This window comes from Pinus tabuliformis, chromosome 4_1, assembly GCF_031772625.1.
Source record: "Pinus tabuliformis cultivar Carrire ecotype Pingquan chromosome 4_1, CPIR1, whole genome shotgun sequence".
NCBI lineage: Eukaryota > Viridiplantae > Streptophyta > Pinopsida > Pinales > Pinaceae > Pinus > Pinus tabuliformis.
Genome location: NC_142303.1, coordinates 326,266,778 through 326,338,866, shown reverse-complemented (window position 1 = coordinate 326,338,866; position 72,089 = coordinate 326,266,778). Strand labels below are relative to the sequence as shown.

Sequence of the window (72,089 nt, the reverse complement as noted above, 5' to 3'; positions counted from 1 at the left end):
TAGATCAACTTCTTGGATAATGAGCTGATGTCGACAAGAAGCGATCCGTCAAAGGAGGGCCTTAATGAATCCCACATCAATGACACGGAACGGAGCAAATGATTTTGATGGAGGTGAAAACGATCTGATGATATATGGTTCAGGATGGTGGTCATGAAAGAATGAAGTATAATGTATGGTAGTGGATAGGACACAGGTGACTTCTCTGGATGACTTCTCTTGAACATGTCGGCGACACTTATGTGATGGATTGGTAGCATTTGCCCCAAATTTGGATGGTGTGGCGTGACCATGGTGATGTGACCGGTGAATGAAACAACCCAACCCGACTCGGGCACGGAGTGGAAGTGTCATGTTCAAGAGCGACTTGCTACCAGTAAAGATTCTTTGAGTTTTCTTCCCAATTTTTCCCCAGTCATTGCTGACCAGTACCTCTTTATTTTTTGTCAAGCTTGAGGAGGATAACATATGCTTGTTCTATAATTTTCCCTTCGGGCAAACCCATCGCTATGTTTTAACGAGCCTAGCGATAGTGAAACTCATTCTCGTCTAAAGACAAATTTGTCGCTATTAATCTTTTTAACGAGTCTAAAGACAAAGATAACTCGGTCCTTTTCATTTTTAGAGAGTCTGAAAAGGTACGTAAAGGTAACTCCGAAATTCCTTTTTCGTCATCTAATCCCTTAAGTCCGAAAAAGTATAAAACAATACAGAAGGGTTGAATTTTCGATAGTTTTAACGAGCCAAACAAAACAAGCGCTCGATCTTTTTGTGCAATAATCCCTCAGCTCCAAAAAGATTAAAATCTAGAGGAGGGATAGCCCTTCCTGTCACTTTAATGAGCTGGAAGGCCAAAACTCGGCAATCTTTTCATATTTTACGAGTTAGTTGAAAAGAGCTTAAAGAAGACTCGTCTTTTGAGGAACGAGTGATAAAATGGGTAGCAACTGATTCCAGGTAAGGGTTGGAATTTTCCAATCACGGCAGTGTCACATGGATGGCTAGTGAAATCACTCTTCGCAGCTGTTCCTCAAAATGGGTAAGCAATCAAATGGAGGTGAATGATCGGCCAATGGAAAAGTGGAGGTGACGGTGCAAACACGACCAAGGCTTTAATGGCTGAAATGCTTCATTCACGATGGTTATTTACCGGGGAATAGTTCATTTTTTAATAAGCTTAAATGCGGGTGGAAACATTTGCTCATGTCTTATGTTTATTTTTTAACGAGCTTGAACTATGCGCTAAAAATGCTCGATTAATCCCGTCATATGATAAGAATGTCTCATATAAAAAACGGCAAGCTTTCGAGTGTTGCCTCACATCCTTTCTTTATGCAAGTTAGGAAACGACCAATCCTACGAGTTTAAAGGGTTAGAGGTCCTATAAATTTAAAAAATAAATAGTCGCTCTTCGCTTGCACTCCAAAAGGTTTGCATGCCCCCAGGTATAAAACATAATTTCAAGGTTACCTCTACTTCTTTCCGTCAAAACATTTGTCTTACCGAGAGAGGCCTACCTCTTACAGGTTACCCAAAGATTGTTCTATTTACGGCGTAAACAAAACACTTTTTCGGCGATGTTGCTCGAAATAAACAAAGGTGAGTGACGATGCCCGCCAACTCACATGACTTTGACAAGAGAATCTTATTCTAGAATAACCCCTCTTCCACTTACGGACGGGGTACAGACTAGTCATATTCTCCCGCGGAAACCTACCCTATACCCGAAGTTTTCCTGCCGAAGCAGACCAGGACGCATGCCCCCTGGGTTTCAGTCATATCCCTCCGAATTACTCGCGCTCATCGGGAGGACGGACTGGGGATTGAGACATTTCTTGCGTGAAAAGACCATTTAGGGATGGTATATGACTATTTGCTATGCGTGATCCGGGAAATGAAAGCTGGTCCACGAGTTTGACCACTCTTCCTTCGTGCGGAAAACACATTACTCTAAAGAGTGAGGAGACGATGGCTCCCATGCAATAAATATAGTCTCGTCCAAGGAGTAGATTGTTATCTAAGGGTCCTTGAACTACCATGACGTTCATGCAAACTGTCTTCCTTCTCAATGTTATAGGCACATCGGGAAGGATCCCTAAAGGTCGACTGGTTCCTTTATCAAAGCTTGTCAGATTTCTCATCTCAGGTGAAAGCGATGGTGAACCAAGTGCTTTCCAAGCAATAGAGGAAAGGATACTCACAGAAGCCCCCTCATCTATGATGGTACCAGCCATGACCATTCTATATATTTGAACGATAATTCGGAATGGTATGCTTGCTGGTAAGCGGGGTCTGCCTAGTTGATTCCAGTCGAAGGAGACAACTAGGTTGCTTGGAGGTGGGACCGAGTAGACGGCCGGGTATGGCTCTGATGAACTTCCTTCCTGCGGTAAAGGAATGGGTAGATTTCCCCCATGTTCGTCGAAGTCTGTGTTGATGAAGAGAATTTGGACGGTGTCATCCTTGTTCTCTTCAGTGACTGTATCATCCGAAGATAAAACCTCTGAAGGCAAGACTGGGTCAACTACCGCCTCGACCTTTTGACTTTCGTCTGGTATGGATTCAGTTGGTTTATCTTCAATGATAGGCGCTTCAGCTGACCACCTGAGTGGGCCAGCTAGATTCTCAACTAGTGACGGACTCGGCAAGAGTTTTTTATATCCAGTAGGAAATCATAACGGTGAAACCGGACGATCATCCAAAACTCTTTTAGCTTCGTCTAAGAAGGGACAATGGTGGACGGCATGATCGCCTTCACACAGTTTACAAGGAAATCTAGCTTTCCCTTTTTGTCCTGGGGCTTCACTTTCACTAGTTGACGGTGTGCTTTCAACATGATCACCAAAGGTTGATGACACCGGATTGTGCAAACGAGGAGACCAGTCCCTTAGTATGCGGGGGATGCAAGGACAATCTCTGTGAAAGTGGTCTCCTTTGCAAATGATGCATGGCGATTTAGGTCTAGTCGGTGTTGTGTGTGTATTTTCGTTAGACGACACTCGTTTTCCCATATTCGCCTTTGGCTCCTTCTTCTTCTTCTCTTTCTTCTTCTTCTCCTTCTTCTCCTTAGGAACTTGGTTTTTAGTTTTACCAGCTCCATCAAGCGAAGATGAAGGAGGAGAGGAAGAATTAGAGGAAGTAGAAGGTTGGTGGGAAACTCTGGACTCGTCTAATTGCTTATTCGATTGTTCAGGAATGGTGGTGTTCTGAACGACATTGGTTGAGAAGAGCCATACTGGCAAGCCAATTGTCAGTCCTGGAAGCGACAATGTGGCCATATGGGGTGCACCAACATCTCCCCAAGAGGAGAAGGGACTAGGATTTCCACCAACGGGAATTCCTTGGTTGGTAGGTTCCATTTTCTCAACCCAAGATCAATGTAGGAAAAGGGTATGAATATTCCGTTTAAAATAAATTTTAACACGCTTTGACACAACTTGTTTTTTCAGTTTTTAAGAGTCGAGAAAAAACAAAATATGACTCTAGTCTCCTTCGATTTTTAATGAGCCTGAAGTGACAAGTGCTCAGATGGACCTTTTCCGTTAAGGAGTCTGAAAAGGAACGAAAGGGACTGCTCTGGAGGTCTAGGTAGAGGGAGTACCAAACCAATCGCAAAACTGCAGAATACTTTTTACGGTACGGCAGTCAATCTTCCCGAATGCTGTGTTTGGTGCATTGCGATCAGTAGGGCGGCCGACACGGCTTCCTATGGATAAAAGGTTTTAAGCCTATAGGGGTCTCCCAATATATACTCGACGGTACGTGGGAGCACAAGTCCGTACTGGCACTTATCGTCTCAAAGTGGAGGAATCACCCAACCATCAGTGAGGACAACAGTTACCAGGCTTTATGACGCCGGAATACGTCTCTAGCCTAGACCTCTAAATGTTGTGCGTTAAGTTCCAAAGCGTTGTTAAGTTCATTGAATTTATTTTAAGTTGATATTTCTTATGAAGTTTGCCTTTTGGGATCACCACGAGATGTAGATGTAATTCCTAAAATGCAATCTAAAGATGATAAACAAGCTTTTATCTCTTTTCGGCAATGAAAATCCTAGCTACTAGGGGAAAAGAAAGACACAATCTTTTCGCAAAGAGCAAAGAGCACACTGTAAATGCACTTTCCTAAATCAAGCCAAACAGACTGTCAAGATGCAAATGCACATGCATGTGTTTTGTTTTTCACTTTCTTAATATTGATGCCTAAAAAGAAAGTTGTTGTACAAATTTGAATTCGCTTTCAAGTGAAAAACACAAACAAGCTTCTTTTCGAAATCAAAAGGTAGAGACGATTACGACACTTTATGATTTTGAAATAAATACTCGTTTCGACACTAGAAAGTCACAAATTCAAGCCAAAGGCAAAAGTAAAAGCATAATCGACTGTCAACAGCAAATAAACTTTCTCCTATGATCAAAATTGACACTTGCGACAGATCTGAACCAAAGGACGACAGTATGACTATTCTACTTTTGCAATGGGAAACTGTAAATGACGTAACAAACACACAAAAAACATCTACAGTTTCTTTTATACAATTGAGGCGGAATTATGGCAAAGAAAAGGGGTTTTTAAACAGACACATACACTGATCACAAGCTGCGAAAATCAGAGACAAAACTGAAAAAATTGAGCAAAGAACCTCAGCTGCACAAGGCTAGGCTGATCAGCACACCTGTTACACAGAGAAACTGGATTGCAACGCAGGTTGCCCTCTCAGGAACTGCGCTGAAATGCAGGAACTCTTCACAGTACCTGTGCTGGGGCAGAAACGAGAATTCTATCCGGGTTCTGGGTCACGGTTTGCAGTTTAATCTATGCTTTTTGGCCGAGTAAAAGCAATCAGTAATGCACAATCAGAGGGTAGATTTAAAGAAGGTCTAAGAGCTATCACAAAGGGCAATCAGATCATTTTTGAATCAGCTATTCAAATCATAAATAGATCCAGTGAATGGATTGAAGCAGCAGATGTCTACTTTGCATTTGTTAATGGCAAATGCAGTTCGATTTGCTACTTCTAAGTTTATGAAACAAACAACGAGAGAAACACAAACAAACTAATTAGACAATAATGTTCCCCAGCGGAGTCGCCATTTTGTTAACGGGAAAAGTGTCCATTCGGAACGACCCTATCCCACTAAGGTGTGACAGTGACCTTAGAAACAAACAGAGAAAACTACTTTTGTATTCTTCTTTATGAACTATAAACAAAGAGAAATAGGATGAACCAACCTGTGTCTTGCGCTAGTCCTTTGATCCAATCTCTCTCCTCTTTGACAGCTTCCAGCTACCTGCTCCTTTACTTGCCCAGCTTCACCAAGTACCTGCAAGATCACAGAAGAAGGAAACTATACAAAGACATGGGTTTATATTCATAAAAAGCTTAGGATCAGATTTAAGCTAAACATACAAATGTAACAAACATCAATGATACACAAGCATGTAGGAGAAACTCAAATAGTTTTATTGATATAACAAGAAGATCCAGGAGGAGTTACAACCGATGATTCCTGATCCAGCATCAACCTCCCAGCAAAGAAGCCCCTCTTCACCTCCAACAAAGCATAAATCACCCAATACTCTGATATCTATCTCAAAACCAACAGCAATTCTCTGCAATGTACAAAATTCCAGCCTCTGGATCTCTGGGATGAGGGATCCATATATAGATGTATGCAGGGAGTATGAGTCAGCTTATGATTTGACTAGTGTCTTCTCTCTGTCAGTTCTTACTTCCACTTGGAGATTGAGAGCCTCTTACTCATCCTTGGTCGAATTCAGTGAGGCAAGTGTCATTGGAGAAGATTCTGGAAGCTTCCATTGTCTCTCCACCTCGTGGAATGACTCTGCCACTTGTCATTTCCCGCTCAACGCACCCTGGTAGTGCATTTAGGTGCGTTGCAATGCACCTAGCTAGTGTATTTGGGTGCTATGCAACGCAACTCGCTAGTGGAGCAGCTGAAATGATCCTGATTTGACTAATTCTGAGCAGTTTCTGGTGGAGAAATTCTGGGAGAAGCTGTAATTTGTTGACCTTGTTCCTTTAGGAGTTGGAACAACACTTTTAGGGAATTAGGATCCCTTAGTTTATGGACATTTCATGCTTAGAGCTGTAAGGCACAAAAATGTCTATAACACCTGTTCCTTCTATCACACTGCGTACTTCTATGTAGCTACGCAGGATTTCCTTCTATCACGCCGCGTACCTCTGATCTTGCTCCGCACTTCTTCTTCTGTCTTGCTGCGTGCGTCCGCACTGTCCCCTTTTCTTACACCGTGTACCTCTACTGTATCTACGCACTGCGTCTTCGATCGCGCTACGAGCCCCCGCACTGTGCCTTTCTGTGAATCGCGTACCACCGCACTGGACCTTTCACCGAGCTGCGGTCCTCCGCACCTGAACCGTGAAATACCTGCGGACCTTTGATTTGAACCGAATTAAAAACCCTCCAAACTGTCACTGACAGTCAGATGCCCAGATCAAATCATGCGCCCGAGAGATCACACTTTATAGATTCGCTTTCAACTTCACTTTTATATAGATCAAGCATTTAAACCGATAACCCAATATTTCAGATCTTAAGATATTCAATTTGCAAAGATGCTCTGGCCAAGTGATCTCCTTCCCTATTTGTAGTCAAGCCCTCATTCACACCATGGGACAAAACCATCAAATAACCAAAACAAGGGATCCAAACCGGGGCTAAATTAGATCCTATACCATGGGCCAAAACCATAGGAACATGAACGACAGGCTAAATACCACGGGCCAAACATAAGAAACCCCATATGAGCGCACTTCTCTGCCTTGAAGAGAGTGAACTGGGGGACCGCACCTTCTGAACGGGTAACCTGCGGGTATGACCGCATTTCCTGCACGGCGTACCTGCGGGTCCGCACCTTTTGAACCATTCACCTGCGAACCTCTTTATTTCCAACATTTTGAGAGCCTGAACAGAACATTTCCACTAGAGTGAGTTGCCATCAAGTACAACACCTGTAACATAGAGCCATACCAGAATCATAATGCCAACACATACTTAGAAAAATATTGAGGGAACTTCGAAGTCTGGAGATATACACTGATGTCCCCATACCAAGGATATTGCAAGGAGATAATAAAAATATGTTCATCCAAAAATGATTCTTCATAAGTAAAATCCCCCTCACAAGTAATTTTGAAATTAATTCTGCAAAAACCAATTATTTATTTAACTTGGTTAACATGAACTCAAGATTGAACTCTTGCAAAATCACAATCCATTTTTTATTTTCCCCAATCACTTACCTACTTAGGACAAATGAAAATGGATTCACTTAAGATACTACAAATATTTTTCTCATCAAATGTAATGACGAAGTTTTTGAACAACATGCACAACTGCTAAAGCCAATTTCTCAATGTCAGAGTATCGAAGTTTAAGACTGGCTAGGCCACAACTTAGTAAATCATATTTTCTCTAAGGGCATCATCTTCCTAAACCACAACCATACATATGGTTGAATCTGCCACCATGAGGTACAAAAGGAAATCTTTTCTATAATTAGGTGGACTCAAAAGGGGAGCAAAGGTCAATGCCTTTTCAAAGCATTGAACAAGCATTGGGAGAATTCATTTGAATAAATGGAACACCTTTACTAAGTAAATGCATAAAACCTTTTATAAACTTAGTGTATTTCCCGATAAACCTCCTTAAAAAGTTGGCTTTTCCTTGGATACTTTGAATTTGACGAATATTAGACGAGGGAGGCTACTGAAGTATTACCTAAACCTTGAAGGGATCAACCCGAATCCCTTCATTAGAAATGATGAATCCTAACAACTGACCAGATGTGATTACAAAAACACACTTATTAGGGTTCAACTGGATTTTATAATGATGACATCTTTCAAAAAGTAAACAGAGATGCTTTGGATGTTCCATTCTCTTGCAAGAGAAAATAGATAAATCATCCAAATAAGATTGGATTATGTTATTGATGTCATGGAAATCATATGACATAGCCCGCTGGAAAGTAGCTTTACCATTTTTAAGGCCAAAATCCATTTTCCTATATGAAAATCTACCCCATGGACAAATAAAGTCATTTTATGTTGATATTTAGGATGAATTATTATTTTATTATACCTAGAGAATTCATCCATGGAGAGAAAAAAAATCATTTCCAGCACACTCATCGATAATATGATCTATAAATGGAGTGGGGAAATTTCCTTTTGGACAAGATTTATTTAAATCTCGAAAATTGATGCATACATGAATTGTTCCTTGTTTTTTGTCCACGGGGACAAAATTTGAAACCCATTCAGTAAGAGGAACATGGTAGATGAAACATTCTTTAAGCAATTTCTCCACTTCTTCTTTAATAACCACAGCTTTCCTAGGGTTGACCAATCAAAGCTTTTGATGCACAGGATTTGCATTTTCATAAGTCTTGATCTCATGTTGAACTATACTAGGATCAATCCCATGCATTTCCTCATAAGACCAAGCTAATAAATCTCTAAACTCTTTGAAAAGGTCGATATAAATTTTAATCTCTTTAGGGGAACAATTAGCTCCAATGAAAATATTTTCAATGACCTTGGGATTCTTGGAAATGTTCGTCGGATTAGTTTTTGAAATGTTAGCCATATTACCTTCGGCAAAGATATGTATTGGAGCCAATGGTTTTAAAATTTTGTGAACACTTCCATGAGAAGGAGGACTAGATAATGTTGATTCGACTTTATGAAAGTTAGGGATAAAATAGGGTTGATGGTGGAAATCATCCGACGGGATTTCTACACCAGTCCTACGTTTGCTAAGTTGTCTAAGTTGAATCAGAAGTTCATTCTTAAAAATATGCTTGGACCAAGCCCTATGAAACCATGAGTACTGGTGGCAATGTTGCCTCTGAGGGAGCCACCCTGGAAGTGGTGAGTATGGAAGCTCTAGCTCCTGTGCCTATGGCGCTGAGGTCGCCTAGGCCGAAGCCTACCCCTGCAAGAGAAACCCAAACAGTTAAACCGAAGAAGGATAAGCAGAAAAAGCCAGTACCAGTGCGCGAATCACCCAGGAAGCATTCTGCAGCGCAAAAACAAAAGAAGGACAAGCAACCTGAGAAGGTAGTTGACCTCGAGGCAAAAGAAGGCTAAGGTATAGAAGACATAGATGTTGAGGGAGTGGATCCCATCACGAAGCTACCCGATTATATCCCTCCGTGTAAGGGGAAGGCGAAGGTCACAAAGGACCTAGATTCAGAGAAGTTTTCCATTTCTATGCCCCTGCTACCTGAGCAGGTTCCCTTTGAAGGTTCATGGCTTGTGCGGATCCCACTGCTAAATATGGAGGATTGGGACCTCACAGATCATGATAAGTTCCCACACTTAGCAACCAATAAGTACATGAAGCGCATATACTACGCAGAGTCAAGTGTTACCGCACTAGAGATGGTGGAATGGATCCACAGTGTGGAGAACTCGATGTTACTGAATGTGTTGTGGGTGCCCCATTATCTGTTGAAAATGAAACAAGATGATGGAGCTTAGTGAAAAGAAGTCGCCTTCACTAAGTGGGCCCGCAGGCTATTTTTGGCGCAAAGTCTATTTTTAGACTATGTCTATTTTTAGACATATGGATCATGGTCTATGAGTTGCAAGATGCTATTTGTGGATGATTGGTCATGTTGGTAAAAATAGATGGACTTCTATTTTTAGACATATGGGTGGTTTCTATTTTTAGACTGCCAGGCTAAAAATAGAATAGTCGAATATTATTAGCTCATAATAATATTTGGACTATAAACATTATCTTATCCTCTTGGAGCACTTCAGTTTGAGCTACAGATGTGGCACATGCAACTGTCAGAAGGAAATACGCTTTTCTTATGAGTCAGTTGAGCTATTGCATGGTGGACTTCAATTAGAACTCATGCGGTTGAGTTTGGTGGATTTGATTGAGGAGTTGATGGAGTTGTGTTCAGTTTGACTTGGTTGAACTAGTTGTATTTAGTTTAACTGCAGAATACACTAGTGATGAGTGATGTGAATTAATTGTTAAATTAATTCACTAATTATTAACTCATAAAGTAACTAAAGAATACATCAGTTAACTCAGTGCATGGACAGTTCAGTGGAGACAGGTGTTAGAGGTTGAGATTGCTATCAGTTGTGACTATAGTTGTGCATGAGATCTTGAACAATCAATGGGATTGAGTATTTCCAATGAGGATTGCATGGTTTAGCCAAGGAAATATGAGTTTTCTTCAGCCATTCATCATTATTCTCTTGCAGGATTGCACAGTGGAGGTAGGCAAACCGTGGAGGAGATTTGAGGCATCATATCTGAGCTAGTTTGTGTGTAACAGGTGGAGATAGTACTGAGTACTTGCGAGGAGTATTGTACTATGTATTGTCACATGTTCTCAATCATTATAATATACAGATAGTGTGGGGTTTTCAGTTGTATGCTTTCCCCGGGTTACATACTGTGTTAATGTGCGCATGCGATTGATGTTTCATTGTTTTTAATTCCGCAAAATTGATGATCAACATAGAGGAGGTTACGTATTATGCATGTATTCCGCAATAGTGTATAATTGGGATAATCTCTGTGAATAAGTGTCATATTATTCAAAATTTCTACATGTTATCGTAGCTGTTGATCATCATATCTATTATTCAGAAAGTGTTTCCATTTTATTTCTTCAGGCAGAGTCTATAATCGGGCCAGGTAGCCTCTGGATTCATCCTTCTTTTGGAAGTTGAGATATCCGGTAAAAGCCCATACGGTCAATCTATGTATGAGAAATACTTTGTTCTCATGAATTTTAGATCAGAGACGGTTGAGTTTTGATCTGCAGCAGTGTTTTCTTGGTGTCAAAGTTGAAATGTCTTTCAACGGATTGCGATTGGAGTATGCTCTTGAGGGCAGCTCAAACTATATTGCATGGAAGGACAGGATGGAGGCGGTGTTAGATGATAATGGGTTGAAGGAGTTCATAGAGGCTGAGGTCCCAAAGCCTACTGATGCTGCTGAAACTATGGTTTGGCAAAAGAAGAAAGCAAAGTGTCGAAGGATTCTATTGGAGGGCGTGAATGATCACATTGTGTCCAGCCTGCATGGAAAGGCTTCTCCATACTTGATGTGGAAAGCGTTGACAAATTTATTCCAAAGCAAGAGTGACCAGAGGAATTTGGCACTCAAGGATAAACTCAGAAACATTAAGTGTGAGAATGGAGACAGTATGCCCAAGTATCTCACGAAGTTCACCCAATGCCAGGATGAGCTGGGAAGTGTGGGGGTGACTGTTGATGATGAGGACTTGGTGAGCTTGGCTCTCCTTGGTCTTCCGAAGAGTTGGCATTCCTATCAAGACTCTATCAATGGTCGGGAGAAATTGCCAGGATGAGAGAGATTTTGGTCGGATCTTGTGCAAGAGGAGATTAGACGGAGCACCAGAGACAGTTCTTCATCCATGCATGATGAGAAGAATTGTGCCTTAGCGAGTAAGGTGAAGAAGGGGAAGGAGAAGGTTTCTCTTTCCAAATCCAGTTCTTCCAATGAGGGGAAGAAGGTTGACAAATCAAAAGTGAGATGCTTTCGTTGTCATGAGGTGGGCCATTATGCTTCAAATTGTCCACGGAGGAAATCCAAGAAGGGATCCGGGGAAGGATCTGAAGGTGAGGCACTTGCTTCACAATTTGAGTTGGATTTCACACTCTTCACATGCATGGTTTCATCCATGGTGGGGAGTGGTTGGTTTCTTGACAGTGGAGCTTCTTTCCACATGACTGGTGACAAGAGTTTGTTCAGTACTTTGGAGGAGAAAGATCTCCAGATACTCATAGCGATGGGTAATGATGAGAAGTATAGTGTCTTAGGTGTAGGCACAGTTACTTTTTAGAGGGAGCATGGAGCTCGCCTTACCTTGACCAATGTCAAGTATGTACCAGGATTGAAGAGAAACTTGGTGTCAATCGTGATGCTGGAAGACAGAGGCTATGATGTAGTCTTCAGTAAGGGAAAGGTTTTCCTTAGACACATCATCACTAGACAGGTGAAGCAGATTGGTTCACGAGTCAAGAACCTGTATGCTCTTGAGGTTCAAGATACATGCAAAGCCTTGAGCAGCGAGGCAACTGATGGAGACTTGGTGGTTGAGAGGGAGGGTATATTACCTCTCAACATGCAGAGCCAGAAGAAGTCTCAGACGATTGTGGAGGAGCCACGATTGGTGCAGCAGCTTCAGGAGGTTGTGGAGCAGCCACAACAAGGGAAGCTGAGAGGAGATCGAGTAGAGACATCTACTCATGAAGAGACCTCCAGTAGGGGGAAACTTCGAGCCAGGTGGGCTGAGGGATCACATGCAGCCATACCTCAGGCAGGAGGTGGGGCGATGTAGAATGATCATCCCAAGGAGGAGGGGCAGGATCCTTGAGGTACCCAACCTCTTGGATGAGACCTTGCTACAGAAGCCCCGATGTGGAGTAGCAGGAACTGGCTGATTGGGTAGAGACAGATGTAGATGGAGCGGCAGAGAGAGCGACATTGTAGGGAATCCCAGGACAGCGCATAGCTAGCAGGCTGTAGCAATGCGATAGGCACAAGTGTTTTGCACAGTGCTAGGTGGCACAGACAGGTGTGCAATGGTGCAAGATGCATGGAGATGTTGCAGTAGCACATATTTCAGAGAGGGAGCACTTGTCAGCAGTAGGTAGAGCTCCAGCATCAGAGTATGTTCCTAGCCCAACAGAGTGGTCAGTTGGGAGTGTTTCTTGTTCCAAGTGTTGTTGGAGCAAGTGGACCGGGCAAATGTGTTGCATGCAAAACATTCCAGAATTGCAGGATAGGGGTTGCAAATAATCCATATCTTGTTGAGAGGGAGTGTTGAAAACACAACAAGATGATGGAGCTTAGTGAAACGAAGTCGCCTTCACTAAGTGGGCCCGTAGGCTATTTTTGGCGCAAAGTCTATTTTTAGACTATGTCTATTTTTAGATATTTGGATCATGGTCTATGAGTTGCAGGATGCTATTTGTGGATGATTGGTCATGTTGGTAAAAATAGATGGACTTCTATTTTTAGACATATGGGCGGTTTCTATTTTTAGACTGTCAGGCTAAAAATAGAACAGTCGAATATTATTAGCTCATAATAATATTTGGACTATAAACATTATCTTATCCTCTTGGAGCACTTCAGTTTGAGCTACAGATGTGGCACATGCAACTGTCAGAAGGAAATACGCTTTTCTTATGAGTCAGTTGAGCTATTGCATGGTGGACTTCAGTTAGAACTCATGTGGTTGAGTTTGGTGGAGTTGATTGAGGAGTTGATGGAGTTGTGTTCAGTTTGACTTGGTTGAACTAGTTGTATTTAGTTTAACTGCAGAATACACTAGTGATGAGTGATGTGAATTAATTCACTAATTATTAACTCATAAATCAACTAAAGAATACATCAGTTAACTCAGTGCATGGATAGTTCAGTGGAGACAGGTGTTAGAGGTTGAGATTGATATCAGTTGTGACTATAGTTTTGCATGAGATCTTGCACAATCAATGGGATTGAGTATTTCCAATGAGGATTGCATGGTTCAGCCAAGGAAATACGAGTTTGCTTCAGCCATTCATCATTATTCTCTTGCAGGATTGCGCAGTGGAGGCAGGCAAACAGTGGAGGAGATTTGAGGCATCAGATCTGAGCTAGTTTGTGTGTAACAGGTGGAGATAGTAATGAGTACTTGCGAGGAGTATTGTACTATGTATTGTTACATGTTCTCAATCATTATAATATACAAATAGTGTGGGGTTTTCAGCTATATTCTTTCCCCGTGTTACATACTGTGTTAATGTGTGCATGCGATTGACGTTTCATTGTTTTTAATTCCGTAAAATTGATGATCAACGTAGAGGAGGTTATGTATTATGCATGTATTCCGCAATAGTGTATAATCGGGATAATCTCTGTGAATAAGTGTCATATTATTCAAAATTTATACATTATCACCGCACCCCTATCAACACAATTTGTGTGCGCCAACTACTCACTCTGGTACATGATGGGTGTTTATGGCTAGGAGGGCCTATCCCCATCACTGACATGCTTATCCACATAATCATGCACCTGCAATACGAAGGACTAAATCCGACCAAGGAGTTTGATAGAAAGATGGGGGAAAAGGACCTGACAGAAAGAATGAAGAAAGAATTTGACCTTGTGAAGAAGGTGCGAGGATATTCCATCACCTCAATAATAGACCCAGTAGTGCAAATTTCCACCCAAATTTTAGCAGGGAAGGTGATGAGAAAGTGTCACGTTGATGAAGTTCTGGAACCCGTAGTGCCCCTAGCTGCGCAGTGCACAAAAGGCATACAATTCAATTGGTCCAGGTACCTGTGCCAGGAATTCCTCGTGAATTTCCACGAGGTCTAGGATGAAACCAAGTCATTTCATTATGCTTGGTTACTGTTGTTTATTTTGTTGGTTGCGTGGGAACTATCGGAGGATAGCAAGTTTCCTCCACTTAAATAAGGATTACAGAAGTAGCGCAGTTTGCATCTCTATGAGCTACAAAGGACCCCGTGCGGATCACAGAGACAAAGATATTTTGGGTCCTAATGGAATCAAGTGTTTGCATGGCTATTAACCAACATCTAAGTTTGTCTTTGACCTTGTACACACAGTTGTCAACCTATGTAGCCTTCAAAGTTGACTTCCACAAAGTATACATTCAGGCGCGGAAGGATCCACTACAGAAATGGCATGACTTGCCATATTTGGTGACGGAGATAAATGTGCAGGAGGTGATCAGTGATGGCATGCAGAGAGGTGTGCCCCCTCAGATTTAGATGCTGGTACAAGCAAGGTCACGGGAATTTCTGCAGTGCAGAAGAGAAAGGAGGCATCTAAGCAAGTTGTGCGCACAATCGCAGAGTAAAAAAATAAGGAAGCAACAGAGAAGGCTCGGTTGGAGCAAGAGCGCGCCGCCAAGGAGTAAGCAGAACAGGAGCAACGCGAGTCAAAAAGAAGTGGAAAGTCACCTTTGCCACAGACAAAGAAGGAAGAAATATCATAACAAGGTGGCGGAGGAGATGAGGGGCAGAGCACCCCATTCATTCTGAACAGACGCAATAAGGAATAGCAGAGAGATTCCAAGAAGTGGCAGAAATTAGACAAGTCGCAGGGTGATCCCATGGTCTTGATGGAGGGCGATCTCGATGAGATTGGGGATAAAATAAGGGACACTACAACTGAAGTGTTGTAGCAGTTTGAGCAGCAATATATGTAGATGATGGGGAGCGTCCAAAAGGATTTGCACGAGTTGCAGATCCAGGAAAACAGGATACAAGTGGGCACTGGTCAAGTGAGCACAGAACAAGCGAGCCTAGCACCTGGGATGATTCAGGTAGCCGAGTTGGTAAGGACCCTCGACCTTAGAACTATTGCATTATTAGAAGGGTCCCTTCGCGTGGAGTCAGTCAATGATCACATCATCCTGAGCACACTCAATAACATTGGGCTGAACATAGTAGCGCTCCCCAATGAGATTCTTCATGAGCTACATGGAGGAGTGACAAAGGAATTGAGATCTAGAGAGCAACACGCTCTCAACCTCATTAGAGAATATAGAGTGAACAACAAGCAAATGTTCACTGAGAAGATGAAGGCCTTAAAATAAAAGGAGACATTGCAGGCACAGAGTTCCCAACTAGAGTCCACAGTCGTAGAGGCATGTAGGACAGTGCCTGAGCTTCACATTGTTAGGTAAACTTGAATCAGGATAGAGTCAAAGTTGACCAGGTTAAACAGTGATCGTTTTGGGGCAGATGGTATTGTGCACTCATAGTATTCTGCCTGTGGTATTATATGTAATGGAGCTTATAAAAGGCTGGAAGGACTTCATTGTAATGCAAGACGTGGAGGTAAGCGATGAAGGCTCACTTGGTTGGATTGGCTAGGGTTTTGGCCAAGGATAATGAAATTTCATTATGTGAATTTCTTAACAACTGGTATCAGAGCCAGATATTGGCTTCAAAGGGATTCTTTGATGCCAGGGGTTTATAGTGCCTAATGAGATCAATGCAGCCTTTTTACAGATTTGGGTCTGAACCTCGAGGAGAATGTGCGGAAGATAGTGTCGTAACTGCAAGGGATCGCAGTTCATTTGCGATATTTACTAGTTTGGAACATGCTGACGAATTGTTCGGGATTCATGCGGCTTCGAAAATTGTTCGTTTTATCCTACGTGAGGCCACCGGTGCTGGAATTTATGAGGTTCTCGTCTGGCTCGCAGTTGGAGCAGTTTATTGAGAGAGGATGGATCAGAATCGCAACAGCAATAAACAAAAAAAAAATTAATGAAGTCAAAATTATTGCATGTAAATGGGCATACTACTATAAGTCCTGGTAAGGCATGTGTACCCCTCGGTGATCATCGGTAAAGTCTGGGTTAGACCTAGGTGATAGGGGGGATGTCCGGTTAACAATACCCCGGGTAAAAACTCTGAGGGGGGTAAGAGCTAGAGTGAGCGGGATTGTCTCACTTAACAAGTTTGGCTGGAGTTAGTTAAGGAACCCCAAGTCAAGTTTAAGGGGGGAATTGTTAGGTAAACTTGACTCAGGATAGAGTCAAAGTTGACTAGGTTAAACAGTGATGGTTTTGGGGCACATGGTATTGTGCACTCATAGTATTCTGCCCATGGTATTATATGTAATGGAGCTTATAAAAGGCTGGAATGACTTCATTGTAATGCAAGACCTGGAGGTGAGCGGTGAAGGCTCACTTGGTCGGATTGGCTAGGGTTTTTGCCAAGGATAATGAAATTTCATTATGTGAATTTCTTAACACACATCCCTGAGGATGCACAACCATAAGCAAAGATCAGAAAATTAGTCGCTGGTGTGCGTGAAGCCAAGGCAGAGGTTGTCCGAGTCCAATTTGAACTCAATATGAAGATCATAGAGCTACAGTTAAAGTTGTGTCCCACGACTTCGCCTGAGGTCCAGGAGCAGCGCGGAGCGACCATAAAAGAAGGAATGGCCACCCTGGATGCCACGGTTGCTGACTATTCAACATTATTTGATAAATCCATGGAGTTGGTCACAAAACCTACAAACGTTGAATACAGAGATCAGGGAGCTGCAGCGGCAATATGACGACGTTAGGGCAACAACACGCTCCATCACACCAGCACAACGCCTTGCAAAATTACATGAGGGGAAGCAACTCCTAGCGCAAGTAGAGGCAACACAGAAGAAGAAAGCCTTGCTTAAGGCCAGGTTGTAGCCTTGGTTAGAGGAGGCTTATCAGGTCACAACCACTATTCAGGATAAGCTAAAGGACTTGCAGCAGACACAGCAAAGAATGAGGCTAGCCGCAGAAGAACCAACTATAGAAAGGTTAGTCGAGGAGGTCAAGTAGGCAGCTACATAGAGCTTTCGTCTCTATAGGTGGTTTTTGTCTCTGTGGAAGGAGCATCATCATACCCCTTTCCTTTATCAGGAGTTTTAGATTTACAGTCCCTTTTGTAGTGCCCTTCCTTTCCGCATTTCCAGCACACCAACTTTACAGGTTTTCCTGGAGATTTAGATCTCCCTCTAGATTTAGATCTCCCACTCGATGACTTATTTTTGTTTCTGTTCTGGGACCGTCCTCGTACAGACAAGGCATCACCATTCTAGCTCTCCATATTTTTCCGTCTCATCTCCTCCGTCAGCAAGGATGAGACTATTTCATCAAACTGCAAGGAAGTTGTATTGCTAGCTATTGCAATAACTAGACTATCCCACGAATCTAGTAGAGAACACAACAAACTGATGCACTTATCTTCATCTAAAATTTTAATATCAACAGATAATAACTGACTTACCACAGTATTAAATGCGTTCATATGTTCTGTCATTGAGTCTCCATCTTTCATCCTCAAGTTATACAGATTTTTCCACAGGAACAGTTTATTCACCAGAGACTTAGATTAGTACAAAGTCCCTAACTTGTCCCACGAAGCCTTCGCCGTAGCTTCCCCTAATACATTTAGCAATACTGAATCTAAGACACACAATCGTATTGTGCTCTTTGCCTTCCGATCCAACTTCTTCCATTCTTCATCGGACACTCTCGTTGATTTAGTTCCCAGATCTACCGCGATCCACTAATCTTTATCCACCAACAGATCCTCCATCTTGAGTTTCCACAACTCAAAACTCTGACGATTAAATTTCTCGATCTCTATCTTTCCACTGCTCACCATCTTCTTTCACCACCAGAATCGATCTCGCAGATCTCCCACTGAACAGGGTCTACCACAGGCCCGAGCGAAACCCCTCAACAACAAAGGCGTCCCCTTGAAGCCAAAACAGCTCGATACCAAATGTAGGTTTTAACCTCATACAAAATTACCTGCATATGAACTCTAAAACATGGAAAATAAACAATGTGAAAGCATAACACATAAAACACATATACACAAAGATTTTCCCCTGGATCCCAAAACTGGGACTACCAGCTTGATTTTTCATTATGTTCCTTTCAATGTTACAATACATATTTATACATGCCAAAGCATCCAATACCATGGACCGAAAACCATCGTGTCCAAAACCATATGTAGGTCCGCCCAACCTAATATAGCGTTACCTGCACCTCTCAAACCCCCTGTGACCCCCCCACTACGCAATCGGCACAACGGGGGGGGCTCTGCCCCCCCTCTAACCCCCCGGTTAACTACGTGGGCTAGTCGTGGAAAGAATATAACACAACCCAACACATAAGGCCCCCCCATGCTATAGTTCACAACAAAAGTATTTGAACCAAGGTTATAGTTCATCTTGGAATACTAATATCCTGAGCCAAAAAATGTGTAAGGATTATTCCTCGCAAAGAAACTGCTCCCAGGGAGAAAAGGACCCCTAAATGCTTTCCTTCCAAAAGGATTGTACCTGGCACCACAGAAAAAAAAAAAAATGTCCATGTGTAGAAGCATTGTCGTAAGCATGAGAGCTCATAGGCATAGTGGTACTAATGGGGATAGTGCCCCCAGGTATACTAGCCCCCTAGAGAAAAAGTAACCTCTTGAGTACGGCATCCCTCCAAGCATAGAACTTGACCAAGGTTGAGAAGTACTTCCATATGTAAATTTTCTCCCAATTTGACCAGGAGCAATAGATGATCCCCCCATCATGTTCCATGAAGTAAAAATTATCGTCCTCAAGTTAGGAATTGTAGGTTGAGATGAGCTAGGAGAAAACATCCCATCTCTCATACTTTGACCAAGGTTTTCCTTCACTCCAAACAAAAATCTAGAGGAAGACATGGACTCAAGCATAGGTGGAAAACATGGCGGGGTCACTGACGTAACTGGTGGAATTCCCCATGAAGAAGTGAGAGGTGTAGAAGTATTTATAGATCCAACCACACTAAATGGTAGTAAGGATGTCATGGAAGCATAATTTTTTGTCATAGAAGGTAAAGTGGGACCTTCCCCCTCCATAGAAGAAGACGTGCTTTCACTCACTATCCATGTAATGAACACACACGTAATAAGGTTCACTACCATCGGGATTTAACTGTATTAGAACTGAGCTAAGAGGATCAGTCAAAGGTGGATTAAAGTGTGGAAAACTACCTACATCGATTACCTCGATATTAAATTTAATATTCTTCCCTAGGACCAAAGTTTTCACCCCTTCTTCAGGAGAAAGGCCTAACAATCTATGAGAATGATAGCTACTTCATTCAACCATGGTGAATATATATATATGTATAATCCAGTTAAGAAAATTAAGACACCTCTATGGCCAAACTACGACTCAGACCAAACAACACTTTGTAAAAGAAACCCCAAAGGTAAGCACACACAAACCAAAGAGATAGAGAAGGGATATTCTCGTTGCTGGAGCCTAACAAAGAGATAAAGAAGGGATATTCCCACTAACAGAGCCTACTTGTTTAGGGCACAAGTCGACATTGAAGATATGGTTGGAATAGTTATAACAAGTACCTGCTAAATAACCCTTTTAAACCTGGTCCAAGTACCCTTATTAGTGATGGGGTACCTTCTAGGAGGATCAAGTGAATTAGCCTGAAATCTTCCCTGTGTACAGAGATGACGAACCCCTCCCCATCACCTTGTGTAAAATCTCCTAAAGAAAGGCCATTAAGGCTACCACCAAGAATAACACATCCTGGGGGGATAGTTGGCAACAAGATTCACATGCAAGGGTGGGAAAACAAAGTCTAAAACCCCCTTAAGAGATACCTCAAATCGAGGTGTAGTACTCTCAAGTAGTCCCCAAGCGCTATAGAAAATATGTTAATAACACCATTTGTAATACATGAAAATCTCGCAATTTGTACCACAAGACTAACGGAGTGAGTCATGTCACTCTTCTAGCCTCAAGTATGACTTCGTGATTGGCCCTTGTGTTAGAAGGGCTTCCTAGACCATGTCACTGAAAGTGGATTTACCCTCTCTACCACAAGATGCTAAGTTTGTTTCTTGGTCTTGGAGCAGTTAACCTCACACTCCTCTTCCAAGACCCTAGCCTAGATTAATGTCCTCAACTAAATTTTATTAAAGCGTTAATTTTAAGAGGTTATTTACTTAATAGGGTAACAACATGAAACTTAGATGATGTGAATAAACTCTTGTTAGAAACATTTACTTTTCAATTCGATGAAAACTAACTACATGAGGGTAAAGAGTCTTTTTCCTTTTATAGTGAAAATAATGTATTCAAACACTCTCAATAACTTTTATGAAATTCACAAATTTTACGGCAAATCAAACCCAAGAAAACAACCCAAATAAAATCACTCAAAAGAGAGTGAAAAAAACACCACCAAGCTAGAAGAGAAGACACTTAAAAGCTCAAGACTTGGGATTTTGCAAGCAAAATAACTTCACAAGCAATTAAAATAAATCTAACGAAGAGAAAATGGATGATTCGAATCAAGTAGGTTTGTAGCTCAATGAATAAGATAACAATGATGTACAAAGGTCAAAAACCACAAAACCTAACTTAAGGAGAAACTAGAAAGGAATGGGAGGAAACAAAGAATTTTTAATATGATGGAAAGAACAGATCAAAAACACGCAACCAAACCTTTCTAGTGAATATTTACACAACCACAACAAAGTGAAGACAAAACCACCACCAAATGCAAGCAAAAGCAAGCTCACAAATTGGATGAAAACTCAACAAAGAGCAAGCAACCAAATCAAATCAAAATGCACCGTATAAAAAAAAAAAAAACACTAAAACTGGATCTGGACTGTAGACAAAGAAGCAAGATGGATCTCGAAATAAATGGATTCAATGTCTTGAGGAAAATATCCCCAAAACCAATCACGTGAAAGCTTCAAGGAAATCCAAAATTTTGGTTAATGAATGGATAAAGCTCACAGTGAAGGAACAAAGTCAGATCTGATATGAATATCAATTGCTATTGATAGTAATACACAAATCCAGAAATCTCAAAATAGATCCAAGAAATCAGAGTTCAAATTTAAGCAAAATGGGCTTAACTAGGAATCCTAGGGCTAAAGAGAAGGCAAAATCAAAAGAAGAACTTAGATTTGAAATAGAAAAACAACATATCTGAACTAAAACAAGTGGTGAAAGAATAGATGTGAAGAATCAAATCAAGTCCTATAGGAGAAACCCTAAAAATCGTAAATTGAAGGCATCATCATTGGAATAGGGTTCGCAACAGTGTGAACATATTGACTAGGAGGATGACTAGCAACCAACGAAAATAACTATTTTCACTCCGTTAGTTATTACAAGTTTGTAAAGATGGGAAAATCAAATTAAAAGGAGATATTTGAGCGAGATCAAGCGAGATTTACGGTCAATCAAAGAAAGAGAATCCCAAAAAAAGTCATAATCACTCAGAAAAGGCAATCAAAGCAACAAAAAACCAAATAGGCCACAAACAGAAGAGATCCAATAGATCTAAGGTTGACTCCCTAGTATATTTGCCAATTTTGTTACGAGAGAATTTCACCTAAGCTAGTAGGCTAATTTTAACCCAATATATCAACAAAGGATCTAGCTAGAATGTTGTGTGCACTTACTATAGGCATATCAATAGATTTTACCCTAATTTTACACTTTAGAAGAAGATTTTTCATATTGATCCCAGGCACCCTCACAAGTCGATGACATCTTTTGGGCCTGATGCAGAGAGACTCGCTCTTATTTGAAGGTCCTTCTCCCAGCTATCATAAATCAAAACCCTGCACACTTACACCAATAAAAAAGAACACAAAATCCTTCCATAGAGGGTTTGTCAGTCTAAAGACAACATGTATAAATAAAGAACATAACTATAACAAAAGTACAAGAAGGAAACAATATTCTATTAATTATGAATGAATATACAAGGCAATATACCTCCAATAATTAGGACCTCCCCTCAAGATTGTAGCAAGGTGTCCTCCTCCAAGAGTAATAGGGATATCTAATGACCTAGACTCAATATCTCATATTAGAATGACTGTAATTCTCTCAATCTCTCTCCAAGACTCCAAAAACTAGCCTAGCCCTTTGGAACAACCAGTATAAATAGACTTAGAGACCTCCCAAAGAGAACGAATCTAAATGCTTGGGATAGAGAGAATTTAGGAAGCTTCTCCAATAATGGACCAAAGACAACTCGAAAAAGTGATCCAGTAATCTGATATCATAGGAAACATAAGGATCTAGAAGCTCAACCATCGTCGTTGAGAAAAAACTGACAAACTAGGATGAATTTCATTAGGATAACTAAAGCTCCTAGTGAAATTAAGGTATCATCACTCTGTTAAGCACTAGATACCAGTGAAGATCATAAAATTGAGTAAAAACAAGGGCCAGGGATCTGCAAAAAGGTCAATGGCATAGGTTCTCATGTACACTAACTCAAAGGAGGAAATTAGGCTAATAACAAGCTGGCATATATAGTTTAAATATACATGTAATTTGTAAATGTATATGTAATAGGGCTAAGTTAATAATAAAGGAGCCATATGTGCAATGTGTGAATAGGTATATAAATAGATCATATAATAATTATTAAGAACATGTGTATTGGATGTATGAATGTATTGGGGTATTTGGAGGAGTTTCTCTTATTCTTTAAGGAGTTGTTGTGTAACTTGTGTCTCTTATCTATCTTGGAGTTGTGCAGGCTATGCTCACATTTGTATACATGGTGTGTACTTTTTGTTTCTTATGGTATTTTAACTATTTGGATGTAACATTTGGTATCAGAGCAATTATCCTAGGGTTTTCATTCTTCAATCAACAGATCTTGAAATTTTAGCTATAAAAAAAATACTTAAAGGTTTCAAAAAACAAAATTTTGAATATACTAATGAAAAATATCAAGGTACAATTTTTCAAAATATAGAGTTATGATTCTTTGTAATTTCATAGATATAGCTTATGGAATATAGGGTTTGTGACTAGTCTTGAAATCCATTTTAAATGAGTCTTCTTGGAATTTTCACTATAATTATTTTTTTGGAAAGTTCCAGAAAGAGAATTTTTGTGGACACCAAGCAGAAGTGTCATAGTACCACTGGTAAAAACTTAGTTTATGCCTCATTCTACACACACAAATATACCCTATGGATGTTAGGGTTTGTGGTTGGTCCTAAAATCAATGTTAAAAAAGTCATCGTCTAGGTTAATTGTAACTTTTTTCCAAAGAAGTTTCAAACTATGAAATTTTCAAGAAGAGGGAACAAGAGGGGGAAAAACAACGCGTTTTGGGAAAGTTACCATAAGTTTCACTGGGCACGTCATATTTTGGTCAAACCTATGGAATTGCAAAGAATACATACTAGAGTACTACAGACCAATATTTTAGACTTAGAATGGCCAAAGTTGTAGAGATATAGTAGATGAAATATCAACTAGAATGACGGACTCCAAATTAGAGTTTTGAAATGAATTTTAATTTAGAACTATCACAAATTTTGATTAGGATGTCTGATCGAGATGGTTAAAAGGCCATTGGAAAGAGAAAATATAGAATAATGTACTTTGGAAAGGATCATAACTATTTAAAATGATTGTTGTTAATATATTGAAGTTGTAAATTGAAGATTTGGGTTAGACCTCAATTAAGAATCAATGGAAATACCTATATTTAGTGGAGATGAAATAAAGTTGAAATCTAGTCTGTAAACTACCATGGATTCCACTGGACAATTTGTCACAACAAATCTAATAGAATTATACTTAAAAATATGAAATCTACACTCTAAGGGCTTATTTCTCTTTACATTTCTAAATTTGTAAATTATTGTCTATTGTGTATGATTGAAAATTATAATTAAGCAGACAATAGGGAACAATGAAATAAAAACTCACAAACAATGATTGACATAAGATATAACCTGGGAAACCCTTTTGGGAGAAAACCCAACTAGAAGGTGAGGTTGCTCTTCTCTCCTTCTCTAAATATAAAATGGCTACGAGTACAAAGAAGTAAATCATGTGGTCTACAGGATACTACAATGCACAAATCCTCTCTATTTTATCTCTCACTATCCCTCTTGGATACTTTTCTCATCTATGGAACCAATGCACTCAAAAATAATTAAACCCCTTTGCCTCCTAGTGGCTCGGTTATAACACAAGCCAATAATCTACTAGTGGTTAGGTTTGACCCCTTGAACTCTTAACTAGACTTACAATATGCATTATTTTAGAGTATTATTCATGATGATCACATGGCTAGCCCCTTTTCCATAAATAATGTGGGTTGGTGTGGTATCCTCTCAAATTATGGTGGCCAAAACAAGAAGGTCAACTTCTGATTCGCATAAGTTTTTCATACAGACTTTGATTAAGTCGATTCTTGTGTCATTGGAAAGATCTTGAGGTGTAAAATAGGAAAAAAAATGTGTCACGCTAAAGCAACAATTTTTTACCTCTAAAAAACATTGTTTGATGCCTCAAAATGCTCCTAGAAAGTTTCAAACCCCAATTTGCAAAACTAGGCCTCATTGGTAAAAATGGTCATGTGGGTTGATTCCTCAACTTTTTCTACTCTAAAAGCATCAATATGGATAAAAAAACAATATAATGATCCAATCCGTATAAAGTAAATCTTGAAGAATGGTTGTGTATGATAAAGGAATTTGGTATGAGTCTATCTAGGGAAAGTTGTTTTCCTTTAGGCAAAGCTTCTAAGTGGTGGTAGAGCTTTGATGTCAATATTAAATTATACTCCACATGGGGATAAATGGAACAACTCTTCTCAAAATAAAAAATAAAAGATGTATCAAAATTCAAGATGAGTTAAAAGATGCAAAATAAGATTAAAAAAAACGACGATGAACTATTATTGATGAAGCACTCATTAAGGAGATTCAAAAATTAAAATAGAGAAGGAAGAGTAAAGGGGAGTGGGAAACAGAGGAGTCAAGAGAATTGTTGGAAAAAAAAAAGATGAAGAAATATACATATTTAAGTATTGAGGTGTTTTCGTGGTGCATTATAATAGATATCATTTTTTGGGATTCAACTGTGTTAAGTAAGTCATTCATCTATGACCATTTCCATGAGAGGTAGTCATAACTAACTAATTTCTCATGATTTTTTAATAGTACACTTAGCACTCATGAGAAATTAGTCAGTTATGACTACCTCTCATGGAAATGGTCATAGATGAATGACTTACTTAACGCAATTGAATCCCAAAAAGAAAATATTTATATCTAATATACATATTGCTAAACCATTATAAAAAACTACTATATGAGGTGAAGAAATTGAAAGAAAAAAGAAGAAGTGAAAATCAAGAGAAAACAAAGATTTTGGATGAAAAGACTACCAAAAACCCAAAGAGGAAATTTCTAAGGTTGAGGAATTCCTAAATATTAAGTGCAATCTATAATTAAAGAAGAATGGCAGAATTTGATAGATGGGGTCACATTGCAATTTCAAAAGGAGAAAGAAGACAAGACTTAAGAAAGCCATTAGAATATGCTTGAAGAAGTTGGACTCCTTCTAGAATGTACATCCCATATATTATTGTACTGTATCCAAGGTTATAATAATCAAAGACTAAGAAAAAATAATATATCTTTGAGAAAATATAGATGAAATGATTGTGCAAATGGAATGAAAAATATCAAATGTGAGACCATATAGACACCCTCATTACCGAGAAACATTTCAAGGTAGACAAGATGATTGATACCAACATTATCAAGGAAGAAGATGGAATAGTCATCAATATTGATGGAACAAGGCATCCCAAAACCATTATTCAACATGATATTATCAAAGACCAACAACTACTACAAACTGGAGAAGTCACAACAACAATACAGGGAATCAAAGGAAAGAAAATTATGCAATAGCCAACCATCAATAATGAAAACTTAAAAGAACTAATTTTGGATGGGTGGATCATCATCAATGAAAAGAAAAAAGTATTAATAGAAGGAAAGCCTACTATTTGGTTTCATCGCATGTAACACCCTTAATTGCAAAGCTTTGAGGACAAAACTTTTGGAGGGTACCATGGTATGGCCCTAAGTGGGGCATATATGGGGTTAAATGTATATGATATGACACCAAGGAAGTGTATATGGAGTTAAATTTACATGTAATTTGTAAATGTATATGTAATAGGGTCAACTTAAAAATAAAGGGACATGTGGAATGTGTGAATGGGTATATATCGAGAGAACATGTAGTCTTTATTGAAGACATGTGATGTGTATGTATGGATGTACTAGGGTATTTGGAGGAGTTTATCTTATTATTTAAGTATTTTTGCATAACTTATCTCTCTTATCTATCTTGAAGTTGTGCCCCATGCTCAAAATTGTGTATATGGCGTGTACTTTTGGTTTCTTATGATATTTTTAATATAAAACTGAGAGAAATAAATGTGTGTTAAACACACATGGAAAGAAAAGACAATATGAAAGATAAATCATGTGAGTACATTTTTTTATTAATAGGAGATATACATTTATAGTACATTATATGACTCTTGGGTTTCAGATCCCGAGGTCTCTTGGACTGCTTTTGTCCATTCGACTTCCACACTAACCCATTTAGGATTAGGTGTCCAACATTCCCCCCCTTAATCCGAAGGGTTATGTATGATTCCAAGAAGAGAGCTGTAATACAAAATGTGCAAAAAATGCATGGCAGCACTAGGCTGAATGTGCTCTATGAAATGTTGGTATAAAGGGCAGTGGTTTAAGGATGACCACCAACACTGGAACGCTTAGTGCAGTCCCTGGAACTCTTCCAAAACTGGCAAGAAACTAAAGTTTTCTGCTAGAGGAAGTGATCCTATTGTTTTAAAGAGGGAAACCTTCAACCATAAAAGGGAGGTCTCACCCCGCATAAAAGGTAAAACTTCAACCTGAAAAGGGAAGTCTCAACCTATGATGGTTTAAGGATAACCAACAACTCTGGAATGCTTAATGCAATTCCTGGAACTCTTCCAAAACTGGCAAGAAGCTGGTGTCTTCTGCTAGAGGAAGTGTTCTCAATTGTGTTCCTGGAATGCTTCCGAAACTGGCAAGAAGCTGAAGTCTTCTGCTAGAGGAAGTGTCCCAGATTGCCAACTGAAGGCATGTTCAGGGGCATCTTTGTCTCTGGCTACAACTCTGAAACTGGTGTGGCAGGTTGTGGCTCAGGCTCGCTTGATGTGACTTTGAAGCTTGTAGATGACCATCATTTTCCCCCCTGTCAGGTACAAGGTGAGAAGATGGAGAAAACTCAACTGCAAGACTGTTCAATATTCTGGAACAAGTTCTGACATGTGTTTGGAATATCTTCTTTGCTGTTGATGCCCATTGCCAAGAAGCGATCCATCCAAGATGAATCTTTGTTCTTGCAGGACGTTTGTTTCTGAAGCATCTGTGTGAAGAATGGCTGGGTTTATGACAGTGCTTACATGGATGAAGATCAAAACAGTGATCTTTCAAATGGCCAACTCGGTCACAGTGTTGGCATTTCACGATCTGTTGTTTTTGTTGTTGTTGTTGTCGTTGTTGCTGTGGAAGAGGGGCAGAATCTGGAACAGCTAAAGCTGAACTGTCATGAGGAGCAGGTGAACTGTCATGAATAAATCCAGCACTCTGAAACTGAATGGGCTTAGCATAGTCTGGAATATGAAAGGACAAGTCCTTGTCATATCCAAGACCAGTTCTGTGCTTGTTGTGGACAAGTTGTTCCCAAGGTCTGATGATGGGCTTGGGAAGTGCAGACTGAGTTTCTGCATCTGCATGTACAATTGCTGCTTTATTGGGTTCTGGATCTGATTCAACCTCAATCTTACTAATTTCACCACTTGCTGGTTTAACCTTGAACAACATATTGCTTTGAGCAGAAAACAATTTGGAATGACAAATCTGTTGAAGCTCATCTTGCTGGAACTGAGATTCTAGTTGCAAAAAATCAATCTTTTTTTGTGCATCATGCAGGCAGGTCTGAATGTCACAAAGAGTGTCTTTGCTAACATTTACCTTCCCACCAATAGTGGAGTGTATTAGTGTATTCAGTAACTCTAATACATCATCAAATCTAACCATTGTCTCAACAAAGAAATGAACACTCAACAATCCTAGTGGAGACTATAGCAAGTCTAGACAAACCCCAGCTATTAAAGATTTCAAAAATTAAGAATATCAGTTTGAAAAATACATTGTCCAACTCCACGAATATACACAAGGGTAGCTCGACCTCTTCCTTCAATAATAAATCCAAGAATCTTAACCCCTTTTTTTATTGGAAAAGACCCCAATGATGTAAAAACTTCACCGAAGGTATTCAAAAGGCACTTAACTAATTCCAGCTAAGAATTTAGCCAATCACTAACAGATTTGTGTCCAGCAAGAATGAGAGGCTCAAAGTCCTTCCAACACAGATACAATAGATATGTTTCGCCCTTAAAATGCTCAGGTATACCAAGATACGCTTTGTATGGATGCACAACTAAATGACTTCTTCCTTCTTTGAAATTCGAACTTCAACTACAGGAATGGATTACATATACCTTTGATATATCAACTCTAATAATAACAGAGATCTGAAGTAGAATATACCAGCAAATGTTAGGAAGAACAGTGGCTGTAGATAAGTGTTATAACATCAAAGAAGCTCCATCATTACAGAGAAAACACCACAGTGATAATATATGCAATGTATTCAGCTCCAAGACAGAGAAATAAATATGGAGTGTCTTCAATATATTCACAGCCACACATCCAATGAGATGAGGAAGTTTGAGACCCTCTATAGCAGAGGTACATCACCAAACATCACTTCCAATAGTCTATACTCATTGAGATTTCAAGCACAGGTACAGTGATATGCTGCTCAACTGAAACAACCACAGAAAATACAAGTTTGTAGCCTTGGGGCTAGATCATTCTTTATGCCCTTACCCTCTCCCCAACTACAACTCGCACAATCTTCCAGAATGATTTTCTGTTTGCATTTTGTTCACACCAGCAACTGGCCAAACTTATATCAAAATTTCTTGGTCGAATCTCTTCATCGATTTGAAAACGCTTCTGGACGACACATTCTTGATGTTGTTGCAAAGGTTGATTTCAATCAATTCGCACTTCAACCTTTTTATAAAGAAATTCTCTCACTGAGCCAAAGCAGTAACCGTGGTTATGATGCTACAAATGGCATCATTTACGGTCCCAATCGCCTCGACTTATATGTCATTACAAGCTTACGCAAAGTGCCAAAATTCAACTGCTTCCCCACCTCACAGAAATACACAAAATACCAGCTCATATATCTTTGACGAATCCACCATGCTTCATTTGTTCCTTGCAGCGCATTTACCGATTGTTTCACATTCCATGGAGATGATAATGCATGGAAGTAGCTTCCTTACGGGGACACATGCATACAGCTTCCAGCGTATGTGAGCCACACGAGCAACGTATGGGAATACATTTGCCACCCTTGTCACAACAACATTACTTGCAATGCGTGAATCTGGAAGGTGCAATCAGTGCTCAGAGAAGAATGGTTGAACGAATGCTGGGATTTCAGTCGTTTAACAAACAACTCAGTGAGGTACGAGAGATCAACAAACTTCTAGAAAATGCTCGTTCTGTTGCTTCCAGGGATAATGGTAAATCTGTTTGTACAACTATAGAGTGGCTGGAGAGAAATAACATTCTCCATCACACGTTGCGATCCCAGATCCAAAATATTATGAGGCTTCTGCGAGACATTATATGGCTCGATAATGAGAAACCCTTTTTGGTCTTGTTGGCACTACTCCAGCAATTGCAAATAACCAGAGAATAACAACCGTCACTGAGCAGAATGTAAAGATATTAAAGGAATCAGCATCAACACTGAATAAGTGAAAAAGGGTCCCACATATGCTCAGATAGAACTATGTGGTTATAAACAGAATGTATTAAACATCCAAATGCATGAGCACTCGATTGTTGATACCAATAAATATACTAGAATTTCCAGTATGAATCGACAAAAAAAGCAATGCCTGGAATCCTTGAACGAATGTAGCTTTCAAAATACACATGAACCCAGAGGAACCATTCCTACCACTTACATATCTTGCTTCTGAAATGGATCACTGAAACCGAGAAAATGGATCTCGTAAATAAGACCGAGAGCCATGTCTAGACTCTAAATCATTTAGAGAGACCTTCAATCAACCTTGCAGCAACTGTTTCAAATTTCTTTTCGTTATTGCTTCAGTTGAAGAATACCATACTCCATATGGTACATAAAGAAAATACTCGTGTACATAGAATCTAAAGAGACAAATTAACTCCAATGATTTCTGTTGTCAAATATAATTTTAAGAGAAGTTGCCAACGATGGGTAGAGATTCAATCAGCTAGCACGATCAATCCACTCTCATGTCAACATTACCCACTTATGGAAGATGAAAAATCCAATATTGCTGAGTCGGTCTCACGTTTAAAGATCTTCCTGATTGATGGCCAAGTGTCGCGTGAACCAGCATCAAGGATGTGCAGATGCAACTGTTCAGCAAGCATCAACGCCAAAACAGCGTTCAATGCATGGCACAGCGCTTCCAGAATCTTACTACAGTCCAGATGGTCAAATTGCAGGTTGTCCAGCTGATCTCAAGGGCATTCTACTCAACGATTCAGAGGATTCTCCAGGCCAGCGCTAAAAATACCATGGACAGCATTTCTTTTATGAACCGTTTATGAACAGTCAGGATAGCCAGAGAGCGCAGGTAATGCAAGGGTCAGGACTGTAAAAGACAGAGATGTCAATCAGGGGAGGCAACGGATTTCTGGCAGGCAATGGCAGATAACACTTCAATGTTTAAATCAAAGGGCCAGCGTTACAAATTGAGGAATGCGCAGAGGCCATAGTGAGGAATACATTGCAGTCAGAGATACGTTCTTGCTAGGGCAGAGATGGCAGGTCTGAGCAATGAGCATTTTTAGAGCATAGGTGAATAAAAATAGCGCTGGAGAAATAACAGATTGCAGCTAAAATTTAGCTGAGACAATATTCATAAAATTTATGGTAGAAATAAACTACACAGAGAGGCCATAAAACAAATGGCTCAAATTAATTTATGCAGGGCAGGAATACGCCTGCTCTGATACCATGTTAAACACACATGGAAAGCAAAGACAATATGAAAGATAAATCATGTGAGTACATTTTTTTATTAACAGGAGATATACATTTATAGTACATTATATGACTCTTGGGTTTCAGATCCCAAGGTCTCTTGGACTGCTTTTGTCCATTCGACTTCCACACTAACCCATTTAGGATTAGGTGTCCAACAATGTGCCTAGGATTGAGGGAATTAAATATGCCTATTGCAATAAGTTCATACATGATGAATAAAAGTTTTTTATTCAATTAGAAATAGTTCATAGAAAAGGAGTGTTCCAAGGCATAATGAAAACAATAAGTTAAAAAGAAAAGGCATTGCTCAAGTGCTTGTAGCAATTGCATCTCCACCTTCCTCATGGGTAGCAGACTTTGGTGCATCACACCATATGGCTTCAACTTAGGATGGTTTTTCATCCCTAGAGCCCTACACTATGCGAACAATATTGATGTGGGATAACACCCCTATGGAGGATTGCAAGAGAGAATTAATTGAAATGGATTCTATACATTCCAAAATGTCCTCTATATACCTTGACTATTAACCAATGTTCTATCAATATGCCAGAGCATTCATTATGGTGAGTTGAATTCACTCCTAATTGTGGACGTTAGTGAGATGAATGATGATGTTATAGTTGTAGTGGGAAAAGTTGATCACTCTTACATGTATATTTCCTCAAATAGTCTTCCCAAGTCTCCTCCGTTTATTCATCTCACTTGCTTTGATATAGATGAGCAAGTTGTGTCCAGACTGGTTTATTCATCTCCCATCTCAATCACTTGTATTTTCAATAGATCACCAAGCAAATCATAGTTATAGGGTTGCTTGATACTCTCTTTTTGAATTATATCTACCATGGTTGCATACTTGGTAAGCTTCATGAGAAGAAATTTGACAAAGGAAAATCTTGGACTGCTACATAAGTTTTGGAGCTTGTTCACAATTATTTGATATGACAATTTCCTCAACCTTCTATGACTAGGGCTGAATACTCCTTGACTTCCATTGATGATTATTCAACCCATACATATTTCTTCAGTGGGAATTATAGCTCTTTGAGTACTTTTAGAACTTTAAATTCTTCACTAAGAAACAACAAAGAAAGCCCATAAAAATTTTGCACACAAATAATGGAGGGGGGTATGCGAAAAATTCCTTTCAATATTTTTGTACTTCCAAGGGGATTAATCTACAGCATTCTTTCCCTTAACACTCCTCAACAAAATAGTGTGACAAAGTAAAAGAATTGATCTTCGAAAGAAATGGAAAATTGTAAGATACATTCAAAGTCTCTTGCTCCAAAATTTTGGGAAAAAGTTATTAATTGTGCATGCTATATCCAAAAATAAGTTCCTCATAAAGAATTGAAAGGTGTCACTCATTAAAAGGTGAGGTGAAGTCTTCATCCTAAAGGCAAGGTCATTGACCTATTATTATTATTTGTAGTAAATTAGTTTTACTTCTATGACCTTTGTTTAGACTCTAAATATTGGGTGGTTTTATAACCAAAGGTAGCGTGGTTTTACAACTTTGTTATATAGCCAAACATCACACACAAAGATAGAGGGGAACCCAAGATTTTTCATGATATTTCTCCACATCATCAAAATAAAAGTGGTGCACATAGTTCTATCTAGCTTAGTGCTTTAAAATTTCTCCCTTAGCCCTACCCTCTAAGCAAATCTCTAAACCCTATAAAGCTTTCAACAAGTAGTATTTGTCATTGAGTTGTTGCACCTCTTTCCTAATACTAGTTAGTAGAGAGTTTTTCTTTCATGAGGTTGGATCCATGTGTAAGGTTATCATTCCCTTGATATATGAGCATAATATAGGACAAAGAGAACTTGGTGGCTTTACCTCTTGAAAAACTTACATCTAGTATTGTATTAGTTAATTCTTCCTTGTCTATTTGCTTCTTATTGGTAACAACTCTACACCTAAAGACCTTCTCTTTTAGTTTATTGTTAGTATGAACCATAATGGCCTTGTGCCAACTATTAAAACCTTGTGCTATACAATCAACCTTGACATTCTACCTCTAGTTGGAGTTCTTCTAAGGGGTGGCTTTTTAGTAGGCGTTGCATGTGGGGGTTTATTTCTACCTCTATAGTTGGACTATGTTGGGTCAACCTTCTTCACCTTTTCGTTTGTCTAGTGTTCCCTTGTCTCTACTCCATCTATATTATTGAGATGTTTTGCCTTGCAAAGACTAAAAGATATACCTTATAATCCATGGTTCCCCGATACACGTGGTTCTTCCATTTGGTTATTTCTTTGCCCTTCCCAAATTTGTTATGTTCTATATCCCACTACGTAGACAAAGGGTGATGATATAGGCAACCCTTCATTTAGTTCTTTCCATGCCCTTCCCAACTATGTTATGTTCCATATCCCACTAGTGGGCAAAAGGTATGAGAGAGGCAATTTTATGTTGGGTGGGGATCATTATGAGGAGAATGTTGGTATAGTCAAATAAAACCTCGTGACCATTTACATGGCATAATGCCTTCACAATCCATCATTTTCAAGTATATTATCATTTCTTATCAAGTTCATATCTGAGTTTAGTCCTAAGTCCAAAACTTCCAAGTCTCTTCATCAATTAACTCTCATTCCCTCCTAATTCAAAGCCTTCATTAGACAAAGGCATGTTAAAAATGTCATCCTCTTCTTCATTAACTAGCAACATGTGCTATGTGCCATCCTCTACCACTAACTAAATATCATTGCTCCTATCTCATGATGTGATAAGCATTATGTCTCACACCTTATGTATGAAATCACTAATCGCAATGCTAATCCACTTAGAAAAAACAAATATTTTTTTTTGTGTATAATAATCTTTAAAAATATTAAAAACAAACCATACTTGATTTGTGTTAAAATTCCATAAAAAACTCAAATTTAATTATTTAAAATAGATATAATATGTAACATTCATAATATATTTTTTCATAAAGTTATATTCTATAACTATGGGTGACCTAACACTTCAAAGTAGGTAAGACATTTTAATAATATTCTTGATATTCCATTTCTACAAGTTACCTAACACTTCAAGGTAGGTCACTTCAAGGTAGGTTCTATTTGTGGAGGGTTCACTAGGCATTTCCCTCTAATGGAAAAGATACGATAATCATTCCCTTCACATTCTATATACCCAAGTCTACATCACTATTTTTTTATGACTTGTCACAAGATTTTCTAAAAGTACTCACAGTGTTTTGATAAAGATATCCATTAGTTTTCTAAACTTACCTCCACATATTTAAAAAGTACTTAGGTCCATCGATAAAGACGTCATTACTTTTATAAAACATACCACAACTTTTTTAAAAAGTACGGGTAATTTTAAACGATTTACGTGTTAAATCTTGTATATATAAAATGAGTTTCTACCATATAAGATGTGCTTTCATCAAAACCGAAATTGAGCTTTGGGATTTGCATAGTGCGTTCACATGTTTTCAACCGAAATTGAGCTTTAGGATTTGCATAGTGCGTTCACATGTTTTCAATGGTTGTTACGGTAATTCAGCATTGGAATGTGGAAAATGCTTTAACATGAGTGTAATGTCTTTACAAATTTGATTATATTTAAATCCCAAAATTGACTGCAGTACAAAATGGCCAATGACAAACATTTAAAGCGTGTAAATTTCAATAATAACGCAAACATGTGATCCCTTTCTTGTTGAAATGGTTTTGATTGGGTTGGCTTGATTGCTTATAGTTACGAATCTTTCTTGTCCCAAGAGGCAACTACAATCATATGCAAGAAAACAAGCAAAGATGCCGTTTCAACTTCACCACTCTTTGAGTCAACTAGTAGATGACAACTTTGCAAGCAAAACACAATATCTTATTATTCCACCATTTATGGGTACAGCAAAGCAAAAATCATCATTCCTTCCACTTGCTTATAACTAAACGGTAAACGGTAACTTGCACAGGTAACAGTCAGGGTTTTGTCACGAGATCGAAAACTAAATAGTAAATTCATCTCGTCGCGAGATCGAATCACCATTGGCACCAGTCCATGGTTTTCCAATTCAATTCAATTCAATACATTAACAACAGGAAAGAACGAAAAACACACAGATGAACCTAGAGGCTAGCCTTTGTTCTGACTGTAATTAACCATATTGCGGTGCTTACAGAAGAAGAAGAAAATTTAAAGTCCCTTTTGTTACTCTCTCGGATTCTATAGACAACAAGAAGAAAGACGCGACAGCGACAAGAATGCATGAATGATGCAGAATTATGGACATCATTCTTTCAAACAGATCAAGAGAAATCTAAGAATTAATAGGAGAGAAGGTTATAAGATCTACACACGATCGATTCCCCTCGACTGTACTTTACTTTGATATGCTACAAAGACTGGAAAAAGATCGATAAAGAAGGAATTGTTGCCCTCGGAAAATTGTCATGATGTTCTTGTTTGTATTTTGTTCAGTGCGCGACGGCCATGGGTGCTGAGTAGCTGATAGTCCTCTGGTTAGGAGTAGCAAGCATGGCCGTGTGATCCATGAAGTCTTTAAGCGCTACGACGCTCTGCAGCACTGCCTTTAAATCCTCGGCCCTGGCGAATCCAATGCTGCCCTGTCGCCTAACGGCATAAACATAGAAGGTAATACAGCCTTTCCTGAACTTGAAACGGGCCATCTCACAGCCTGGGAGGCCGCGGATGAGTTTCTTGTTTACCTCCCCTAGCGATATCTCCCACGGCCACACGCGCTCCACCACCGACTTCAGCTGTTCCGACTCGAACACAAAGATCACGACCTTGGACTTCTTGGTGCCCAGGCCTAGGGTTAGTGTGTGCCAAGCGTGCTGAGCAAGAATTGTGAAATTCGTTGGAATAAAAGCGGCCGCCGTGGGAAACGGACTTGATCCCGAGTCGGGAACGCAGAGGAGCCTGATGAACTCCAGAGCCGTCGCGCGGCGGACCTTGAAGTTCTTTATCATCAACTGCCCGCCGAATCGGAGTCCTTTCACCGAGCTCGCCGGCTGGAAGACCGGATCCCCTCGCTGGTGTTGCCCTGCCATCGGAAATCGAAACCCTCGCTCGCTCTCAACGTCTCGGCTTCTTCAACTGCATTGCCAGGATTCGATCACGGGATCAAGCCCTGGATTTTATCGATCCGATCGATCGCTTGGAATGACCTGGAGTGGATTCGATTGCGCGAAAGACTGAGCAAATGAAAAAGCCGATAAAGAACAGCGCAAGAAAGGTGTTTCTGACCTGACCCGTCCCGATCCTCCCTATCTCTTCACAGACAAAATGCAAACGCTCCCTGATGCTCCTTTTGCTTCACACCACCAACAAACAGATTCCTCTTCTGGACCCTCCCAAAAAAAAAGATAAAAAAAGAGGCAGCATAACTCTGTACAAATTTTACCAAAACGGAAATTTTACAAGAGCAGTTAATCAAAGTCTTCCACCTGTATTCTTTGAATGGAAGTTACCTGTGACCGTAGGGAGGTTTTTAAGCCGCTAAAACTGAAACCCCTGCGTCTCCAAATCGAACATGACCTTGACCCTGTTGCGTCCGGCTTCACGTGGCACACTGGCAGGAAGCATGACCGACTCAGAGGTGTATAATTACCAAAATATACACGTCATCTTTCAAAAGTTGCTGTGGCAGAGCACAGAGCGCCTGTATATATGCCTCGACATTTGCAAGTGAATGGCGTCTTTGACACGTGTAAATGTCGGCCTCATTTAGCGGAGTTACCGTGTCAGTGTCGAGGTAGAAAGCATCATCCAATGCTTAGCTGGTAAGTGGCATAGTTCCATCACTGTTAGATTCTCTGTACACAATTCCATCCCAACACCAATCACATCATCCAGCCAGGCGATTGTACGGATTATTTAAAGGCCCTTAATCTCTCCTAGCATGGTCTCATCATAACACTGCCATGAATTGATGTTGTCCACTGATGGTGGCCCTCCGCCAAAAGTGTGGAGTAACTGGCAAAATTTGGGCATAATTTTCTTTAAAGTTTTTGAAGTTACACTTTCATTTCAAGAGAGTGGAATTTTGTTTTGTTACGAATTATTTAGTGAAACTTTGTTCTTGGAATTTTGTACGAGGAATTTTGTCCATTTTAAAATCAAACAAAATTCTATAAAAGCAGGAATTTACATGGAAAAAATGGAAAAGTGGATTTTCCAAAAATACAAACTAATTGAAAAGATTGAATTTGTCCACCAATTAATGGACTCTTTGGTCTCTCGATTTTAATAATTGATAAGATATATCCTTATTTTTATTCCTTTATGTGGTTTGTCTATTATTGTAGACACGATAAAATTAGATAGAATACAAGGAAATATTTATACAACTAAAAATTTCATTCTTATTCTTATTCTTAAAAGGCTCTTGAGTGAACTAATGTAATATTTTACTTGGTAAAATGTAATGGGTTTTATTATTATATGTTGTGGGCCTTCTTGCTAATGTGCCTGTTATTCTTTGATATCTATAATAGTTGCAAGTATTATGATGAAATATTTTAAAATAAATGTTATATTATATTAATATTATTTTTCTTTTTTCTACAAATACGAAATTAATTAATTATATTCATATGCAAAATACATGATGAATGAACTTTGTATGGTTTTTTTAATTGCTTATTAGTTAAATAATAAAGTAGGGAGTTTTTTTAGTAATTTACTTTCAACTTTTCATCTTTGGTTTATGAATTTGAAAATAAGAAATTTATACTTCTACAATGCTTTTACAAATTACAATAATGTTGAAGGTGATTTGACATTCAATGTAAATTGTAAGTTATATAGAGTGAAATGTGTGTAACTGGTGGAGCTTCCAATGAGGGGTTGTATATGGGTTTGTCAAATATTTTTTTGTTGGTTGTTGGAGGAAGATCCATAGATTTGAGGATTTTACTCGACTTTTCAAAGCCATCATCCGAGTCCATCTTTTTTTCTCAGTCTCTCTCATATGAACATTTGACATTTAAGGTAGAAGATTCAAAGTTACAAAGGGTGAAATGCATACAATTGATTAAGCTTCTAGTAAAGGGGTGTTTAAAAATCTACATGATGCTTTATGTCACATTTCATCTCATGTAACTACCCTCGCAAAGCTTGAAAAAGGAATGTGTTTGTACAAGGAAAAGGTAATAAGATTTGTCCATTGACATCACTAATATCAATTTGAGAGAGGATGCTATCACATCAATCCAAGGACTTGCATTCCAAAGCCAACTTTTAAAATAATGAAGTTTGGGTATAAGCAATGCATTATAAACCACCTTCATATGACCACAACAACCTCACACATGCATAATTATCCCAGTCGTATGGCATGTGAACATAATTATGCCATCATATAATCCATATTTCTACAATCATGCAAAAGTGCAATCTATCTATTGGGATCCTCCCTCGAGTGTAATTGTGAACTAAAGGGTCCACTAGAGTAATAATAATTGAGGTCATTCAATATCAAGTAGACTAGGTCCATTATGTTTGTTATTAATAAATAAGGCCCAATATGGTAATTAGTTTGGAATAAATGTAGTATGACCTCATTTAAGAAAGTTTACCAAGTAGTTAGGAGGATGTTACAATTATGGTTCTCTTTTTAGATATAAATAAGAATGTAGTCCCCATCATGGGGCATGTGCTATAATATATTGTATTTGGAGCTTAATTCATAGAGAGATTGTATTACCTTAAGAGGCAAGTGAAGATGAATGAATTCCTTCCATAAAAGGATTAATGCGAAGTGTTGCCTTAACTTAAGGATATTTTGATATTAAGTACAATGTGAGAATCATAATATAATTTTTATGTTTCAATTTATAGAGTTAAGGATCATAACAAATAATAGAAAAGCTCTTTGTTAGGCCAAATGGAATTTTTTAATATTTTGGAAGTCTTCAAAGGGAAAAAGAGGGTTGCAACACTTGGATCTATCCTTGTAGTTAGCTATGTAGAATTTGAATAAACCAATTGGAATCTCTATCCCTCTAAAAAAAGCAAAGTTCAAAAAATCATCCAAATTGGAGCATAGAAAGTGAAGATGTCATTGCTTCAAAATTAGTGTTTTTTGGGTTTTCTATGATAGTTGCATGTACTGCAAAGTAGATATCATTTGATGAAGCTCATGGACTACCACTAGATCAATCCCTCTATATAGAGGATCTTTGGATTTCAGTTGATATATTATAGCATATTCTTTTAGTTAGCCCTTAGCTTGCTATATACCTTACAAATTCATGCCCCCAAACTCTAACATAATTGAAAAATGGCGATATTAAGGAATATGCCATGGGATGGAGAGGTGAGAATTTTCTAAGCCATGGTTCAAACACATGCAAAAACATTTTTTACAAGTGTCACAAAGAGGCATTCCATGAATTTAAAGAGAGTAGTATCATTGGTGTGACATATCCCATCATCTAGAGGGATTATACCAACAACATATGTGTTTGGCATGAATGAGAGGATGCTTTTGATTATTGGTATATGGATATTAGCCATTTTTTGGATAACCACTACTTTCACCTTCTATTTGATGACTCTACTTCACCCTATGGAGAGGGCATCATTGAGGGAAGTTGGGAGAAGGTTATGACTACTAGTTTTTAATGTGTGTATTTGCCATTAGTAGTATCCTGTCTAGATCCACGTTTGACCTCTTGTACTGTTCTCTTTATTTGGAGCATAATACTCATCCATCTATTAAGCTTAGGTGTCATAAATTGGAAGTCAACATCATCACTTGGACATGGAACTTAGGTTTATGGGTGAACTTTGTGGACTTCTTTACTCTTATAATGATCACTTCTACATGGAACCATGGTTTCCTATACAATTTTGGCAGTCATATATGGGACCTAAGTTTGGTGGAACTTCTTATAATACTTCAACTTGGTAGCTAGCACTTATCCATGTGACATTGGTTTATAGTCATATATCCACACTACAAGCATTGAGGGATGTTCTTCTAAAGTGGATGGAGTGTTGGGATCCTCCCTAAGAGTGTAATGGGCGGTTGAATAGCCCATTATAGTAATAATAATGGAGACCATTATTTAGACGAAATTTCCTTGACAATAATTGAGTACTCTTAATCCATAAACCTACCCAAGACCTATGAAAAATAATGTGTGCGGTACTTACTTAACCCAAAAAGTATATGACACAAACATGCAAAACAAAAGTAAACATAGAGGAAGAAAGAAGTGCACCTTATCATGGAAGGTGGATGCTCGATGCTTGCAATGATGAAAGTCCCCGAGATATTGGCTCCTTTCTTCCCTTCACCTATGACCTACACATAAACAAAATAAAACCACCATTTCCATATCCTTGCAAACTATGACAACATTAGTACCATAATAACCTAGAAACAAATACTAACAATACACAACAAAAAACATGCTGGGGGGAAAGCAAGTTATTTTCATTATCCCATAACAATTACAATGTTTCTCCCTCTTTGCAGTCCCTACCCTTGTCTCCTCCTCTCACCATAGCTCATAATCATGTTCGTTGTTCTCTATAGCTTATTGCAAGGAGAAACCAGGTTCTCAATCCGAAAACATTTCGTTATGTTTGAATTTTCTTCCTTTGCTCCATGGAGATCATTTCTTATATAGAAGGCTTTGGAGAATTGATTAGATATGTCTAGACTCTTTGTTGACCGTGTTTGACATGGTCCTTTCATCCTAATCTTCTAAAACTAATCATTTCTTATCTTTTCCATCCTTATCTATTCGCCCTACCATCCTTAGCCACTTAAACTCTCTTTTGTTGTGTAACTAGATCATTGTAACTCTCCCTGACAAGACATCAAGAGTGTTACAACTCTCCTTACCACTGTTCTAGGGGAATTGAAGTGGAAAAACAATGTTTTCCGTAGGATTTCCATGGAGTTTCTTTTGCATTCCAACTTTTATTTTGAGTTGTTTCCCTAGTAGATCCAAGGAGGTGTCACTTTGAGCTATGATAAGACTCCAAGGGTGAAAATTTGAGCTATAACAACCATTCAATATAAGGTGGACTCGGTCCATTATATTTATTATTATTAAATAAGGCTCACTATGGGAGTTAGGATGGAAACGTAATATGGTCTCATTAAGAAAGGTCCACTAAGAAGTTAGGAGGTTGTTATGAATATGGTTATTTTGTTAGTTATAAATACAGATGAAGTCCTTATGAGCATGTACGGAAGAATTTTGCATTTGGAACTTAGCTCATTGAGAGGTTGCCCTACCTTAAGAGGCAAGTGAACATGAGTGGATTCCTTCCATAAAAGAATCATTTTAAGGTGTTGCGCTACCTTAAAAGTTTTGATAATATATAAACATTGAGCATTTTGAATACCTTATTTGTGATTCAAGATTAAGAGTTATGGATCATAATGTTATCTCATGAACATATTAAATAAAAGTTCACGTGATATGATACATGATTCTTTAAGTAACTTGTCGCACCAAAAAATTCAAATTGCATTCTATAATTTTTCTTGAATGACATGTTTTATATTTGTTATGATTGGTGAGTGACATTAATACATTAAAATAACAAAAGTCTTTTAAACAATGAGAAGATAGTTTTTTAAATTTTATATCACTCTCGTTATAGTAGATTAGTTGCATGATGAGTAGGCTTGCTTTCTTAGTCTTTCCCTTATTTTGTTGCCACTTGTGTTGTGTTACTATACATTCATGAAACAACAACTAATATGTCTATATTTTATTTTGTTAGAATTTATTTCACTACAATAAAATTCCCTCTCTTTTTATGTGTTATGTCATACAAATTGTGAAAGTTGATTTGTGGTAACATATAAATCTCAACATATGATAATCCTTTTAACATTAACGTAATGAATAGTATATTTTATAGACATAGTGATTGATTAATTATAAGTTAAATATGCTATTTGATTTAACATTTTCTAACCTTTTAAATAATGTAATATATATATATATATATATATATATATATATATATATATATATATATTTAATTTAAAAACAAAAAACAAAAAAATATTTTTAATAATAATCTTTGAATTCTAATTAAAATATAAATTTATTTTTTTAAATAAGAAATTATGGATTCCCTATATTGATATATCATTATGGATTCCCTACATTAATGTGATATAACTTGATTTTTTTTAAAGATATTTTTAAATAAGAATTTAAAGAAATAATTTTGATAGAGTAATTAGAATATAAATTTAATATTTTAATTATTATAGTATTCCTTTTATTATATAATATAAATTATTATGTAATTGATAATTCAATTTTATTAAATTTAATATATTTTAATATCAATCTACAAAACATTTAGCCAATATCAACACTAATTTTATACAAATTAATTTTAAAAAATGTATAACTTTTAATAATATTTAAATATATAAAAAAATAAACATTTAATCCAAAATTTAAATATAATCTAAATTGTAACCATCTAAATGATTCACAGTGCTAGTCGCTTTCTATAATTTTATAACTTACATGTGAAGGATACTCTTCTTTATTCTGTACTACTGCTCCTTGTAGAGAATTCTATTTTGCTTTTAAAAAAATGACTAGTTGCTTTCTTTCATGTGTCCAAAGATGCTCACACATATTTCATTTCATTAATTCCTTACCATCCACATATCTATATTATTTAATTAAATTCATAAATATTTTAGTGACATTTAATGCTGCATGTATCATCCGCACTTTTCCTTTTTATTTATTATGAATCCAAAGCAAATTAGTGCCAGCTAACTGTTGACCAAAACACAAAACAAATATACTTTGAACAAAATACCTAACTCTGCAAATGGTAATCCTAGACACTTAAAGTATAATATGCAAATGTCGTATTAAGGAGATTATTTTATTATAATAATATATAAAAACATGTGGAGGGTAAGTAATAGTAAAGGTAAATTATAAATTTTAATTATTAAATGTAATTTTGAAAAGATAAAAAAATCAAACCACCACTCCCTCATATCTAACTTCAACCACTTAACTTAATCTTCTTATTCAATAAAATTAAATATATTTAATTATATTAATATTAAAATCCATTATATATAAACATATAAACTCACATAATATTCAAATATCATATCTAACTTGATGCAAGATTTAGCCTTTGGTTATACCATGCCACCTAACATCCAACCCTTCTTCAAAAGTATACAAGAGAACATCAAAGTTAGAAAGGGCATATCATGAGAATCAGGCTATGAACCAGCTTGTGTAGGATTTACCCCCAATTGTTGTTTCCATTTGCAATTATGAAAATAATAAGTTCCCCTGGATGGTAGAAGTTTATTGGTATACAAAATGGTTTGTGGTTGATGTTTTGATCACTCAATATTCCTAGATTGTGAAGAAGAATGACATTATGTTTTACGTTAAATTTAATGGTAATGTGTTTCATGTTTAATTTAGAGGTTTTTTAAAAATGTTTTTATTAAGTTGTATTTTGTATTTGATGTTGTTATCCAAGGTGATTTTTGCTATTTTTTTTTTCCTTGTTCTTTTATTTTATGCTTTGGTTGTAATTCTCGTCTACACTCTATCTTAGACATCCTAGTTATAAAACATCTAATTTCTTTAATAATGTGTCATCTCAATTATATTTTTAGACATATGGAAAGATTGTCTCAGTGTTTTGTCCTTTTACATTTTCTTAGCAAAGAGAGAGGTGTTGAGTTTATTTTGTTATGTGCATATGCCAACCTAGTTAACAAAGACAAAGGTGTTGGGTTTATTCATCGATGTGCATATGCCAACCTAGTCACCTTTAAATGGACTAGCACTGTATACTTTATATCTTTATTGTTACTATGGATTTTACCTCTGAAATTTCAATAGAATAATAAACCTTAAAAAAAATAAAAATAAAAATCAATAGAATAATAAACTTTAAAAAACAAAGAAAATTATATGAACAAATTGATTATTAAAAGATTTTTTCATAGATAAATTAATGGAACGTTATTAAAGATCACTATGTTTCAAATTTAAAAAATGGCTTGCCATTTTGCTAACTTAAATAGATAGAAACATTAAGATCCAATAATATTCATAAAATTCAACGCATAAACTTGATAAATAATTTCCAATTTGTAATTCACAATATTTAACTACTCTAATTAGCCTACTGAATTTTCAAACACAAAAAATTTATTACTAATTTAAATAATAATAATAAAAAAATAGTTAATTCTTATTTAATTATTATAAATTTAAATATGAAAATATAATAAACTAGTTAGATGTAAAGTGAAAATCCAAATGTAATTACAAGTTTCTTTGTTCTTTATATTATTAGGTAAAGTAAGTTATCGTACTATATCAATACTGGAATATTATTAATGTCAATAACTTGTCTGTACTTTATAAAAATTTAATGCAGTTAATTTAATACAGTTTATTGATAATATTATTGATTTCTTGTCTCAGGGTAGTTGTGATTGAAGTAATGTGAGTTCTATGAAAACTACTATATCAATACTTGAATATTATTAATGTCAATAACTTGTCTGTACTTTATCAAAATTTAATGCAGTTAATTTAATACAGTTTACTGATAATATTATTGATTTCTTGTCTCAAGGGGTAGTTGTGATTGAAGTAATGTGAGTTCTATGAAAACTGAGAGATTCAAGATTCAAATCCAGGGATTGTGACCTGATTTATGGAGAGGAGAATAGACCCTCAATCTAAAGTTCAAATCTTCCAATTATGATTGCCATAGTCTAAGAAGGCGGAGGAGTTGCCCGGAAAATTATGGAAATTCTGGTCATATTTAGAGAAAATATGGCGAGGATTTTTGTAAATCCAAGTTATAGTTGTTAAACTTCAAAATTTTAGGTATCCTAGATGTTTTTATGGTGCTGAATCCATTTCCACCATCAAAAACACGATTCAAACACTGCCTTTACAAGATTTTTTGAAATTTTTTTGCCCAGATTTCGACCGTCCAGACAATTCTTCCACCTCTTTAGACGACTCCATCATAATTCAGTCCGCTGAGTTCTTTTGAAATTAAAAACACAAAATTATTAGTTTATTTATTTATTTATAATATAGGTTAAAGATTGTTTTAGGTAATCCAATAACAGAGGTGTTTTGGTCCGGATTATGGATTCCTTAAATATGTATCTTTTGAGTCTCCCGTACGATGAGATTATGCATACAGTCCACGTTCACTTCAACTGTGGGCTGCCCGATCCAGGGTTTCAGCTTTTGGGTGGGAGTCGAGAAGAGGTCTGTGCAAGCACGTGGTCTACCACTTGTTCTTCCAATAAATTGATGGATTGAGATGGTGCCTTGGCGCCTGTGAGTGAGGATTTGGCAGCATTCATTCGATCCGTGGCCTCGCTGGTCATTGGCAGATTACTCGGTTGGATAATCTGCCTGCCATTGGCGCCTTCGAAGAGTCAAATCACTTGCCACTTTTTCTTGGCACTTGTCAAATGAAGTGATGGACAAATTGTCACATGATGTTGCAGTTGTGGCTCTTTCTCTGCTGAGCCAGTGGCTTTGAATAGTAAAAATAAATTATAATTATATTTATATATATATATATATATATATTTATTTATTTTGTCGTAAATTTCCTAAGAATGTTTAGGAATCTTAAGTTTTAGTTGTATAGTTTAATAAATTTAGATTTTTTTATGATGTTGAATTTATTTATACATTTAAAATCACTAAATTTTTATTTTATTTAAATTTATATCACTTATTATTATTATTATAATAAAATATAATTATTATGCGAATAGTTTTAATTTATAATAAATTTAGAAATATTTGGTAGGTAAAGTCTAAACATTTTAAATTTTAAAAATATTTGTTAGAGTCTAAACATTTTAAATTTTGATTTTTTTATTAGAATAAAATGTTATAATTTTCAATGATATTATAATTTTATATTATTTAAATTGCATTTTTAATATAAAAAGAGATTTGGTTACTTTGAAAATATTTTCAACATTGAAATAGTAATGGAATCAACAACTTAAATCTAAAATTCTATTACATAAAAGAGAGTGAAGATTTCCACATTGGTTTAAATTGAACCAATCTTGGGTAGTCTATTATCCATCAACTTTTTCATTAAATTTCTCGTCCCTTTTCTCTCCATCTCTTTTCATTATCCAATCAACCAATCTCTATTTATTTCTCTTAATCTTTCTTTCTTATTTATTAGAGTCTAAACATTTTAAATTTTGGTTTTTATATTAGAATAAAGTGTTATAATTTTCAATGATATTATAATTTTATATTATTTAAATTGCATTTTTAATATAAAAAGAGATTTGGTCACTTTGAAAATATTTTCAACATTGAAATAGAATAGAATCAACAATTTAAATCTAAATTTTTAATATATAAAAGAGAGTGAAGATTTCCACATTGGTTTAAATTGAACCAATCTTAGCTAGTCTATTATCCATCAACTTTTTCATTAAATTTCTCGTCCCTTTTCTCTCCATCACTTTTCATTATCCAATCAACTAATCTCTATTTATTTCTCTTAATCTTTCTTTCTTATTTATTTTATTTATATTGATCATATTATCCTTTATAATTTAATTAACTTTATCCTTTATCCTTTTTTCAAATTTTGATTTTCATGTATATATTTTCATCCTTATTCAAATTTTGAATATATATATATATATATATATATTCTATTTTTTTAATGGTGTCTATTTGCTTTCTTAATCTTTGACTTGACCCTCTCTTTTAACTACTACATTGATTAAATTATTAATTTTGTTCCTAATTGCTAATTGGATTCTTATCTATTAAAAGCTTATTAGCACTAATGTGTTATCATTCTACTCTTTGGTCCCTAATGATGTTGGGTGGAGTGTCCACTCCAAAAGTCTAAAAAATTGAAAATCCTATACACAATTTCATCTATAAATCTTCTACCAATTTTTATACAATTTAATTAAAGTTTATACAAATTTGATATACTAGAAAAATATATGTTTAAACTACAGAATATTTAGTTTAATAAATATAAATAATAAATTTTATTTTATACAATAGTATGTTAAAGTAAAAATAATCATATTTTTTTTATTAAAGATTTTAGAAAAATTAAAACCTAGCACAACTATATCAATGAATGTGGTTGATATCTGATTGAGACCATTTTTCTTTTTAAAATTAATGGTTCTAACATAACCATTTGTTTTACAAATCCACAAATTCATATGATGTTCTTTATTATTTGATAATTTGCATGGTAATATCTTAATATAGGTAAATATGAAAAGGTAAACATGTATTGGCATGATGTCATTTGTTATTTGATAATTTGCATAGTAATTTTATAATTATATTAGGTGAATGCGAGGATGTAAACATTGATTTAGAGACATTCATTCATAAAGAAGAGATAACAAGAATATGTTAGCATCTTTCATTTATGACTATAAAATAAAAATTTAGATTTAAACAAAAATTAATCTGCCAACTTTCAATTTAAAGAAAGATTCATAGGTTTTAGTTGTGTAATTTAATAATTTTGGATTTTTTTATGATATTGAATTTATTATTGGAAGTCACATTTTAAATAAATTTATGATGTTATCCAAAATTGTATCACTTAATATTATAATAAAATATGGTTAATATGAAAATAGCTTTTATCTATAACAAATTTAAAATATTTTGTGGAGTCTAAACATTTTAAATTTTGGTTTTTTATTAGAATAAAGTGTTACAATTTTGAATGATATAGTAATTTTACATTATTTAAATTGTGTTTTTTAATATAAAAATAGATTCATCACTTTGAAAATCTTTTTTTGGTATAGAAACTCAATTCTAAAATTCTAATATATAAGAGAGTGAAAATTTCAATAGTTGTTGTTTAAATTGAACCAGCCTTGAAAGCTCATTATACATCAACTTTCTCATTAAATTTCTACTCCCCCATCCATATCTTCCTCTTTCCCCATCTTTTTTCATTATCCTTATTCCAATTTTTCAATCTTGATTTATTTCTCTCAATATTTCTTTCTTATTTATTTTATTTATCTTGATCATATTATCGTTGCTAATTTAATTAACCTTATCCTTTCCTTCTCCTAGTTATATCTAGTTTCATCTTTTTTCAAAAATATATCTATATATTCAAATTTTGATTTCTCATACAGACACACACATACATATTAACCTTAATTTTTTTTATGGTCCTTATTTGCTACTTTAATCCTTGAGCTCCTCTATTTTTTTTTAATTCTTTGTTATTTTTTTTAAATATGTTATTGATTTTTATTCTCTCATATATTTTAATTATTTAAATCAATTTTTATTCTTAATTTTTTATTTTAATGAATTATTTGACCGTTTGACTTGACTCACTCCTTTAACTACTATATTGATTAAATTATTAGTTTTAACCCAAATTGCTAATTGAATTCTTATCTGTTAAATGCTCATTAGCACTTGTGTATTATCATTATACTCTCTAGTCCTTGATGATGGCTGAAATGTCCACCCAAAACATCTAATGGATTAAAAATTCTATACACAGTTTCATCCAAATAGATTAAAAATCCTATACACGATTTCATATAAAAATCTTCTATGAATTCTAATATATTTTAATTAAAATTTAGTTTAAACTACACAAAAATATTTAATTTAATAAATATAGTAATAAATTTAATTATTTTTATTCGTATATTAAAATAAAAATAATATATATATATATATATATATATATTTATTACAAATTTTAGAAAAAAAACCCTATCACAACAATATTAATGAATGAAGTTGATGAATGAAGTTGAAATCTTATTGATATAATTTCTCTTTTTAAAAATTAATACTTCTAGCATAACCATTAGTTTCATAAATTCACAAGTTTACATAATGTCATTTGTTATTTAATAATTTGCATGGTAATATCATAATTATATTAGGTAACTAGTACAATTACATTAAAAATATTAATGTGGTTGATATAGTCGAAGGCTTCATAAATATAACCAAAAAAACTATTGGAGCACGAATAACGCTTACTAATGCACACATTTACGTGATTAACCATGTATAAAAAGGTTATGGGTCAACTCTAATTTAAGAAAAAAAGGAATTACAAATCTTATTGTAAAATGGACCATTTGTTGAATAAAATTTGCTTATATATAAATGAATGTTATAAATAATAATGAGAAACTTATTAGAATTGGAATAATCTCAAATCCCTAGGAAACTGGTGGGTGGAGAGCCAAGTGGCACAGATCTAATTTTTAAAATTTTTTAAAAGTAATGAACCATTTTGCTAAATAAAATTTGCTTATAATAAATGAATGTTATAAATAATAATGAGGAATTTATCACGAAGGAATTTATTAGAATTGGAATAATCTCAAATCCATAGGAAATTGGTGGACAGGGACGAACCTAACTTTTTCAATTTATTAAAAGTCAATGCAGCCTAACAAACTCTTTAAACCCTTGATAAGCATTAAAGCTAAGCTGAGCATATTCCCTTCAGAATCAATCTTGGCCCTAAATTTTTTTTGTTTTTTTTTTTCAAGTCAAAAGATTCTCATCCACCTTAAGTTGAAATAAGAAGCATTGAAAAGGTAAACATGTATTCACATGATGCCATTTGTTGTTTGATAATTTACATAAAAATTTCATAATTATATTAAATAAATGTGAAGAGGTAAACATAGATTTAGAGATGCAAGATAGTTAATATTAGAAATACCATACATTTATAAAGAAGAGATGACGAGAATATGTTAGCATCTTTCATTTATAACCATAAGATAAAGATTTAGATTAAAATAAAAATTAATATAATACCAATTTTCAATGCAAAAAACGTCTATTTTTATAAAATATAAGTCTTCAACTAACATGGAAAAAATAAGATATAATGTTAGATAAAATATAATGTTATGGTATGTAAACATTTTGACTTGATAAAATAAAAATAAAATAATATATAACAAAAAAATATTTTAAAAAATTTAATCTTTTCGTAATTTAAATTAATATTTGACATGTAAACCTTATCCTATTTTCATATTAAAAACAATTTTAATATGAAACGAAATTGGATAAATGTAAAACGCTTATGGAACTCCGTGGTTTCAGATGTACATTAAGGTTTTTCAATTAGAGGATCCAATACCGAAACATTGACGAATAGTTTTTAGAGCAAAAAAATCTTGATTATATTATATAAGATATATAATGGGAAAAAAATACATCATGTGTAGCTTGAGAAAAGGCCACACCGATTCTGTACAAATATAATTTGAGATGAGATGGACAAAAACATAGTAATCCCCATATAGGACTCATAGCCCAGCATATTAGACAGTCAGTTAGCTTGTAAAAGGAAGATAACCAGCTTCAAAAAGGAAGATGGAAACAAATATCAAAACAACAATATCCAGATGTGTCATTTTAACCATCAATAGGACTATCAGTGGTGAAAATCATAAACATAAAATTTCAGAAAATGATAAAACAGGAAGGGCATACCTGGGATTCTGCAAAGAAATGAAGTTAAGTACCAGGGAGTGAGAATTCCTGGATGGAGAAAATTTCCGCATCAAGTATTACCTCCATGTTCCAGATACTTGTTTTTGATAGAAGACCTTTCTTGGATAAAATATCGGCTTGTTGGTTTTGTGATCTGTAGATATGCTGTATTGAGTATCCCTCCATCCTCCTCCAAAGATAAATGATTCTATCCATCCAGCCAACAAGATGCAGTTTGTTGATATGATTCTTCCCCAATACATGATCAACTATGATTTTTGAGTCTCCGCAAATCAGAAGGGACTGAATGTTTAGGAAATGACAGATGGAGAGAAGACCTGTCAGTGCCATGGCCTCAGCTTTGCAATTAGTACCCTTTCCCCCGTTCCAGAAAATAAGATATTGCAAGTTATCCTCCATAATAATATGAACCCCGCAACCACAAATACCATTTTGAGCAGCTCCGTCAAAATACGCTCTTGGTAGCACTAAAGGATCTGTTGCGTGATCTGATTGATTGGACTTATTACTCTTGGAAGATTTAGCAAGGATAGTATTATAGAGGGATACAATACTATCAAAAACAACCATGAAAGGCTCCTTTTTGTCCTTGAAAATAATATGATTCCTCCATCTCCATATAAACCAAAGGACAAGTAATACGATAGGCCTCCAAGACTCTTTCTGACTGCTCCACCAAACAAAAGCCTCTTTTATAGAGACATGAGAAACATAGGGGAAACCAAAATAAGCAGCCAGGGCGTGCCACAGTTGCTGAGATTTTTGACATTGAAAGAACATGTGATAATTGCTTTCATTAGCAGATTTGCAGGCAAAACAATACCCAGGTCCAGACCAACTCCTCTTCTGCAAATTATCCCATGTCAGGTTTTTGTTATGGAAGACCAGCCATGAGAAGAAAATGGTTTTAGAAGGACATCCAGATTTCCAAAAAATTGATAGAAAGTGTGGAACAGAAAGAGCACCCTTTAAACTTATCAAGTTTAAGTAAATATCCTTTACACATACAGGGCCCATTGCTTTTGTGCCCTTCCAAATGAGAACATCATCTTCAAAAGAACGAAAAATACCATAGTTTCGCAAACAACATCTTATCTTTTCCCACTGCCGCGCCAAGTCACCTGTTATTCCCATATTTTCGACATCCTTCCAAAAAGGGAAAAGGCTCTGCCATGCCTGAATAAGCTTGTTCCATGTAAAGAAACCCTTTCTATAAAAGAAATTTAGAAGTGACTCAGATAAATTCATGTCTTCCCCTGCTGCCAAGAGCGGATCAATCCTTATATGTACCAGCATAAGCATCAAGAGACAAAGCATTCTATTTTTAACTCTCAATAATTTATCCTTCATGAGCAGCAACTTTTTCTTCTTATTTTTTTCCAATTTGAATTACAGAAACAAGTAGAGAAATAGAATTTTGGTTTGCAAAAGATACCCTCGAATTAAGGATTTTGTACTAATTATGTGGATGTTTTTGAAAGAAATTGTAAAAGTATGTATTAATTATGGGGATGTTTTTGAAAGAAATTGTAAAAGTGTGGATGATATTAATAATTTTTAGATATTTGAATAATGGAATTCAATAATCATTAGTTTAGTTTTTAATATTAATTATTTGTATTTATTTAAATAAAATAATTAAGTTTAAATAAAATGATTAATTTTAAATAAAATGATTATTAAATATATTTTTTAAGGAGTCAAGATGGAATTATGGTTATCATTTAATTTGATAGAATCATTAAAATTATGATTATTATTTATTAATAAAATTATTAATATGTATATTTTAGAATAAATTTATGTTTGTATATTGTATGTTTTATAAGTGTAAGTAATGAAATTAACATTTTTATAGAAAAATGTCATGATTATTGCAAATAAGTTGCAAAAATAAGAATATGAAAATAATAATTATGAGAATATGATATACTTTTTCCTTTGTGTATTCTTGTAAAGATGGTTAAACCCATGTTGTATCAATGTTAGGGGATAAATTAAAAATCCAATAGACCTCTTTAAGGAATTAGTAGTCACCTTTCATTTTATTTGTCTCGTCAATGTAGTTTCAAGCAAGGCCATTAACAAAGTCTTCTCTTGTGCATTTTTTGTATAGCTTGGGTAAAGTACACATGATAATGTATGGACATATGAAGTGTGCTACCCTTCCATGTCAAAATGGCTTCATGGAAACACAAAGCTGCACCCCATGATGACTTCTATGGATGCCACACCATAGCCATGTAGAGATGCATATTGTTTCCATTCCGATATTATCCCATCAAATCCATTAGGTGAAATGTTTATGGAACCATGTGGCTTTTAGTATTCCTTAGCCTAAGTTCACTAATAAGGGTTATAATGAATCAAGGACCCCTTTGAGATGGATACCATGTAATTGTAGATAGAGTTACCAGGGTTGGGTGACTCTTATTATTACTATTGCAACTATACTTTGTAACCCCTCTTTTAACCCTAAGTTTTGCAATCTGTAATTAATATTAATAATGTTGGAATGGATATCATGGATATTTTAACAAACTTCATTGAATGTAAATACTCATATTTATTTAATATATTGCTAACGCTGAAGAAGAACATAACCAACATAGATCTTAATGACTGAAGGGGAAGTTGTAAGGGAGATTTGGGAAGTTTACTATCTTACATGAATTAAATGTTATGATTTATGATTTAGTAGTTGAACCACCCAATTGCCAACAATTATGGGAATGAATGTGAGTGGTACTAAACTGCTCTAGGAGTATGGGCTATGTAGTCATTATGGAGACTTTTGATTGACCACACAACCCAAGGAAGGACCCTGAATTCTCATGTTGGGAGTGTGCATGTGGTTGAGCAAAGGATAACAACAAGCAGTGGAGGGGGATTATGTGTGAGAGAGAGATACAAAAGTGTGTGCTAGTGAACAGGCAAAACCTATGAGAAGAACAAATTACCATATGTAGGGCTGAAAGTGTGATTCTAATTAGGGATGATAGAGAACCCTTTAAGTCACAACAGGCTTGTGTGGAGTTTGTGAACTTACTTAAATTGGATAGGGTAAACAATGTGCAAGGATTTAGTTTGAGATAGAGGCCAGAAGATTTTCCTGAATAATTGATCTTAATTCAACATGTAAGGCACTAAGAAAATGGAAGTACCAAGGGACTAGTAGATTACCGAAGGACTCCCTTTGTATTGTGCATGCATGTAGTGGCCATAGTGTGAATTTTAATAGGACCAGTATCAATAGTTGAAAGATTGAACATTGATTTCCTATATGTGAAGGAGAGTGGCCTTCATGTCCTCTACCTTGAATTGAATCTATTGAACCCTAATTGAAACTTCTCCTTAGGGAATTAGATCTAGATCAGGGGTGGCCAACTGCAAGAAATCTGCAATGTATTTGAGCTTATTGTTGGATGGATAGTGGTTCACCCTTCTTCAATCTCTAGCAAATCTTAAATCAACATAAATAAGAGTATTTATATTTCAAAACTATGATTTTTTATCTACTTGAAATCATATGAATTCCATTAAAAAAAGGTGTTTATTTCTTACTTAGAATACCTTTGATCAAAGTGTTTTATAGCTTTTATAGCTTCTTGAGCTAAACTTTGATGTCATATGTGAATGGTTAAATGTTTCCTTTGGAAGGGGATTGCATATAAATCTCAAAATGCAAGTCTTAATGTGAGTCATTCTTGGAATTCCAATGTTTTACAATGAATATTCAATGGGAGGAGTCTTCACAGAACATCTGAATTAACTAATTAAATAAATCACCAATGAAATCATGGAGCTTGTAAATTTGTTGTCAAACTAAATTGGGCCTTTGTAGCCTTTTAAATCATGTATTGTGAATATATTTCTTGGGACAACAAAATCAATTAAAATTTGTTTATGAATTGAGTTAGGAACACTTGAGGTCTTCCTTGAGTGGTGACCTTAAAAGGATATGATGAATTCCTTAGTTGGGACAGCCATAGAGCGTAGCCCTTGTTCAAATTGGGAAGCTTAAATATCCTATGTTGCCTCAAAGCTTAAGGATTATTTGGGTTGTGATAAAGTTTTAGAACCATTTGGGTTGTCATGAATATAGAAATTATCATATTTATTTTATGGTAATTAATTATGGTTATTTGTGTAACACTCCCTACCATCCCTTTGTACTATCTCATGTTGTAGAAAGTGTTACTTTCTTGCCTTAACTCGATCCCTAGCGTTTCTTAGGAAGACGGGGATATAAAATTCCACTTCTCTCGAATATGTGGAATTATATTTTTGATCTCACCATTATACTTAGCACTTAGCTTGTCAAGAGATTTCAAGTGATGTACAATTTATCTTGATTCTGGCCCAGACCAAAAGTTATAATTGTTTCATGTTCAACCTATTAGAAAAGACCATGTCATCACACTGGCCACATTGCTCCTACATGGCCTCCATGTAACCTTTAAGGTAATCTCAGTGGGTCTCGCCTTGCAAAGTCCACACCGAGCTAACTTGACTGCTCGTTCATATTACCATCGTGGTGTTATCATTTAGTCAAAGAAAATGGGCAGTGGCTGTCCCCATACTAGAATTATGGCTAGATCGGTCTGTGATCATATTTCATTCACGAGGTGGCAAGGGGTGGGTGGCGACATGGTTCCGCATCATATCCAAGTCCAGATCGGCCTAATCCTTATCGACGTGTTCGCTCTCATGTTCAACGAACAACAACTTATAGCGATGAACAGTGGGCGATAACAGGGTTTAGTTACTCCGTGTTCCGCTCCATGCCAACACTTACTCGTTTCGTCGTTTGCTTAGGATTTTGCCACATGCATTGGACCAATTAAATAATTATGCGCACAATCCTATGACCGTTGACTGATATCAACCCACGTCGCACAGATCTACTGGGTCAGGGTTCTAATAGCATTCACTTGGTGTCGACCCTGCCCACATTCAAATAGATTCTTAACTCCACCTCTATTCAATTCTGGTGACATACACATATATAAAACTTGAAGCCGAGGTTAGTGTCATAATGCGAGAAGGTAGTCACCTCACCCGCGCTTGTCTATTTGGAGCCTTAAGGAGACTTATTGTAACGCCCTGGCGTTTTGGGCAGAGGCGCGCCTTCACCCGACGGGCGACCCGGGTGGGCAACCCGTGGGCGACCCGTGCACGACGGGCAGGCGACCCGGGTGGGCGACCCGCGGGCGACCCGTGCACGACGGGCGAGCGCCCCGGGCGCGCGACCCGTGCACGGCGAACAGGTTACAGGTTTGGCGAGCTGCGGATTCGGCGAACGGAAGGCGAGCTGCGGACGAGCCGCAGTGGTCATGGACGCAGGCACAGCTACCCGAACCGGCGAGACGAATTATGGTTGAGGCTCGGGCGAGCTGAAACGACGAGTCGACCCGAGGGCGACCCGCGCCAAACGGGCGGGCGACCCAAGGGCGACCCACACCCGATGGGCGAGCCAACGAACAGAGGCATGACCGCGAGCTGGTGGACACGGACATGGGCACGAGTTGGTTCAAGCACGAGTGTGGGCGGTTGGGCGTGTAGACGTGGACGAAGGAAGGGCGACCCGGGCGGGCGCCCCTCCATACGACGGGCGGGCAGAACACGACAGCAAACGGAGTGCGACAGCAAGACAGCAATGCGGCATAAGGCGGACGCGACGAACAGCAAATGGTGGCAGACGAGTGCGACGATCTTACGAGCTGGTTGCGACGTTCTTGGGAGCACTTACAAAACACATATGAAATAATGCGAGGAAGTGCGAAGTTTATAAGGGCGTAGGTCGACCTTGCCTTTAGGCAAAGGCCGACCTGCCCATAAGATAATAAAGGGGCTTCAACGCATATGTTTTGGGGTCGGCTTGAAGAGCTGACACCCCTTCGTTTTGGAGTTAGGATGGCTATATATGGATAGCGCAGAAAGCTCATTTGCAACCAAGCACTTCGCTCTCTCTTGGTGTTCGATCTAGAAACAAGAAGGACGCAGAAGTGCGCATTCCTCATGCGCATAAGTGAATAAAGTGCGCAGTTGAACCGGGAATTAGTTTGGAGGTCGAACAGTTCACGGTGAAGACGATTTGGTGCGGAAATTGATTCGGTAGAGTTCTAAGAGGCTCGGGTGAGCTCGCTCTAACCGAAGGTAATTGGTATCAGATTGTAATCGGCATTCTTGCCTTTGTTGTAATTATTCTAAGTGTTGGCCGTGAGGTTGCCCGGCACACTTGTTGTATTATTGAAAAAGATATTCATAATATACTTGGGCGAACTCGTACGGGAGTTGCCCCTCCCATTATAATTGTGTGTCAATGTTATGTGCTCGGTTTACATTGCATATTGATTATATTGGTTATGAATGTTTATGAAGTTTTATGCGGTTTACTTGGTTAAAGAAGATTAATTAAGTATATTAACGTGGAAGGCGTAGTCCAGTGTATGAGTATTACGAAAAAGAAAATACACGTTGGTGCCGCACCCCGCCGGAGAACGGTCGAAAGACTACCGTAGACCTGGGGGCGTGACACTTATGGTCCAAGGGCCTGAAACCAGAGCTCTTCGTTATGAGTTCATGTTGTAATAATTGGACGACCCCAAAAAAAACCAACTTCTTGGAATTGTGGCCGAAGGGCCTAAAGCCCATTTCCTCAATGTGGAATGGAAACCGATATAATAATAGGTTTAAGCTATAATTATTGACAAGCATAGAATTCAATTGATTGCACACAAATAAACATTTTTTCAAATTCATCTGGAACATAAAAATGAACATCATAGTCCAAGAATGCATTTAAATCACGAATATACAAGGTATCATCCCAACCAAGGAAAAAATAGTGAGTTTCATGGCTCATACATTCATTTACATTTATAACACACAAGTTTTGCACCACTCATAACATGACAAAATCATCATAGTCCAAAAGACAATATGCACAAGCAACTTACACTTATCTGTGTATTTGAAGTTCGTTAGAAATTGAATAAGGGACTTCAACTCTCCACCTAACCATAGGCTAGCGACACTCTAAAATCTCTTGCAATTAACCACTCCTAAACTGGAACCAAATTATGAGGGGTATTTGCTTAAAGCGAATTCACACCAAGGCTTGGTCAAACACCCAAGAGAAGGATTTCACTATCTAGGAGAAATGACTCCCTTACATCCTAAAATCCATTTAAGGGAATTACCCAAGTCCTAACCAACGTATTGTTAGTTCCACTGAATCCATTATCTAGATGGTTTATCAAATGTGTTTTCAAGGCAAGCACTATAGGAGCTTTTAGCCCACTCTCTAGGTGGTTTACAAACTTACTCAACAAGCACTAAGTGGTTTATCAACTTCCTTATCAAGTACTTAGTGATTTATCATCTCTTTCAACAACACCATAGTGGCCCTGCTTACCCTGCCTAGTGGTTTATTAGCCTTACAACAAGCACCCAAGTGGCTTATCCTCCACTTAACCTTCCATTGGCCATACAGGTTTAGACACGGACAGTTTAGGGCCTTCTCTACACCATATAGGGAATGTCATCCCAATCTCCAACATTGGTCCAGGGAAATCTTGTCCATGCTCCAATTTTCTTCATTAGCATACATTGTTCCTCAGTTATCTTCAGTCTATCTGCACTCTCCACAAGCTTTCACTTTGTCTACCTCTTGGAAGTCTGCTTCTTCTCTGTTATCTTGCTCAATAACCGAAGCTCTCCCTTATTTTTTATTGCACTCTACTCCTCGTTTCCACTAATCTCCTTCACGTCATTGATTTCCCCCTACTTCTTGACGTAACCATCCTCCTTGACCTCGACCCACGAGAAGGATGGGGATGGGTGTTGTCCTTTTTACTCCTACGCCAAATCCACCACTTAATGGCTATCAATGTAGTGGTTCCATGGTTAGGTAGGGTGTTGTGAGTTTAATGTGTTGGGCATGGGCTTGCTCATGACCCGCCACCAACAATCCAAAAATCCACACAACCTTCCCCTCAAAGGTCTGGATCCATGTCCCTTCTTTGTTTAATCATCAATTTCATTTTCATACATGTTTTCCTAGAAGAAAATATTATTTACACAGTTACATGTTCACATGTGGGGTGTAGCAAAAAGGGTTGTTACAGACCCCACCCCCTTAAGGAAACACTATTCTCAATGTTCTATAATCAAAACACAAAATTAACCACTGAGATTTATATTTGCATCTCTTTACATTCATTTATACATTGAATAAAAATGGGTAAGGTACCCTCATTTGATCTGCCACTTCCTAGTTTGCTTCATATGGTCTAAAGTGCTTCCATTGCACTTTGAACTGCTCTATTACTCAATTCTAGAGCACGATTTGCCTCCAGTCCAGGATGCACAAAGGTTTTGGTTGAAACTCTTCCCCTGATTCAACTTATATCACAGATCAATCCAAGATATGATTAGTTTCATGTACATACTTTTTAAGCAAACAAATGTGAAAAACATAATGTGCTTTCACTATGGGTGGTAGCTTCAATCTATATGCCACTGGCCACACTCTTTCAAATATATGAAATGGTCCACAAAATCTAGGTGATAAATTAGCACAAAACCCCACTCTCAACAAGCTCTTTCTTGGTTTGATGCAAACATATACATGGTCTCCCCTTGTAATTCCTTATGCATTCTTATGACAACCCTTCCTACTACCCCTCTTGTGAAATGTCAATGTGTATACTATTTCATGTAAATTATGTGGAAATGTAAATAATTAGTGGGTTCGAGGAGTGACTACAAATTTAAAGATTGATGAAGAGGAGTTGCTTGGGAAGTGATTAAATCTAGGCTGCTTCATTTATTCTTGTTACCAGTTTCTTGACTGAATTTAATGGTCTGCATAACAAACAGGGAGGTGGAGTATATGTTTCTTGAGGGAAAGGATGAACCCCGTGCCACACTCTATCCTTGTAAAATGTGTTGGTGTGGTCAACACATAAGAGGTATAGAATGGAGTTGGTAGTAGGAAAAAGACCAATGAAAGGAAGAAGAAAATGAAGGTATGAGCAGATATGCATACAGGGGAAACATGAGAGAGAGAGCTCACATAAGATAACAAAAGGCACAGTAATGCGCGAGCATGCAGAGGAGTGTGGAATGAAGAGAAGAGAAGATGGGACAATTCTCCCTGTGATTTATGGTGTATGAGCAATGATGTGTATTCGTTTTGTTATGGGCTAATGAAGACTCAATGAAGAATTTGACTTCGTAGTGCTAGCTCTCTCAGTTGGGAACCTCTACGTGCTTTCCTTTTGGATTTGAACCACTTAGAGTTGGATGAAGGGTGCTTGTTGGAAGGTTGTGAACCACTTAACAGGTGGATACACTCTGGTGGTTACTGCTAGAGGTAGTTGTGAACCACCTAGACAATGTGCTCTGGATTCTTGTAATGTTTGTCTTGAAAATCTAACTATGAACCATCTTATAATGAGATCATACTCCTGGAGTAGACCTTCACTATGCCTCACAGTGAATCCATGTGATATATTTTGAGAGGCAACAAAGTCATTATGGTGATTATTATTGGATGCAGTTGTGAACCACTTACACAATGTACTCTCTCATTTGGTTGACTGGTACCGGTGTGAATTCCCTTGAGCACTTAACTCCTAAAACTTTGAGTCCGTCTCGGGGGTGGTCAATTGCAAGAAAGGTTGCAATGTAGCTAGCCTGTGATTGGGTGGAGAATTTAAGTCTTTTTATCCATAAAAAATACCTCCTCATCAACTTAGAGGAGAAGATCATGCTTTTGCTTGGAATACACCCCTTTTTGAAGCCTTTTGAGACTATAACACATCCTACAAGACTAAGTCAGGGTGTTATAAAGGTGGCCATAGAGTAGAATCCTGCATTACCTTAGCTAGTAACACTGCATCTTCAAAAATATTGCACTACCAGACTTTCACAAAACCACGAGAAAAAATCATGAGTCAACTCACTGTGACTCCGTTGTTCACTCTAAGTAAACTTTAAAAAGATGGAAGAGGATCGCCTCAAACTCATCCAAATATGTTTCCTGTCCTAAACAAAGCTCATAATTCGGGGTAAAGAAATAAAGCTAAGGAAACATTTTCTATCCTAAGTATTTTTCCCGATTTTCATTGAAAGGAGAATTTGGTAATCTTTGTAGCCTCCCCTTGCCTATATATTGGAGGCTAGGCCATTGAGATGGAGAACAAAATTAATGTATTGTTATGTTGTCGATATCTTGCTTGAGTGAGAGATTTTGAAGAACTAGGAGCTGGAGGAGGTCATGTTACAACTGCTTATGGTTGTAATATTCCTTCTACACATTTAAAATATAGATCTACTATTGTTTCTTCCGTATTGTTGTCTATCATTTATGCATCTTGTGTTTATTTAATGATAGTTTGGAAGATGGTCTTATGTTGATATATTCAATGATGTATTTTTGTTCATTTATTGATATTTTGGATTGATAAAGGTTTATATGTTGTAAAGGTTATGTTTTCTCTCTTTTGTGTGTAGGATGATCTTTGGAGTTGGCTGGGGTAATTTCTCAACCACGTTGACTGCTCCAGTTAATTTATGCGAAAAGATAAATGGGTAACCCTTTACCATTTCTTTGTCCATTCCATCTTATTATTTACATTATTGAATGGGTTTAACCATAGTTTAGTAGATCCCTTAATCCATCTGCCTTAGGTTATGGGAAAACCTAAGTGGTTTTCTTGTCTATCTAACCGAGCACAAATCCCTATAGAAGAATTGGTGACTCTACTAGGGACCATTTTTATTCTCGGTTTTGTTTGTGTCTCCTAGATCTCGAATCTCCGATCTTGTCAGTATTGAATTCCTATCATTTATCTATTTGCATGCTAGTTTTGTTGATCTTAGTCTCTGCTTTGACTCGGATTGCCAATTTTTTCTAAGCAAAGTGACCGTAACACGCCCTTCCAGTGTATTTCGGTGCATTATAACACATGTATTCTTGTGCACAATGCATTACCTCTGCCTCTAACGTTATGTCAAGTCTAGAAACCCATGTTACTTCCTATAACCTCTATTTTTCACCTTGTCCATGGATTTTGTTGTTTCAAATTTTCTTTTCTGTTAGTCCTTGAGTCTGTACTGCATGAAGCTTTGGTTTTTCTAGTTGCATCCATCATTTTCTTTTGAAAAGATAACTTAGCTGCATCATTGAAAGAAACAAGAAAACAAATTCGTTCTATTCATTTAGATTTTTTTATTCAGTTTGAAAGTGAGCTTTTGATTTGAGTTTGATGTCTACATCTGCTTTGAAGTGTTAGAATCTGTGTTAGTATTGTTTTTTTGGAAATGATGTTTATTACTCTCTCTTTGTAGAATCACTTACTCATTGAAATCAATTTGAAAAGCATATTTATGCATGGTTTGATTCAGGTCTCATGATTTCATACATCAACATTCTTTCGAAGACATTAAGAAAGTACCTTTAAAAGCAACCACGTAATAAAAGTCATCATCAACTTTTTCTCATAGGAAAAATACATGATTAGTTTAGGTTAGAGTCTTGGGTTAGGCTGTGAAAGTTAACTCCCCAAGGCTGCAAAACCAAATGAGTGTCATTAATAAGTGAAAATATTGTTGCATTATCATTGAATGGGACTTCTCCTCTAACAAGGGAGTTAAGCGCAATACAACATTGGAGTGTATGAGAAGGTAGCTCGCCTTCAAGTGCATTTCGATGGACATTCTGTGTAGCGGGGGTTTCTTCGAGAATTTTTGAGTTGGGTCGAGGAATCAGGTATCTTTCCCACTCAGCGTGTTGTCTACAACTGTGACCCCCCTAAAAATGACTATAATTTGAGGAAAAGAGTAGTGGCCATAATATTAGGGAATCAAACACAAGGTGCTGGTACTTGAGAAATATGAATCTACTCCGTCTTTGGTTTTTTTGGAGGGTACTCATCTTCACGAGAGTGCTTGGCCCCTTATTACCAAGGTTCGGCTGAAGCTCAGAAGTAATCATAACTATCTCTTTCCAAACTATCTTTCTCCTATAGTCCTTCGATACTGGATTCCATTACCAGCTAGTTGTGACTATTAGAAAAATTTTAATTGAATGTTGATCTCATAGAGTTTTTAGGTGTGTGCTATTTTTGTTACTAAGACTATTTATATACATCACTTAATACAATTTTTCCAACATATATTATTCACTGTGCCTACCACCAAACCTCATCATTAGTATTGACAATTACGATGCCTTCCTCCACTTCCTACGAAGGAATTTATGCGTGAATAAGATTCCCCCTCTCCTTAGGGGAGTCAGTCTCCAGTTTTAAACACTGAATTACATTGTATTGACCCAAAGTCTATTCTACCTAAGGAACTGTTGACGGTGCTAGACTCGCCAACATTCAAGGGGATCTCCCTGGTGAGAAGTCCCAATCAGACCTCATACCGTTTGGAGTAGGAGTCCCAGCAGTGGGTGGTAATGTAGTGCCTTGACCATGATAGTGCATAGAGGTAAGTATAATGACATTGGTCGGAAGCAAGTGTGTGACCTTGAGCGAATCAAGTGAGATGCATGGGGAGTTCTAACACACAGAGGGGAAAAGGAAGTGTGTCCCTTAGAATCCTGTAATAGTACGCAGCCTGAAAGGAACACACAAGTGGAATGACATCACAAGCTGGAAGCAGAATAGTCCATAAACCAAAGTGATGGGTTAATCCAACAACACGCCTTAAACAAGATTCATACAATTACATACAAACTAGTTCATAAGAAAATTCATAAGTTAAACAACATACATTGCTAAATTAACCAAAATAGTCGAACTACAATAGCAACATATGCATGAAAACATGTTGGATCAGTTATATTATTATTAAGTGAAAGTTATCCATACATACACCATTGACATCCACAAGCCCCAATAGAGGAACATTATAGTCAACACCGCCTACTCCTCCAAAGAAGTGTACTCGCTCTATGCTGCAGAGAAGCCAAAGCTCATCATAATAATCCCAAGCCTTCTCTAAGCCTAAGCCTAGCAAAAATTTTGGTTCCCAAAAGCCCTTTCTATGAGTTATGAGGTTCTATTTATAACAAAGGGTGGGGTGACCTTTGACATTCCTATTTGTGACTCTTTGACTACCCTCATGACTCTTCAACTTCCTTTACAAATAACTCATTACATTTCATAGTGATTGTTTACATTCTACTATTGACACTTGGAATTTCACTTACAATATATTTACAAATAATATACATTTTCCACATGTACCCATGTAAGACAAAATAGGCTAGAGACAATCTAACAAGACAAAACACTATGACTCTGAATTTTGGGGAAAGACCAACTTGACAACCTCCACTTGGTGCTTTTCGGTAACATGCCAAGCTTGGTACTACACTATGGTGTCCCCAAACTACCTGATGTTGTCTTCCTGAAGGCAGACTCTTGTCTCCATGGCATATGAGTGTATGGTCTTGGAACCTGTATCCAACTTACTCTGAATCATGAGCAGCATGATGTTGACCTTGACATGACTATCAATGTACTTCTTCATGTCGTGTGTGTTTAGCTCCAAGTCATCCCTGGTGGCCTCTCACCTTAGCTTCTCCATGTACCTATCGATCTCTATCCAGACTTGGTTCTCGTGCTTAGCTTCGGCGAGGGAACTGATTGACGGGATCCTGTGCGTTTTCACCATGACATCCAAACTCTTTTGCAAATGTGCATATGAAGCTTGTATGTTGCTAACAAACGGGGTGAGTTGCTCATCATTATGGATCAACATCCAGACCTTTGCTTTGTCTATCTTTGTCTGTGACTTCATCATCTTGGGCAAGTAAAGCCGGGCCCCTTTGTACCGCATTGTCCACTGTTGCACATGGGTGATGACAACATGTATGTTCCTAAGAGTTAGAACAAACTCCTTGCTCCACTACTACAAGCCATGCGCACGGAGAATTTCTTTGTGCATGGTGACAAATTCATCATAGATTTTCCACATGGTGGTCTTAAGTGTTGATACTACAACATCACTTTTGTAATCTCTACCATTGCGGAAACTACGCTCTTATCTGGAGATTGTTCTGCCTCTTGCCTGGCTGCTTGTAAGTTCTTTGTCAGTTGTTCATTCTCGGCCAATAGGTACTTGACATTGGATCTTGTTGCTCTGACATAAGCCAAGGTGGCTTCGATAAGGGCGAGTGGATGCTTCCTAGTGTCTAGCACTATCACCCTTTCCTTCATGAATGCAGGTGATGCATAATCATCCAAAAATATCTTCCTTCGTGCCTGTACAATATTATTCTGCAACTCGTCAAATGAAAGATTGTACACATCCATGACTGGATCATCATCAAGGAGGATAGCATCTCCTTGTTCGCTCGGGACTAGTTTTTACACTAGAGGTGGTGGAGATGGAGAGGTGGCCTCGGGTGCTCTCGGCATGAGGTCAGTGTCTTCATTTCGTGGCTCCTGGTTAACTCGATGTCAGTCTGCTCAATTAACTACTCAATCTGCTGAACCATTTCCCGATCCTATGCCTATTCACTGTCTACCTCAGCTGTTGTTGTTTTGACTCATCAACCTGTATGGGCATTGTTTGCTTTGTAATTGCGCCTTGCCTTTATTCTTCCTCCTGTTTATGATTTTCTCAAATCTTGTTCCTCCTTCAACTTCTTCTTCGTCTCTCGTAACTTCAGTTCTGCTACCTGCAAGCTCTGCTTTTCTCTTCCTCTACTCTGTTGTCAGTGTCCTCTGCTTCCTGTTGCTTCCACTGCCAAAGCTACCTACATGAAGACTGAACACACTTTTACTCTGCAGCTTTGTTTTCTATATTATGTCAGTGAATTCCTCTTTCCATGATCTTGTACTAGATTGATGTCTTCTGCTACTGCTATTTTACTCACTGCCATGTTAGTGTTTTCTCCTTTTCTATGGACAAGTGAGTGTTTGCATATATTCGCAAATTAACTGGCACTTGTTCAACTACTTCCCCAGTACTACTTCCATTTTTCTTTCTTGAAGCAGCTCTCTTTGGTGCCATGGTACAATTCCTACTAGAGAGAAGTGCTTCACGAGTGTGGTACCTGTGGGACATAAAGGACACTCATGGCAAGCAAACATTATCTCTTACAAATCTAACTTCACAGCATGATCAAATGGAAATAAGGGCATCTGATGAGAGGGATTATGCATATTTGACCAATAGAGGTGACTGACTGACTGTGGGAACTGCGCACTACGCAGTCCCAACAATTAGTGTGAAAGCTTGATTCCTCGAATTGCACAATGCACAGTTCAGTCTAGGGCAGAGCTTGGGAGAGACTGCGCATTGCGCAATCTCAGTGACCAAGCTGGGAGAATGGCTCTTGGAATTGTGTAGTGCGCAGTTGGAGCCAGGCTAGGATAACCTCTGCGCAATTCCAGAAGCTGAGGCGGAGGCCTTGATGTGCCAGATTGCCCAGTGCATGCAAGTGAATGTGAGATTCGGGCAATGGGAGTCCATATCTTCCCAAGGGGAGTGTGTAATCAAGAAGATTTGAAGGATGGTGTGACGTTGAGTGCAGATATGATTGAGTGATGATGAATGCAAGTAAAACAAGTGCAAGGATCAATCAAACAGAAGGAGAATGAAGCATGTGGAGAGAGTCGTTGCAACGACGACTGTTAGTGAAAAGACAGGGTAATGGATGCGACACTTGGGAAAGGCAATGCATAACTTGAAACAACACTTCAACAAGATAAAACAAGTTAAAACGGCAAAATTCGCTCGAAAAAACAAGTGAGACGTCACTCTCACAAGCTAAACATGCAAAAAGCGACAAAAAAGGTGATAAAAGCAAAACTCACCTGGACAAGTGACAATGATGCTCTAAAGGTTCCTTGATCTCCTTAGGCATGCTAGAGCTTGATGATTGAGTATACAGTTGAGATCCAAAGGCATCTATTACGTTGAATTGAGAAAAATTGGAATTAATTACGCACATACATGATATTAAGGACAAAAGTGACACTTGGCGGAAACTTCTAAAGATAACATTGTGCCACCTTCGGAAAACTAATAATAGATCCCTACTTCCTAGGGATTCTTTTGCTTTCCCAAGAAAATCTGCCATGCATTTCTCGAAGAGATTGTGCAGTTCTGCGGAGGACTATGCAACTGACTGGCTTATGCAATAAGCAACTTCCGAGCATAGTGAAGTCCTACGCAATGTTTGGGCTGAGTGGCTCTTGGATGCCTCTCATGCTCTCTGTAGTTTCCCGGCTAAAGGCAGGTTGTTAGCTGGCTCTGCACAGTTTTGGAGCTGAAGGCTCACTGTTGGCTTGGACTGTGCAGTTCCCGAGAGAAGGGATGGTTTCCCTCAAGGATTGCACAGTTCACTAAGGTAAGATTGGAATCAGTTTGAAACCAAGTCAAGATACCGGCTTTTGGTTAAACAAAAAATAAAGTAAGGAAACATAGGATATAAAGCAAAAGATAAAATTCAAGGAAAGAATTTGTACTTGGGTTAGTGTGAGATAATTTGTTGGGATTTTAGTAGGGAGGCTCCAAAACGAAGCATAGGAAAAATTTTGGAGGGTGGTTGAACATTGGTGACGCACTGGTAGAACTCCAACTCTCTGTATGGACCTTGTCTCGTGTAAAGCGAGTCTAACTCTTCCGAAAGTATTGTTCGATTCTTTGATCGTCATGGCTTCTTCACTATCTTTAGTTAAATATATAGTCCCTACCATTCTATTTTATCGACAACACACATACCAAGCCAAGTCAAATGAGTTGTTTCAATTGGGGATGAGGGGTATATTGATGCACAAGTAATATAGGCTATCAGAGTTTTAGTTTCATCTCTGGTGTTTCTCCACTACTAGCAGGCCTCGACAATACCATAGCGGGGTCACTTTAGGAAAACAAGCATTGTTCCACTGCCAGCGAGCCTGGACAATACCCTGGTGAAATTACTTGCTTCACCTCCTTTCATAGGAAGCCTTTCTCTTCTTTCGCCTTTATTTTATTTTTTCATTTTTCATTTTTCAAAGAACTGTGCATATGCACTTATTTATTTCATGAGGTGGAAGAGGGATCCCAACTTATTGAGAGTAGAAGAGGTTGTCCCTTCAGAGAAGGATGTTTATATATACCTTTGACATACTTGTTAAGGTTTCCCTCCTCACCTTACTCTACTTGACTGAGTTGAAAAGGGTTAATAAAAAATAGAAAACCGATTAGAGTAGGCGGTACTAGTTAAACGTGCAAGCATTGTGATTTCACCAATAACTCACTCTAAAAGGAATGTATTTTCCATCAGGGTATCATCAACTAAAATAATGCAAGATCTTCATAAAGATAGAGAATAGAAAGATAACCAAATATTGAAAGTTGTACAGGTCCTCTTGTATTTCACCCTGCTTATCTCAAGAATCCAAACACGGTTTCATGGGGAAACTAATCCTATGGGTGCATACACAAAAAAACAAGCAAAGAAACGAAGTAAAATGAAGCAAAACCAAGTAAACAAAAGAAAAACAAGAAAGCGAAAGCAAACAAGAAAGAAAACACTACTCCTACTCCTAAGCTAAGCAGAACATGGGCCTACTCACGTGAAGTGATATTTCCAATGCAGCCACCGACGCATTGGTTGATCCATGTGAGTGATGGTGTGACTCACTGATCTGGAATTTATCCAGGACAAAGAATTAAAGGTATTACAGACTCATGTGCATGGATGTGCCTATGTTACTTTATGCAACGGATCGATAAGATTATGAAATACATAGATATTGAAGTAGTTAGAGAAAACACAACAGGAAAACATGTAAATACAACAAGTTTAATAAGGAGTTCACCCAATGCTCCTGGGCTACGTCTCCTGGTCCAGCCTTCAGTGGTGGCCTCTCTATTATGTTTTCAAAGTAGAGTTTTACAATAGTGAGCTCAATTTGAGTCTCACTCAACAGATGTAAATCAGTAGGACTAGACTTGGATCCCCCAAATCTTTGAAGTACACAGACTCTCCTTACTGAAACTCGACCTCTATGGGTCACAGTAGTATGAGCCCAATCTGAGATTCATACATGACAGGCATGTACAGAGGATTTCGCTTGAACCTCTCAAGCCTTCTCTGGAGTACACAGACTCTTTGACTCTCTCTAGCTCTGTATAGCTCGATGCTGCCTTTAGGTCAACTCGACTTATTTTCTCTATTCTTTGCTCTTAGCTTTCTTACTAGCTTTTCTCCTTTCTAGCTGCTTACTTTGTTTCTATCAGTTTGTGGCTTTAAAGCCAATCTGCTTTCTGACTGTTCATTTGCGCTTCCTGGCATTCTGGTTCTTCTACCTCTATCGGTTTGAGTTCCCCTGTTCTGCATCATCATTACTGTGTAACGCTTCACAGGGAGGTGGCCACCTGTTTCATAACGAACTGAGTGTCAATTCTCTTGGAAATATTTGAACTGCCGTTATTTCCATTTAACTTCCTAGAATGCCTACGAACATGATTCCTCTGCCAACTCATCGTTCATGCCGGACTTCAAACCTTTATACAATTCGGCCTGTTCACCCCGTTGAATCCAGTCATCCGTCGGATTGCACGTCTGTCGTCGATCTGGAGCCTCCAGATCCTATGGTCTCCGTCCATATCGGGCAAGTAAGTTGCATGACGCTTACCTGTTCGATGTGAGTGGTTTTCTCTCTCTTTCGCCGGACGCGTCGCACCCAGTGTGTGGCATCGGGTGGGACTCGGTTGAAATTGCTTACCACTCGAAGCCCTTCTGATATCCTGCTAGTTTTCGTGTGGGACCCGCCTTTGACGAAATCGATGAATTCCTTATGGTTTTTGACTTTTCGGGTCCGGGTCACTCAGGCTTTTTCCTCTCTGAGGGGTTTGCCCGACGATATGCGATTAGCGACTTGTCACTAATCGCATATCAGAAACCTTCCTCGTTTCTCAAAAAGGCTTCCCATTTTGCTGTTTTGTGGCAGCGCGCGTTACCATGGGCCAATGGTCGGCGCGCTTGACCGAGGGTCCTCATTGCTTGGCGCTGCTCACAAATTACAACTGTTCGAGGATATTTCTGATAAGCTCGACCTTTGTAAGACTTTGAAACTTTGGCATGAATTTTACAGAGTTATGAAAACTTAGAGAGTTCTTTAGGATCCAATTCGGATCACGGCCTTCCCACTGAAAAATCTTTTGGACCACCAAAATTTGGTTTTTAAGCATCAATCAAGTGAGGGTACAAATTCCTTGCTTGCCCAATTTCTATCCATTTTGCACTGCTTGGTTTTGAACCTTTGAGTCCAATCCTCAGGTACTCAACATCCCCTCGTGCGTAGTTCTCACCTTCTTGTCCAAAATTGTATCTTCCTGCAACTCATTGAGATATTCAGGTAACATATCATCAATAGAAGGAAATTGACTCTGCTCTTCGGGATCTTCAATCAATGAAGGTTCAAATAGTCTCAAGCTGTCTGCATTAACAACTGAGTAGATGTGCATGTAAGCTAGTAAATCAAGGCGAAAAGCATTCTCACCAATTTTTTCAAGTATCTTGACAAGTCCATACCTTATTGGCTTCAACTTCTTACCTTCACCTCGCATTTTGTCTTTGCTGATATACAACCAGACTTGATCACCAACTAGGAAACTATGCTCAGTCCGATGCTTATCATGCCTTGCCTTGTACTTGGCTTGACTCTTTTCCAGTTGTTCCTGTACTGCCTGGTGAATCTCTTGGATTTTTTCGATGAACTTGGTTGCCTTGTCCACATCACTGTGTCCCTTAATCGCTATGTCTTTACCAAAGACAAAATCCAAGGGAGACCTTGGTGTAAAACCAAAACAGGTCTCAAAAGGAGATCTTTGTGTAGAAGAATGTTTAGCTCGGTTGTAAGCATGCTGCACATAACATAAATGTTCATCCCAAAGCTTGGGATGCTTGCTGCAATAGCCTCTGAGCAACTAGATCACTGTCCTGTTGACCACTTCTGTTTGGCCACTGTTTGCAGATGAAAAGCTGTGCTCTTCTTCAATCTGGTGTCTATCAATTCCCACAAACTTTGACCAAAATTTCCCAACAAATCGGGTATCTCGATCAGATATAATGGAAGTGGATAATCCAAAATGAACCCATACATGCTGAAAGAACAGCTTTGCAGTTTGTTCAGTTGTAATATGTTTGTTACAAGGTATTAAAATACACATTTTGCTGAACCTATCCACAACAACATATAAATAGTCATGACCTTTCCTAGATTTAGGCAATCCCCCAACAAAGTCCATAGAAACGCTTTCCCAAGGATGAGAATGTTGAGATTTTCTGTTTTATTAAATTTGGGAAAAATCTCATGTATGTGACAACAATAGGATTAGTTGCTATATTAGCTCCAGTATTTTTTGAGGAGGAGTTAATGCATCCTATATTTGTTGTGAGGGAATTTATGATTCAGTTTTATGCTCCAGCTATATAGAAATATAATCCTGTAGAGGATTGTGAGAGTGTGTGTAAAGTGTGTAGAGAAAATAGGGAGAGCTGAGAGTATGTGTGAAGAATTAGAATTGTTGTAATTTCTTTTTGAATAATAAGATTGCCGATGCCTCTATTCTGGTGGACGTAGCCCAGATTGGTTGGGTGAACCACGTTAAATCTGTGTTATGGTTTTGTGATTTTTTCATGTGCTGTGTATGTTTTGTTTATTTTTGTTTCAACTGCACTTTGTTAAGTCTAACAAGTGGTATCAGAGCGGCGCAGCGGAGCGTGGAGGGCCCATAACCTACAAGTCTTTGGTTGTGGAGTTGGTGTGTGTGACAGATCGGCTGAAGGTTGAGTTTTAGCAGAGACAGTTGCACCAATTTCTGGCAGTGAACTGGTTGGCGCGTTTTATTTTGGAACAGAA

General features: G+C 37.5%; 1 protein-coding gene across 1 annotated transcript; it reads right to left on the bottom strand.

The window, feature by feature from the left end:
• Nucleotides 1-35,610: 35,610 nt before the first annotated feature.
• On the bottom strand, nt 35,611-37,098 carry LOC149175616 (uncharacterized). Its single transcript, XM_089419720.1, has one exon. It carries the CDS (start codon nt 36,673-36,675, stop codon nt 36,079-36,081), a length of 597 nt encoding a protein of 198 aa, XP_089275846.1. The 5' UTR covers nt 36,676-37,098; the 3' UTR covers nt 35,611-36,078.
• Between the last annotated feature and the right edge of the window lie 34,991 nt (nt 37,099-72,089).

Excerpts from the sequence above, each read along its gene's own strand:
- LOC149175616 (XM_089419720.1), bottom strand. The coding sequence starts at position 36,675 with ATGGCAGGGCAACACCAGCGAGGGGATCCGGTCTTCCAGCCGGCGAGC.